The sequence below is a fragment of the Protopterus annectens genome, chromosome 7.part0 (genome assembly GCF_019279795.1).
Source record: "Protopterus annectens isolate FY-2018-M chromosome 7.part0, PAN1.0, whole genome shotgun sequence".
Classification (NCBI taxonomy): domain Eukaryota; kingdom Metazoa; phylum Chordata; order Ceratodontiformes; family Protopteridae; genus Protopterus; species Protopterus annectens.
Window position 1 is genome coordinate 1,094,796,907 of NC_056739.1, and position 72,089 is coordinate 1,094,868,995.

A 72,089-nucleotide genomic window follows, 5' to 3' on the forward strand; every position below is an offset into this window, starting at 1 on the left:
CATACACACAACACAAGCACACCAAACAGACAGCAATCCACACACATACACCTAAACTCTTACACCTAACCCTACACTAAACTATGCATACACCACTAACTATCCACTTACCTTAACTCAAACCCTAACCCTAATGTCCGTCAGTATCGCACAGTCACCTCACCCACACCCTAACCCTAACTCACTTACCCCTCCCTAACCCTCATGTCCACACAATCGCACACTTACCTGACCCGTGCCCTAACCCTAACTCACCTAACCTGCCCTAATCCTCACATCCACACAATCGTACACTTACCTGAACCCGACCCGTAACTTTCCACCACATTGCTGAAAATACCGAAGCAACAGAAATGGACAACCAAATTCTTTCCCTAGGAAAATATTTGGTTTTCTGTTTCTTTGATATTTTCAGCATTCACTGAAAATGGGTCGATATTAGAACACTTGAAATTTTGAATGTTCAGTGTGCTAATATAGACCCTATAAAACAATACACAGAAGCAGTGACATAAGCAGACACAAAAAGTCAAGCACTCTTGCTGAGTTCAATGCATATAATTACAGAAATTCCCTTCCCCCTTAAAAATGTACAGTGGGACTGCATGTTCCACAGCACTTTAGTAAGCAACCAAATTATGGCACATAGGGCATGGCTTGTGTGAAAAATAAGTAAAACAGCTGACTTCATGGGGCCCTAAATGTGGCCCCCAATGATCAGAGTTCATTTGGCATGTCTCCAGCTAGCTGGAAGAGAAAGGAATGAGGAACAAAGGTCAGTTCACCTAGCCAGAGGGGAAAGGAGGCAACCCCATGTGTAAGTGCCACCTCATAGGGCCTAGGAGTAGCAGGAGCATGAAAGGGCTGATAGGCACTTTGGCATGCGAAGCAGATCAGTAGCAATGCAGTTGGGGAGTCAGCATTTTTGTGTGTATATGAACATGTGGGCACACCGCTGGGCATAGCACTGCAGACCCTGTTCTGGCATTGTGCAGTGGGAAGGAGTGCAGGGCTTAAAGTATACCAAGAATGAAACGCTAGTCCATTCGGAAGGGTGATGATCCGCACCTAGAAGCAGAAAAGGATACTAAAATATCTAGACTTCCCCAGAAATACATATTTATAAATGTTCAAATGCGTTACACAACAGTTCTCAATTAATATATCACAGCTCTCAGCATTTAACATTATGTATTGGGCAATTTACCTGTGTAACAGACTTCACATACAGTTGAAAGAGTAAAGAGACATATATAAATGGCAAAAAGACAGTAAGGAGGCATGAACTAGAATGTCATGGTATTTCTACTACCTGACAAAATATGGATAATAAAGTTTCAGAAATGAATAACCACCTCTATAAGCACATATAGTGCATTATATTGGACAACAATGAAATCACACACAGAAGGAACTTGTAATGATCTTTCAAAGCAATGGTAAACAAAGAGGGCACTATTTTGTTTAAGTAGCTCTTGGTAAAATCATTTTTGAGCAGGCTAGCAAAACAATTTGTTTTGATTCTGCTATTGTGTCCTATAATAATGGATCAGTGATACAGGTTGGAATACAGCATTTACACACAGTGTGCCTTCAACATGGGGTATGACACACACCCATGTGCTGGATGCCTTATAAACACTGATACCAAAACTTACTGGGCTGATCCATGCAGAAGTAAGAAAGTATATAGGAAGTGTGAACTTTTCTAGTTAGCTCTTCCTGAAATACAACTATAAAACTGGCATAAAATAATGGAGCTGTCACAATTTTGATCCCTGTTAATGCAGCATGTACTCCAGAGCTGTTGACATATTATTTTTTTTTTACTTTGAAATTCAAGCAGGCAGTTTTTAATAATAGATGAAGGGGATAAGGTGGCAGCTTTAGCTACTGACTCCTCAATCTGCTGTTTAATGATCCATTTACCCTTCAAAATAGAATGAATAACAATGCACTGCTGTGTAGTACAGAGAAAAAGAAGCTGTACACCTGCATTCTTTTTGTCAATATATACACTTACCTAAAACACTAAATGAGTAATGGTTTTCCTTTTTCCATGTAGAGAAGCCATTGCATAATTCTTCTATCATAAATATATTTTTTAAATTTTTGGCTCCTATGCAGTAGACTATCAGATACCATTGGTGCTTCTCCTCGACCATAGACTCCTGGAGTTACTCCTGACCCCTCTCTGACCTTATTCTATACTTTTTCTCATTATTTGAGAGAAGACTGAGGAACCCCAGTGCAGTGTCATACCTGCAACCATAGGCATTTTTTATTTTACGCCCTAACTATTCCCTGTCTCCATACTCAGCAGGCAATGATATAAGCCTTTAGAGCTAACCATGTCTGTCAGTGCATGCCCTGGTACTTGTAAGCTTAAGATGTACCCCCAGTATCACCAGAGAGGCTATAATCTTCTTGCTTAGGATATCCCCCCACCTTGCAAGATAGGCAAGACAGTAAAACTGCAGTATATTTCCTATATCCCAGTTGCCTTTTGAGCTGCTGTGCTTGATAATCAAATCAAGGTCACCTAGGTTGCAGACAGGGCTCCATCCCTCTGTGCCACAGAATTGACAAATAGACAATCATTTGAACTGTGAATGCATGTCAACATTATTGCACACTATCCATTTCTACAAAACAGGCCCTCTCGTGAGCTATTAACTGAAATTTCCCACACGTGGTTATACCATTTGGCATAGAAAATAAGTGAACATTACAAAAAAATTGATCATAATAACCAAAAAAAACCCACTCACACACACACACACACACACACACACACACACACACACACACACACACACACACACACACACACACACACACACACACTCTAGGTAGTATTAGTGTGAACCTACTACTCAGGCTATGCAGTACAAAGGGATGAAGCCCTCCCTAACTGAATTTGTAGTAACTGTAGTTCAACCAATGGGTCTGACAGATTGCGGACGAATCAGCTGGAAAGTTGGGAGGGTGAGCAGCTGTAGCCAAGCATGCAAACCCTGAGGGGAGAGAAGTGGTTCAGTTCTGCTGCTATTGCCACCCACAGGAGACAGGAAGCAATTTAGGGCCAGACACTGGGCTTACCAAGCAGGCTTTGTGTTGTAGTTAGAGACTATTACATGTTTGAGAGCAGACGCTTACCACTGGTCCAGCCAGCATTAGAGACCCAGTGTCGGTGGTGTACCCAGCACCACCAAAGTAAGATGAAATCATTAGTAGAAAACAGTCTACTCCCTGTCTCCTGCTTTTACCTTTCTCTTGTCCCTGCTGATATCAAGCCTTTCCAGAACAGGTCCTGCCATCAAGTAAAAGTTAATAATACCCTTGTCAAGTTTAAGATAACTCTGAAAGAACTCATTTATAAGGAATCCAAATTCTCTTGCTTTAGAGATAAAGGCTAACTAAACTTCCTTGTTAAATGCATTAACTTTTTAACACACGTGATTGCATAGCATTTCATTGACATATAAAGATGGTGCACACACAGAAATGTATATATTGTATATAGTGCATTATATATAGCAGCTTCCTTGTATATAATGTCCATTAATCATAATCTCTCAACCAACTGTACTACTTCTAACATTGCCTGTGTATGCATTTTGACCTCTTTTATATCTCCTTTGAACTCTTGCATCTAACCTGAATACATGAATGGCTTGTTTTGCACATCTGTTTTAATGTTTTATGCCCATGCCTTGAATGAAAAGAGTCAACTGACCAGCTCTCTTACCTAGTAGTCAAATTGTAAAATAAAATAATGGCGGAATGACAAATCCAGAAATCAAAGTAGGTGACATTGTTGCAGGGTGATTGGATAAAAAGTAAAAAAAAAGTCAAGTAAAAATAAATGTCAGGCAATAAACCTGCACCCTACTGGAAAACATGATGGGACCACCAGTGCAACTGTCTAATTTAAAAACAATCCATTCATGTGCATGTCTGGCCAATGGTAGCTGCACATGTGGCAAAAAAGGAATCAAGTAATGAACAAGTTACAAAGAGATGTCACACAATTACACCGAATATTACTGACCCCATCTGAAAAAGCACTGCAGTGTAACTTCTTGAAGGAAAGAGTTATCTCAGAAGAGGATGTTTACACAATCTAATTATAGAGAGCAATGTGCATACCCAGTAATAAAAAAACAAAATCACGAAAAATATATGTAAACTCTCACAAAACAATTTAGACTACTTCAGGCCTCAGTATAACTGCATGATACCAAAGGATTTTTCAGCAAAGGACAATACAATACACACATCCACAAGTTTTGGTCTTTTGTCTATATCATCAATGCACCAACCCATGTTAAGTACACTTCACATGTTCATAAAATACTTAAGAGTTTATGTTTTAACCTTGTTAAAGATGTAATTCAACCACTATAACCTTCTGGTTATAATGTACTGCCCAGTTATGAAAGCAGATAATAGCTTTCATTTGTGTCATGAAGGCAGTTAATAGGTTTTTGCATATACTAACAGAGTCATGCTCTAAACACACTGCCAGGAGTTTTCTCCCTAACTCATTTGATCACATAAGATGGTTCATGTACTATAAGAATAATAAATACGTGCCATGACTTAATCATATAATGTTTCTTTATCATGACTGTTACAAGTTACCTAACAACCTCTCTGAGCCATCGAGCCATGACTGTACAGCTAGTTACCTAGCAACAACTCAGATCTACAACTATACAGTTAAACAGTTATCTAGCAACCATTCAAACCCAAAACTGTACAGCTGCATACACTTGCTTATCTATTTTCTCTTATATCAAACAGGTGGCCATACATTATACTATAGGTTACAAACCATACTAACTTAGATAAAACAGCTTCCAGTTATAAAGGTATATGAAATTCAGTTTTGAAAGTGCAGTTGACATTAACTCCACCCAGTATTACCATTGTAGGAAAATCAAACAGAAGCAGGTATTTATACTGAACCCTTAGCATCCAATCTAATATTCAGACAAACTAAGGCAAGACTAAACAAATCATGAGAACTATAAAAGGTATTACAACTCATATTTAATAGATGTAGTACAATTGTGATGTTCAACATTTAGTTTTCAAAACATGTTATATTAATCCAGTAAAAAGTAGCATCTGTAATGAACATTGATATTTGTGTCTATAGGAGTAATGGTGACCTTAATGTGACTTAAAGTTGCAAACAGGAATGGCTTCCATTGTTTGTGCTTATGCATGTAAGAGCTATTGAGAGCATTTCCTCTTCTCAGAGACAGTGGGTGTGAGGCTTGATAGAGCATCACCTGCCAATTCCATAGTTCTACTGGAATACCTCAGTTTTGGGGAGAAATGCCTTTCCTGTTTTAAAACCAAGTAGTAAATTGACTTTGGAGTGCTGTGGTACCTACGGACTGACCCTGGCAAACACCATTTTTGAACATGAGGATGTTCATAAGTACTTTGTACTGAAGTACCTTGGGCCAAAAGAAAGATGTCCAGTTTTGGAGTCATATCATCAGACCTAAGACATTATGTTCTAAATACTTAGGGCAAATGAGGTTCTGAGCTGTACACTGATAACCACTCTGCTGTGAGCTGGATCAGATGACTGTTGCAGTAGTTTCATGGGCCAAGGAAACACAAATGTGTCATGTGTCCTGGGAATGTCAAGATACTGCTTTTGTGTGGGATGAGCTTAACTTCCAGCTCTAGAAGAGCTTCTCCCATATATCTGGGGAGGATGGTAACATGGAATCTGAATGGACACTGTTCAAGCCCTCAGTAGTTGAGGCTATAACAAGCAGGTATGGATGGTAGGTAGTGAGTGTTTGTCTCTGCAGTAACTATAGGTGTCTAGTGGACACCAATGTTGAGAGAGGCCATCAGGGTAAAGAAAGAGTCCTTTTGTGCAATGCTAACATTGGGGTCCCTAGATCTGACTGATAAGTACTAAGAGACTAGGACACAACCAACCATGACAGTCACTGAAGTGAAGTCCCCAGTGGGGAAATAATTTGTTTAATCCATGGAGAATGACTTTCATATAGTATCAAAGAATTTCTGCAAACCATGGTGGAACACTGCTAAGACTGTTCTCAGCAAAATAGGAGAAATGCTAACCTCATCTGTGGACATTCTTTGGAGATGAGATGAATACTTTGAGAAACTCATTAATCTGGTCTGCTTATCTTCCAGAGAGAGGAGAATGTCAATGCAGCTGGTGAGACTTAGTACATTTCTGTAGAGGAGAAATCTGGAGGAATGAAACATTTCCACTCTGACAAGGCTGCAGGAGTAGGTAAGATACAGGTGGAAGTCTGGAAATGGTGAAGGTGCTGGACATTGTCGGAGTGCTGTGATTAGTACTCGTTTTCAATGTTGAATGCAGGGTAGACAGCACCTCTCGAATGGCAAAGGGAACTAGTGTTTCCTTTTTTAAAAAGGGAGACAAAAGGGTGTGATCAGATTAGGACCATGTTACTCAGGCTCTCTGTGAAAGCACGTACCTTAGTGCTAGAAATGAGTTTTCATCCAGTAGCTGAGCCTCTGATTCAAGAAAAGCACTGTGGACTCCCTTTTGGGAGTAGACTCTCGAATCAATTTAAAATCTTTGCAGAGTGTCAGTACTACCTAAATGTGTTTTATAGACCTAGAGAAGGACTATGACCATGTGTAGTGGAATATGTTGTGGGTATTGCTACAGCAGTATGGGGTCCCAAGATTATTGTTACATGTTATTTATTCTCTGCATTTGAAGAGAGTGACAGCTATATTTTTATTCCCAGCATTGAACTTAAATATGCTCAAAATATGTGTAGGCCTCTGTATGTGCAAAAGAGGCGCAGGACTATTTCATGGGGATGTCTTTACCCCTTCCTGCTCATGGTTTTTTTGAACAGGATCTCAAAGATCAGTCAAAGTCTAGAGGATATCCAGTCTGAGAACACAAACATTTGCTTCTTTGTTGTTTGCAGATGAGTCAACAAAATCTACAGCATGCATTGCCAAACTAGAGGTCATAGTTCCCTCCTTAAAAAAAAATAAGTGATAAGATGAAGCACTCCATTTTAATAGTCAACACAATCCTCTGCTATAGTCATAATCACTAGGTAGTGACTTAACAAAAGTGGTCATGGAAACAAGCAGCTGAAATGACTTTCCTTCAAAACTGTAGCTTGGTTCATTCCTTTTGATAGAGTGAGTAGCTCACAAATCATAAAGGGTGTCAACACAGTCACAACTCCTCTGAGATGAAAGGAATCAGTTTGACACATAGTGAAGATGTCTCCTAGGCACCTTCCATGTGAAATACACCAGACATCAGACCCAGTAAACACTGGAGAGATTAACTCTCTCAGCCTTTCTGAGAATGCTTGATGATCAGACAGAATTAGCTGGAGTGAGATGTTAGGAGATAAGGAAGCATTTCACCTTGTTTACTTTCCCAGCACCATCACCCTCACCACAATAAGCAGTTTAGAAAATCTATAGGTGGATGGCCCTTAACGATAATTTCCTTTTTTTTGTTCAGTATGTTAAATTTAAGACTCTTATTTTTATCTAGAGAAATAATATGGCAACTATCTGCGGTAATAAAAGTACTATGGGGCTTACAGTGTCATATTCTGCTCTATAGGTTAATTTATTCTATTTTAAATAAATATATATAGAGAGACACTAATTACAACTATTTCATACAAAACTGTATGATCCAGTTTAAATTATGCCAGTTCTCCTAGACCCGTTGCGATATTTTTCAGATTTCTGGGTGACAGTCAACCACTTCCTACCCAGTATCTGCAAAATTGCATCTAGCAGATGTCACAATATATCTGTGTATTGATCTGCTGCAGACTCAAGTTGTTTGAAAGAGATTACAGTTGCGTGTTGTGACTCGGCCAGCATATGAAAAGTAAAGGCTTTAGGCAGGATGGCTTGAAGTGTGTGGGTGTTACTTCCCACAATGTCAGCTAACAGCAACTGTAATATTAACAAGGGAATGGGCTATAATATGTGGAACTGCACTGCGGAATGGAGGATTATTAGTTATCCTTAATTGTGCAAGTTTTTAGCATATTTAAATATGGCATGTGACTTCAAATGACAAAATTTAGATGTAAGCCAAATCTGAAATGAGTTTTAATGGACAGTAATAGGATACAAACACTGTAAGAAAACTACATTCAGTATACAGCAGTGTTTTGTAAGAAATCAATGGCAAACGTTTGATTGTAGTATTTTATATATCTTTATTTTTATTTCACCAGTTGTGTAGTTTCTAAACTGCAAGAAACATGCTGCAATGACATTGAGAAATAGAGAAGTATATTTAATAAGAAGAAAGGTATAACATGAAGTAGGCTGTGAAACAGTATACCTAGAAAAGATTGGGGGTTACCATAATGTTTACCTCACAGACACAAGGCACAGGGTTTGATTCTGACTTTTGGTCACTGTCTCATTAGTGGCTAAGTATGTAATAGTCTGTGTGTGTGTGTGTGTGTGTGTGTGTGTGTGTGTGTGTGTGTGTGTGTGTGTGTGTGTGTGTGTGTGTGTGTGCGCGCGTGTGTATGCATGCACACTTATATGTGCATGTTTGTGTGTAGGTAGGTGTATACTTCTACTTCTTTGTAAAGAGTCTTGCATATTCTAGAGCACATGCACTAATGGTAACTGTTTTTACATTGTTTTGCTTCATAAGAAAATAATACCTAGCTAGAGGAAATTAAACTATATTCACATAATTAGTTCCTTGATTTTCCTTAACATCTTCCCCACCCCATTTTCCTGTGAAGTTGTGTTAGGCCTGTGAAAACAAGGGAATCAAAAGTTAGTTATTTTCAAAAAATCAAATACAGTGTTTTGGTACCCAGAAACTTCTTAGCTCATGCCAAAACAATTGAATTCTTATGTGCATTGATGGTAGACCTATTACCTAGGAATCTCATTAGACCCATTATTTATTTGCTACACTTGGGTCCTTCACATCAGAAAAAAATTACATCAATAGTCAACAAATGGTAGAGTCCCAAAGACTTGTTCTTCTCATGAGCGCACTTCTGTACATGTTCCTGTTATGGACCAGTGCAAGGCCTTACAGCATCTCATTTCTGACAGCTATATTTCAGATCTGTTAGAGAATCTGATTTTACCACTCATACACTTAGCATCAACTTTATGCACTTGTGTTAACTTACACAGCTTCCTCTTATTAGGCCCCTCTATCTGGGATTTCTTTCCCTGCACTGTTACCCAGCATCCTACTTGTGTCCTTCACAAATCAGTTTAAAGCACACCTACAGCATCAATGTGAATGCAGAGGCAGTGGATTTGTAGTGCAACTATCAGTTAACCGGGTACTTTTGTTTAACTCCCTTCTGGACAGAATTACACTTGTCATGAAGTACTAATTATTTTACTGTGTGTACACACACGTGTGTATGCATGAGTGTGCATGCAAATTGTAACATCGTTTGTATGAGTAAGGGGAATGCAAATGTAAGTGTGCCTTGTAGTTCAAAATTTCCACAAGTTAGAAAAAAGTCAATGTTGCAGTTAGTAATGACAAGTCAATTACCATTTTAATGTTCATATAAAATAAAAAGAAGTAGCCTGGGAGACAAGAATCAGGAAATTATTTCCTTCGCCAGAGGTTCAGCTTTGGCAGAAGTAGGGGGGGCTTTACCAGAAGATCCAGCACTTGTGGAGTTCATCAGTTTAATCATGCCTTCCTTGAGGTTGGGGCCTGGACTAAAAGAAGGAGAAGATTTCTTATGTTTATCTCTGAAGAGGTGGTGCAGTGGTATCATTGTTGTCTCACAGCAAGAGGTTTTCCCGTTCGATTCTTGGCTTGGGTTGGGAGTGCCTTCTGTGTGGAGTCTGCATGTCCTCCCCGCGGTCAAGTGGGTGTTCAAAAGACATGCGTTGAATGGGTGTACCTTCGTTGAAGGTTGGCGTCGGGCTGGCAACCTGACACCATAAAAAAAACAACTGCCAATCATTAGTGGTCTGGAGTTCCGCTGTGGCGACCCCTAACCGGGAAACAGCCGAAAGACAGACATCTCTGAAGCTTCAGTGGCAGATGCTGTAGCTGGCACTTGTTTGCAAACAGCCTGTTTTATTGCAGTGGAGATGAATGAGACTGAACTTTATGGTGGGGACAACCCTAAGGTACTGTTTCTTCTACTAAGTGAGATGTAATTTATCATTTTTCCTGTAGTTCTCTGCAATAAACCTGTATTTTCTTTTTATACAGTTTGTTTCCAGTGACTTTGCAGACTTACATGGGTGGAGAATGTGTGCAGTTTGGTCAAGAACTGACAAATATACTGTTTCTGGAAATGCTACTGCTGCCAAGTGCATAATCTATTTAAGTTTATACTGCCCTATGGAGTCAATAACATTTCCTTAAGGCATTTCTGCTGCATTTCTAGGTGTGCCTCCTTGTACACACAACTATGGGGAAAAAATTGCTAAAAGTATTTGTAGAATCTAAGGTAAGGACTGAACAGATGCTGGTACAATTAATTAGTGGCATATTGTTTAAAATGGAATTGCCTGCGTTTGACTCTAAAAAGAAAATGTGTCATCAGGTATGAAAGAAAACGTATCCATTAACTGGTTAATGTAAAAGTAGTAGAAATGTGAAAATTGATATGCATGCTACAAATAAAATTTCCCCTATGAAATGTAATAATACTGTAGATAGAATAACTCAGTCAGCATTATGTCATTCTGTTAAAACCAAGCTAGTAAAATATATTCAACCTTTGGAAGCATGAGAGATTTAAGCTATGCCAGACAACAACAGCATGCTTGCCTTTGTCAAAGGTACCTTTGTATGCAACCATAGACTTAGTAACAAAACATGGAGGCAATATGCTGATTTATTCAGAGCTTCCCTGTGCCTGGCTTGGACACCTGTGACTACAAGACTTGGATTGCTTCTAAAATCATCTGGACCTGCAAAGCTGATATGAGTATTATTTTCACTTGCTGTAGCTGTCTCAGTGCAATTTAACAGTTCTGTACTGCATTTATTGATTTGGTTGGATTTATCACTGTTTTCAGACGGCATTTGTTTAATAACCGCCATCTGTTTTTTTACTGTACTGCTGTCAGTTTGTTTTAACAGTATTATAATATTTCCTAACATCCTCTGGTACTGCAAAAGCTTTTCTGAGTTTGCCAAAGTTTTTCTGAGTCTGCCAAAATATTTCTAAGTTTTGCAAAGTTTTTTTGTTGTTGTTCTCTTATGTTGAGCACTTTTTTCTGTATTTTGTTGCACATTGCACAGGGTTGGTTTACTTATTTCCAAGGATTCCTGATAGTGATGTAATTCTGTTGTTGTAAAGCATTTGTTACTGCACTTGAGGTCCAAACCAGTTTGCTTTACATTAAGAGGGTTCTTTTGCACTCTGGTGAGAGCAGAGCTGAATTCAACTCATCCAAGTTGGAAACTGCTGGTGGAAAGTTTAAAGTTTATTGTGTTCATAAAGCTGCTTAATGTTTGGCAACTTTTGCCATAGGTTTGGAGAGATTCTGTTGAAATCCAAAGCATCTATTGCTAAAACAAAAAAAGTACCTCATGAGTTTCCTTTGCACATTGCTGAGTCTATTTTATAATTTTGCTGCCTCATTTTGCTGATTTTAACTGTATTTTATGCACTTTAAAAAACTGTTCTGTTGCTTTAAGTAGCTAGTACATAACATAGACTAGATTCAGATTTACTGAATCTAGACTGCTTGGTTACACTTGAGCAGTGTTTAGGGCCCTGCCTGCACCCTTGTGGCAGAAGTGTGCAGTTTGATCCTCACCTAAGTTGGAGATTACTGGAGGAAAGCTCATTGTGTGGTTTCCCATTGATAGTTTAGATTAAAGTGTTTAATTTTGCCTATATTTAAGCATCACACCATGCAACAGGGTTCAGTGGTACCCTGTATAGATGCAAACACCTTGAAAGACAATTTTCTCCCTGACATCTGTTAGTGAACCCTCCCAGGCTTCCCTTCTGTATTTTTGTAAACTCAATTGTGCAATGAGAAGCGTTGCCATAGTTTTCACCCTGTTCTTCAATAGAATAAAGACCCTTTGTTAATCCTAGAGCAAAATCTGGTCAAACTAGCCCAGTCCCCAATAATAGTTATGTTAGAAACCTGCTATAATAGACTGTCAGTTTCCAGTCATTTCTCTGGCCAGCCTGATTGACATGGGTATTCTGAAGCCATGTATTAATTGCCTCATGTATACTGAGAACCACCTAATCCTAAAACAAACAAATACAATAGGTGAGAGATGTAATTACACTATGAATTTGGAATCAATTATCTCATGTAAGAACAAACTGGACATAAGACAGGTTGTCAGCACACATACATCACCTCTTACACAAAACAAGGTCACAGCACATAAACCAAATACAAGGAGGTACTCAAAGAAGCCTACCAAAAGATCAGGGACCTCCTAAGTGGAAACCACTTGCACACACTGAAAAGCAAATAGAATCCACTACACAACACACACACCAGTGTCTCACCAAATAAACTTGTAAGGCAAAACACCTCAAAACCAAATGTCCTATTCATAGATGACTCCATAGTGAGACACACAGATGTCCCTCTCACCAGACTGGACAAGCAGAAGGTCACGGTCAACTGCCTGTCAGGTGCCAGGCTCCGTCAAATCACGCATGCACTCAAGTCACTCAACAACAGTTACTGTAATGACTCTGTCTAGTACATGTTGGGGTGCATGACTTGAGACGTACCTCTCTGGACTATATGAAGAGAGACATAACTGAACTCTCAGATTATGTGTCCCAGGCAGGTATGTCCCTAGCCCTAAGCAGCATTCTACCTTCACCCAGGATGATGCCACAATATGGACCAAAAAAAAAAGGATTGATTCAACAATTGGCTTAGCTTCTGGTGTCAAGTCCAGAGGGATCCAGTATCTGTCAACCTGGGAAGACATAGTTGACAGACCACACTTTTTTGCCAGAGATGGTCTTCACCTGTCTCCTCTAGGCTTTGAGATACTGGCAAAGGCTCTTGCTTCCCCCATAGTGCCTTTTTTAGGCTATGTCAAAACTATAATATTTCTGATATAAAAAAATCCACTTGAGACAAACTCAAGGTTATGCTCTTTAATGATAGGTGCCTAACCAGAAAACTGCACTCCCTGGAAGCACCTGAAAGATGCTGACATCTGTACAGTCACTGAGACATGGTTCAAGGCTGCAGACAGCACTCCATCTGTGCAAGGCTATAATACCTTCCACAAGTTCAGACACCAAAACAAGTGTGAAAGAACCAAAGGTGGAGCTGTAGCCATCTTCATTAAAGCCAAATACACCTTGAGACTAGTTAAACAGTATGACTCTCTTGAGCTACTCCAGGTCCAGCTAACTAGAGGTAAAACACCCTACCAAATCATCGCTAGCTACAGGTCCCCACCATGAACCAAGAGAAGCACACTGCCTACCTGGACTTACTAGAGTCACTCACTATACAGCCAAACACTTTGGTCATGGGGGATTTCAACTATCCTTCCCCTGACTGGGTGACATACATGAGCACAAACATCTTCACCCCGATGTTCCTGGACTTTTTCAATACAAATGCCCTGGAACAGCTAGTCTGTATCCCCACAAGGGGCTCAAATGTCCTAGACTTAGTACTCACCAACATGGGGGGGTGGGTCAATGCACTACCACCTGTGTGTAGCCTTCCCTGGTAAGGTCAGACCATAAATCTGTCTCGTTCAAAGTAATGATCAGACCTAACACCTCCACAGGAGCAAAAAAACTGAAAAACTACAGCCTACTAGGTGATGGTACAAAACGTTTCAAACTCCCAGGTTACACAGCCAACAAAGAATACACAGATGCCCTGTATAACCACCTAAGCAACTGTAAGACTCATCTGTAGGTCCCAATGAAAAAACAGGCCACCCTGGTGGACCTCAAGTATAAATAGATTATATGACAAAGAAAAAAAATGATGTCTAAGAACAAGAGGGAACTTACTCAGCAGAAGAAGAATAACTTCCACAGCTTATACAATCAAATCAGGTATCTTGTAAAATCCTCTAAAGCTAGTTACAAATCTAAATTTGCATTCCTAGGGAAGGAAAATCATATGGTATTTTTTAGCTATGTCAGAAATCTAAAAGAGAGCGCCCAGCTATGTGCTGAACATGTAGTGGACAGTACCTCTCATACTGAGCCTGAAGTAATTGTCAACCTGCTAGCTAACAGATCTAGTCCAAACTTCACCCCCCCTGTCCCCATCAGCCATACCCCACAGCATATCTGACACCAGTCCTCTATCTAGTATCTCCAAAGAACAGGTCATATCCACACTCTCTAAGGCCAAAAACAAGGCCTCTGTGGGACCAAATAACATCCCAGGCTGATTACTAAACAATGTAAAATAAGACCTAGTGAAACCACTTGGCACTCTCTTTAACATCAACCTGAGCACTGGCTTTTTTCGAGCAGAATGGAGAACAGCAACAGTAATCATCTTGCACGGGGGGGGGGGTTCCATCAACTGACCCTGGGAACTATAGACCCATAAGCCTAGCCAGCTTTATCTGCAAGGCCATGAAAAAAAATCATCATGTACCTTATCAACAAGGACATAGGCGACCTTTATTAAGGGTAGATCATGCTTATTGAACCTGGTGGACTTCTTAGAGAATGTCACCAAAGCCCTGGATGAAGGCCAAAACAATACATACTGCTTATCTTGACTTAGTCAAGGCTTTTTACACAAACCCCCACTCAAGTATAAATGAGAAACTTTTCCATCTGGGGATTAACCCATACATCACTAGATGGGTAGCCAACTGGCTCACAGACAGAATGCATACTGTCAAGGCTGGGGATTTCACCTCTAACAGTAGACCACTCACCAGTGGCATACCGCAAGGATCTGTGCTGGCCCTCTGCTGTTTGGAATCTATTTCCTGGAAGTCCAGATGAAATTAAATGGCCAGTAGCTTACCAGGTTCACTAATGATTGCAAACTGGGCACAATCATTGAGTACGCAAACAATGTTAACATATTACAAAAGGGGCTAACACAAACAAATGACAGGTGCCAAAGCCATGAACTAAAAATAAACAAAACAAAAAAGGCATCCCCTCTGGCAAAGAGGAAGTCCCTGCAAATTACAATATTGACAGCATTCCCATAAAATCAAACCCAGTGGTGCAACTTTTGGGAGCACAGGTTGATAGCAATCTAAACTTTGATCACCATGTGTCTAAAGTGGAAAGAAAAGCCTCCTACATAGTTCATCTCATAAGTAAGGACATCGCATGCAAGTCTAAGGATGTTACAACTCCTCTGTACTCGATCCTCATCAGACCACTAATAGAGTACAATGCTCTCTTTTGCATGTACCTCACTAAACACCTGCATCACCTACAGAGACCACAGAGGGTTCTCACCAAGAAAATTCAGAGCCTCCAAAACATGACCTACATGGAAAGACTGAAAGCCCTGTCACTGTACTCTGTATCCTACAGGCTGCTGAGATGCGACTTGTGTTCCAACCTACAGAGCAGTCTCTGACTCTGCCCTAATGGAAATACTGCACATCCGCAAATCAAATGGGACAAGAGTCACTTGCTGCAGGGATCTCAACCTAGCTTGTGACATTAACAGAACATCGAAAAACTCAGTTGAGAAAACAAACTGAAAATAAGAAAAATGCACTAGTGAGGGAGTACAGCACGTCTCTGTTTTTAATTTTGGATGAGCACTTTTGTTAATGAAGTATTAACTTCTTCAGCTCCCTACTGAAATATCAACACTTGAAATGTCGAATACCGACAAGCTGGAAAAAAAAAAGACCACCAATCAAGGAAAAGAATCTTGAAGATTGGTTTTCTCCTTTATACTTTTTTTTTTTTGCAGGGGGGCAAGTCGCCTGCATCCCCAATGTGGGGGCAAGCCCTCCACCCCCAAACTTATATATAGCAACTCCAAAATTGTCATACCTTGGAGAAACAGGAATATTCTGAGAAGTGGCCATTTCAAACTTAATATATATGTCCATTTTTCAGCTATTTAGACTGTGTTTTGGGACTCACTCTAGCGGGTCCTGTCATTTCAAATGGTCATCAGTATATTAACATATACATTGTGGGATCACAAGAAAATTTAGGAATTAGTATCAGTATGTGCTAGTAATAATGGACTATGCTACAACATCCAGAAACTGTACCATTACTCCAAGCTAAGGTTATTACAGGAAAACTCATACTGTTATTCTTCAGAGTGAATATTCCAACAGAAATACATATTTACTGATAAAAGCACTCCTCTGTGTCAAGGGTATTGGATCACAAACAGCAGAAGGTATCAGCCTACCATCCACATACTTGATGGATTAGTAGAGAGGTTCAGTATACACTTAAATTCAAGCTAAGGAAAGTTACTGATACTAGGACCAGTTGTTACTACTTACTGTTTGCTATCAGACAGGTGCCACAAGCTTCAGCTGGGTTTGCCCCATTTGAACTTTTTATGGCAAACTTCCCCAAGTACTGCTTCACATTGCTGCGGAGATCTGGGAAGAAGAGGAGAAAATGTAACAGTGGAAAAGATCATGACATCAGTATGCAGAATAGGAAAAAACTAAAGTAATAACTGCAATAACTGGGATACATGCAGAAGGCTCAAGAGATGCAGCAATAAGTTTATATTAGAAATGCCCAACTTAGGGAATTTAACCCAACAGATCAGTTATTAGTGTTTCGTCATCCATGGAGAACAAATTTTTGGCTAGCTGGAAAAGGCTCTTTGAGATGATCGGAAGAATAAATGCAGTGAACTACAAAATTAATCAACCAGGAAAAACCAAGACAGCTCTAGTGCATGAATGTGTTGAAGCCATGAGAAGAAGTAAAAAGATCCATGTGAGCTTGTAAGCCGAAGTTCATACGGAGGAAATTAAATAATCACTACATGAAGTTTCATCTAGAGGAATCTTTGTCAAAAGTATAAATGCAAGAAAAATAGGAACATTTTTATTAAGGACAAATGGAGTGTTCTCACAAATGCTTTGCAGAACTAAACTGATGTAAGACCTGGATAAAAGGTTAGGCTGACACTTCAAAGAGTAGCAGAGTCACAGAAACAATTAGTAAGAGAAGTTCAAAAGAGGTTCAAACTAATAGTGATAAAAGATTCACAAAGAGAATGGAGCAGCCCGATAATGCTTTATGGAAGTAACGGATTCAGTAAAGGATTCAAGGACCCGAATAGTATTTAAAGTTTTCTTAGTTAATCCATGCCAAAGATGATGAGCAACTAGAGAAACTTGGAATGGCCATATACTTGACAATACTAGACTTGGGAATTACTGCCTTCCCCCTCTGCTAGAGAGAGAGAGAGAAAAAAATACAGCCTTTGTAGCCTGTGAACATTTATTTCAGCACACAATATTTTTGCCTACAAGGAGCTCCAACTAGCTTTCAGTGACTGACAGATAAAATATTAAAATCCCACTTGAAACATGCTGCATAGCTGGATGACATGGTCATCCATTCAGAGGACAGGGAGTCATACCTACAAAAAGGACAGGTTGTATTAGGTGCTGCTTGGCAGGTAGGCTTGGCTATTCATGCTAAGAGCTGCAAACTAGATATGATGGAAGCTAAATATTAGAGATACCTTATAGAAAGAAAGTACCACAAGTAGAAAAAAATATATATAAAAGGCCTTAAAAATGATCTATGCCCTCCACTAAAAACAAGTGAAAGGCCTTTCTTGGACTAGCTAGATATTACAGAAAATGTGTATTCAGTTTTGTAGCTACTGCCTGTCCTTTGGCAGATCTCACAGAAGGCAAAGATGCTAGAAAAGTGAAATGATCTTATGAGGCAGATAGAGTTTTTAATGAACTATAAATATTGTTATGTTCTGAAGCAGTATTTGTGACTCCTATTTTATTAAGGAACTTAAGCAGACATATCAGAGGTAGGTCTGGGAGCAACACTGTCCCAGGATATTCAAGGTGAAGAGCATAATGTGGGCTTTATTATCAGAAAATGAAGCAATGCTGAAGAAAAGATATTCAGTCACTGATAGAAACTGTTTAACAGTGAAGTGGGCCTTTGATTCCCTAAAACACTATTTATTAGGTAGATGTTTCTGCCTGGTAATTGAGCACGCCCTGTTAGCATGAATGAGTAAACAGACAAAAGGTAATACAAAGTTATGCCAGTGGGCACTTACTCACCAACCCTTCCACAACACAGTGACCCACAAGCCTGAACCATTTAATAGGAATGACACTAGACTGTTGAGGCCTTGCAATCCATAGCTGTGAGTCCAAAACCAATGGATACATGCTAGCGGGGAAATTGTAACATCTATATGACTACGGGGAATGTAGCTTTAAGTTTGACTTGTGTCTGGAAAATTCCTACACTAAGGTAGAAAGGAAATTGAATCAGATATCTAATAATGAGAAGTCAATTACTAATTTAATGTTTATATAAGAGAATTTCATATCAGGAAATGGAGTTCCTCAATCAGATGTTCTGTGTGGGGTAAGGAAGGGGATTTACCTGAAGATGCACAACTTGTGGAGTTCAACAGCACAACTGTGTCTTCTTGTAGATGTGGCCTGTAGATTAAACTTAGGTTAAGATTTCTTTTGTTGCTGCTGAGGCTCAGAATCAGGCCTGGCAAAGCCTGCATCTGGGAGGGGCTGTAAACTTTATGATGGGATAACTCCCAAGGCACTGTTTCTTTTGATTACTGAAAGCCAAACAAGTTAAAATGTTGTAATTTTCTTGTAGATTTATAAAACTAACCTGGGTTTTTATAAAGATACTTTAAGGTATGGACCCTTCTCAGCCTCAATCTAGGCCACAAGGTGGGGAGTAAATGAGATATATATATATATATATATATATATATATATAGATATAGATAGTTTTAGAGGCCCATAAATTTAGCACATTTTGTAAAATGGGAGAACAAGAGTACCTCTATAAAACCTGCACAGTCAGTTACTGGAGGCCAGGATTGAACATCAGCACCACCAGTATGGCAGAGATCTTACCACCGAATGACCAGTTCATTAGCAATGATTACTTTTATTGCTTCCAGCCCATGAAAAAGCCAAATCCGGTACCTCAGTATAGAGCTATAAATAAACAGAACAGCATTTCTTGAGTGTTAAACCGTCTTCAAGGGTAACGTTGACAATACAGTATGTATAAGATAACCTCTGCAATATACAAAACAATATAACTGGCAAGAAAATGAAAAGCAGAAAATGGAATTCAGCTTTTTTTTTTTGAGAGAAATGAATTGCTTAGCTGTGCTACAGGACAAAGTAGCTAACAATTGATATTAATGACTGCAGATGTAAATAAGTGCAGCAAGGTATATTTACAATGACTATGCCTTTACTATGCTGCTTGCAAGGGAAATGTCGTAGTAATGAGAGATGAAGGATTGATGGCCTTGGAAACTGAAACCACATACTTGCAAACCAGGGCTTTGCTAATGAGAGCAATTCATCTTAAAGCCTTTGGGAGGGCCTTCTGTACTTATTTAATTCAAGGTTGCCTCTGTGCAAAAAATGGATCTTGCTTTGCAGTGAACCAAGCTGAACTGAAAGGGCTGTTATTCTGTAATATTACTTATCAAGTTTATTTGACAGGGCTCCTTAACAGTTAACAGCGGGTCTCTTTCACTTCTGCAGCTGGTTTTACTTCTGACTCTCACAGTTCAGAAAGAACAGCCTCTCTTATACACATATTTTCCGCAGCTCTTAAAGTAGTTGGGAGACTGCAAAAATATTTCGCATTTTTGTATTATAAAATGCTTCAACAGTAGATGAGTTCTATTACCATGATCCATTCCTCAGCAAAGAAGTCAAAATATTTACAATATTTTCTAAAAGATATGTTAACAAGGAAAGCAATATTACAATGCATTTTTTAAACAAGAAACATCCTTATTGAATTATCACTTATAACATAGGCAATCATACATTTATATAAATGAGCTCATACCATATTAACATATTTTCTGCTGCAAACATTATAGGTTCATAGGTTCATAGATTAGTACTAAGCTAACTGCCCTTATTGAGCCATATTAAGCCTAGCCAATTATCCCTTGTAAGACTCAAACCCTGCACCTTGTGTTTGTAAGGCAAGCACCTTAACCATTAGGCCACCCTCCCTACATCATGTACAGTCTTCTATACAGTCATGGTCATTTGAACATTAAATAACTTATTCAATTCTTGCCTTCCCTTAAACCATATTCCTCCTCCAAAACAAAAATTTTGCATGTATGGTTCCCACAATTCCCATTTTTTCTAAATAATTTACTCATACCATTTTGTAAAGATCATACTGCCACCTCTTTTTCTCTTTGTTACTATATTCAGTACCTATAGTATGGTTGGTTTAGACTTTAATTTCCTTTTCTAGTAATTGTTTTTTTTTTTTTTTGTAGCCACCAGAATTAAACTCAGCAAAGCCTTTCAATATCTAGGCTATTCCAATTCTGTATCAAAACTCAAAAAAATATTTCCTTAGTTACACCAGTTTGCTCACCCAGTATTTCTGGCAGAGTAGTCTGCAAGGAATTTTTCAAGTTTTCCAACTCATTACGCTCCCAAAAAATATGTTCCCAATTACCTCTTTCCTCCCCATCACACCTCCATCATTTGTTGTCTACCTGAGGAAAAAATTCTTTGGAGTCTGCTTGGGGTATAAAAATACCTATACAATCACTTCCAAGCAAGAATCCTAAATCTTCCATACTTGATATTTGAGAGTCATACCTATATACTTCCATTATTTCTTTGTGAATTACTTAGCAAATTTCTCTTTCCAGTCCATTTCAATTTCTTATGATTGATTCCTATCAGTGGCGGATCCAGGAATTTGCAGGGGGGGGGGGCACAGTCTGGTAGTTGAGTACTGGGGTGGGGGTGGGAAAGTGGGATCATAGGTTCATAGGTTGGTACTAGGCTATCGGCCCTAGAGCCTATACAAGCCTAGCCATAACAATTCCTTGGTTATTTCTTCCCAGAATATTTACTTCCCTGGTCCCCTGTCTAGTAGGGCGACTGACTTGATCCCCAGGGTGAATTTCCTATCTCCCATCCAATCATCAAGGTTCCTTTTGAAGACGGCCAAAGAGATGCTCAGCTTGACATGTATGGGCAATCTGTTTCAGAGTATGGGGAGTCTCTGGGTCAGGAACCTATCTCTCCAGCATGTTTTGTTCATTGTGATGACCAGGTTTAGCTCCCTGGAGCATGTGGCTCTGAGGGATTGGGATTTCTTTAAGTGTAGCATGTCCAACAGCACTGGGTTTGACATGGCCTTGCATGTTAAGCAGAGATCACCTCTGAGTAGGCGATATGTGACAGAGTTTAGCTGGAGTTTTTTTAGACAGTTAGCATAGGGCATCTGCTTTAGGCCTGTGATTCTTTTAATGAGGTATTTCTGTGGCCTTTCCAGTTCTTGCAGATGTTTTGTGAGGCACATACCAAACGGGGTGTTGTACTCTATAATGGGTCTAATGAGGGATGAGTACAGTGGGACAATGACCTCCTTTTTTCTGGATGAAAAGCCCTTAGTGATTAGGTGTGCCACATAGAAGGAATTCCTGACTGCTCTGGCCATGTGGTTATCAAAGGTGAGACCACTGTCCACCTATGTCCCTAAGTGACTTATCACACTTTCAGTGTTTAGTGTTCTGCCACTTATGTGGTAATTCATGGGTACATGGTTTTCCCAAAGGGGATAACTATACATTTCTTGGCATTGAACTTGAGCCCATAGCTCTGGCACCAAGCATCTGTTTCTGTAAGGCCCTTTTGTAGAATCTCCACATTATTTGGGGATTCAATAATGGCTCCCAGTTTGCAGTCATCTGCAAACTTTTTTAGCCTCAGTCCCTTAGTGCTAGCCTGTACTTCAGAGAAGTAGATGCCAAACAAGAGCGGTCCCAGGACTATACCCTGAAGTACTCCGCTTGTCACTTGTCTGGAGCTGGATTTTGAGGTGGCTACTTTTACAGTGTGGGTTCTGTCAGTAAGCCAGTTGGCAACCCATTGAGTGATGTAGGGTTTAATGCCCAGCTTAGTAAGTTTATCTATGATTCCAGAGTGGTGGATGGTATCAAAGGCCTTGGTGAGGTCCAGATAGGCTGTGTGGACTGCCTTACCCTTGTTCACAGCTCTAGAGACTGATTAGAAAAAGTCAATCAGGTTGAGGAGGCAAGATCGGCCCTTTATGAAACCAAACTGGGTGGGGTCCAGTGTTTGAAGGTTGCCAATGCCTTGTTTATAAGTTCCATGATAATGCTTTCCATGGCTTTGCAGATCAGGCTCGTCAGACTGATGGGATGATAGTTCCTGGGATCCAAGGTGGCTCCCCCCTTGTGGAGTGGGATAACTGTAGCTGTGCACCACTCATTGGGTACAAAGCCTGAGGTGAGGCTATGATTAAACATGACACTTAGGTGAGGTGCCAGTTAATTTTTTATAGTTCATGTAGTACACAGCCCGGGATGTCATCTGGTCCCAAGGATGCTGTATTCTTATCTTTGGAGAGTGCATTTTTTACCTGTGTTGCCGTGATTACCAGAATCTGGCAATCTTTTGGTATTGAGATGGGCCCTTTAGGGGGTGAGAGGGGGTGAAGTTGGCACTGAATCGATCTGCCAGGATATTGGCAATATCCTTGGGATCAGTATATTTAATGCCAGCAAAAAAGAAAAAGTAGGCAGTGTCACCAAAGGCAGAGCAGATCAAAGTACAAAATTCAGAGAAAGAACGGTTCTGCTACCAATCCTGCTAAAAATCTGAAACTTGAAAACTTTTAGTAAAATAAAACAATGATAAAATAAAACACACTGGCTCATAAACCGGATAAGCGCTTTCGGTGTAATACTTTTTTCAAATCCTAAATGTTAGCCAGTAAAACTTCCTGTTAAATGCCTTCATTCTCTGGTATTCACTCATTCAAAGATACTTAGTAGCCATAGCAATGTATACACCCTTTCAATTAAGTTATTTAGAGTGCTGAAGAGGTTTTCCTTTTTGTGCAGGTTTTAAAGGAACAAATACATTCAAACCTGCTGGCTGGTCTGAACGTAAGTTCATTATCCACTTCATTTCTTCATTTTCTGTTTGATTTACTAAATCACCATCTCTTAATGTTACATGGAGTCTAGTTAGTGTCATAAACTTAAAAGAATGGCTACCATTTGCACTAATATGCATATAAAGTGCATTACTAGTAACTTTATTTCTTATGTTGGATAAATGTTTTAGAATACGTTCTTTAAACATTTGGTTCATTTTTCCTATGTAGTATGCCTTGCAGTGACTGTAGGTTGCCACATATATGATGTTCTTACTCCGACAATTTGCAAATCCTTCAAATGTATAGTTTTTCTTAGTTAAGGGATGTGTAAAGATATTTGAGTTGTTAATGTAAGAACATGCCTTGCAACTTCCAAATCTGAATGTACCAACTCTCCTACTCATTTGAAAGCTCCTATTTTCGGAGATGGCTTCAGTTTCTGTTTTATAGCATAGCAGTCTTTTTAGATTTTTCCTGTTTTTAAAAGAAAAACTGGGTTGATCTCCAACAATTTCTCTAATTTTATTGTCAGATGTTAACACTGGCCAAAATTTCTCAATGATGTTACAAATAGCAAAATTGTCAGTACTATATGTTAGCTGACATCTCAAGTTAGACTTTAGCTCTTTTTGTTTGGCCTTAATTATTCCTCCTTGGTCCGGAAAATAAGGTTTTGCTATCTGAGATCATCATTCCAAGGTAGTTGCTTCATTACTTTGTATTCCTTTGATTGTATATCCCCTCTTGGTAAAGTCATTATTGAGTTTAGTTTGCTCTTCCATATAGTCTTTATCCCTCGTACAAAGTTTAGATACTCGAGTTAATTGGTTGGTCACTTTATTATCAAGGACATATCTAGGATGCATACTGGTATTGTGTAACAGATGGAAACAGGGTGTATACATTGCTATGGCTACTAAGTATCTATGAATGAGTGAATACTTCAGAATGAAGGTATTTAACAGAAAGTCTTACTGGCTAACATTTAGGATTTGAAAAAGGTATTACACCGAAAGTGCTTATCCGGTTTATGAGCCAGTGTGTTTTATTTTATCATTGTTTTATTTTTATTAAAAGTTTTCAAGTTTCAAGTTTTTAGCAGGATTGGTGGCAGAACCAATCTTTCTCTGAATTTTGTACTTTGATGTGTTCTGCCTTTGGTGACACTACCTACCCTTTCTTTTTTGCTTGCATATTTTTTGGTGGGAGTGTCACACATTCACTGCACTATGGAATCAACATCTTCACAGCAAATAACATTGGAAATGGGAAGTAGAAAGATAATAATTTAATGGGTCTGTCTAACCCACTTCTTGATTTCAATTTTGAAAATGGTACTTTAAAAATACCGATGAACAGGGGAGAAACTTTGCTATTTGAAAGCATTTACAAGGAAGTAGAGAATGCAGCTTTTAAATTAAAGCGTTTACAGTGGCGCCACTTTCATATGGAGGCATGCCTTTATCATCATATAATTCCATGAGGCTTAAGAGTAAGATGTATGCCAACTTATGGCAATATGTATCCTGAACTACTTGCTAAATGGCAAACGATAAATACAGAAACCAGTTTCAGCTATATGAAACTTTTGATAGAATTTTTTAAGCCTCAGGAAGTTGAAGCAGCAACCCTATTAGAAAAAAAAAACAAAATGAACTAGAACAAATGACATTATCTGATAATAATTTGATGAAACTAGGAACGCTGCAAGATAGACTTGATGCTTATGATGCTAAATTAAAAGGAGTGAAAAGTAGCAAACTGACCAAGGATTTTAATGATTTTAAAAAGGGCCATTTGTTTGAATGGCCGAAAGACAAGAAGACAACTATGCAGACCAGAATAAATGTAAATATTGGATTAACAACAAATTATGAGAAGGAAGAGGTTCCTACTAGGAAACCATCGGAAATTGTAGTAGAACCAGAAGTGCATACTAATCCAAGACAGAATAATAGAGGCGTTTTTGAAAACTCATGAAGCTGTGACTCACATTCTGGAGAACAATGTTAGCTCAGTAATTGATACTGAGAGTATTGAAATACTATCAGAGCAAGGTGAAGAAGATATATCTATTCAAAATGACAACAAGAATCTGGATATGCAAAATGCCACTAAACCCAAAGATGGAGTGATACATTTACTACTTTACCAACAGCTTCCTTTTTTGTTGCAGAACAACTCCTCAAGGGAAGCACACCCTCACAGCAGAGAGAGGAAGAAACCAAGGTTTCAAGAATAAATGATTCCCTTGTGTTTAATATATGGAGCACTGAATTAACTAGAGACCAGACTCGGTTATTAGAGAAGGGAATGAGTTTTATACCTTCCTTGCGCTCACCCATGAGTGAATTTACTGTATATTTAAAGTATTTTGGAAGAAATGTGACTTTGAAATATCTTTTTGGGAATACAAATAATGAAGGATCTCAAGCTAGTTATGGATACAGGAAACCAAGTACTTTTTTTCCTGTTTGTCATTCGACTGTAGATGCCTTCGTACGATTATGTGAAAACAAAGTGGCTGAATATAGACAACAGAAGAGAAGTAAACATTTCCATAACCTAACTCTAAATGAGAAGAAAGCATTATTTGAACAACAGAATATGCAGGACATTATGAACAAGCAAGCTGATAAGGGAGGGGTAGTTGTAGTTATGGATATGTCATTCTATGATATCAAAATGAAGGAGATGCTAGCAGATATAGCTACTTACCAGAGAATTGATAAAAGAGAACTGAATAGGATTATACAAAGTGTCCAAGATACTCTTTATCACAAATTGATGAATAGATCTATAAGTAAAGAGATGTCTGATTTTTTTGAAGTGCATCATCCTACTAAACATAATGTCTATGGAATGCCTAAGATACATAAGAATCTACATGACCCTCCTATGCAACCTATTGTTTCAGGAAAAGGATGGACAACTGAACCCCTTTCTATTTTTATAGAAGGGGAGTTAAAGAAATTGCTACCCCATGCATCTGCAGTGATTAAGGACTCGGCTGAATTCTTGAATAGACTCTACAAGAAAATACAACAGATGAACATCTCTAAGGATTTACTATTAGTAACCTTGGATGTGAACAGTTTAGTCACTTCCATACCTAATGAATAGGGAATTGAAGCCATCAGAGACTTTGACGTGAAACACAAAACAACTATTAATATCCACCTAATATGCAGTCTCCTAGAACTGGTTTTATATAATACCGTATTTCTATATGGTAGTGTCTATTATCTGCAGAAATCGGGAGTAGCGATGGGAACCCCATGCGCAAATAGCTATGCTAATTTGGTCCTGGCAAGATGGGAAGAGTTATGGAAAGTGGATGTTAATAACAAATGGAACAATAATATAATTTTCTACAATCGATTTGTGGATGATATTTTTCTTCTATGGGAAGGTGACTTAACTTCTTTGGAGCAATTTGTATGTTTTTTGACCAACACAACTTCATTTTTGAAATTCGAAATGACCTCCTTTAATATGGAGATAAAATTTTTGAATGTTAAGTTGATGTTAGATGATACAGGATGTATCAATACTAGAATGTATTGAAAACCTGTATGGCATAATCATCTGTTACACACCAGTATGCATCCTAGATATGTCCTTGATAATATAGTGACCAACCAATTAATTCGAGTATCTAAACTTTGTACGAGTGTCAAAGACTATATGGAAGAGCAAACTAAACTCATTAATGATTTTATCAAAAGGGGATATGCAATCAAAGAAAAACAAACTAATGAAGCAACTACTTTGAAACGACAATCTCAGATAGTAAGACCTTATTTTTCGGACCAAGGAGGAATAATTAAGGCCAAACAAAAGGAGCCAAAGTCTAACTTCAGATGTCAGCTAACATATAGTACAATTTTGCTATTCGTAACATCATTAAGAACTTTTGGTCAGTGTTAACATCTGACAATAAAAGTACAGAAATTGTTGGAGATTTCTTTTAAAAACAGAAAAAAATCTAAAAAGACTGATATGCTATAAATCAGAAACTGAAGCCATCTCCAAAAATAGGAGCTTTCAAATTAGTAGGAGAGTTGGTATGTTCAGATTTGGAAGTTGCAAGGTGTGTTCTGACATTAACAACTCAAATATCTTTACACATCCCTTAACTAAGAAAAACTGTAAATTTGAAGGATTTGCAAATTGTTGGAGTAAGAACATCATATATGTGGCAACCTGCAGTCACTACAAGGCATACTACATAGGAAAAATGAACCAAATGTTTAAAGAACGTATTCTAAAACATTTATCCGACATAAGAAATAAAGTTACTAGTAATGCACTTTATATGCATATTAGTGCAAATGGTAGCCATTCTTTTAAGTTTATGACACTAACTAGGCTCCATGAAACATTAAGAGGTGGTGATTTAGTAAATCAAACAGAAATTGAAGAAATGAAGTGGATAATGAACTTACGTTCAGACCAGCCAGCAGGTCTGAATGCATTTGTTCCTTTAAAACCTGCACTAAAAGGAAAACCTCTTCAGCACTCTAAATAACTTAATTGAAAGGGTGTATACATTGCTATGGCTACTAAGTATCTTTGAATGAGTGAACACCAGAGAATGAAGGTATTTAACAGGAGGTTTTACTGTCTAACATTTAGGATTTGAAAAAGGTTTTACACCGAAAGCGCTTATCTGGTTTATGAGCCAGTGTGTTTTATTTTATCATTGTTTTATTTTTATTATTTTAGTAAAAGTTTTCAAGCTTCAAGTTTTTTAGCAGGATTGGTGGCAGAACCGTTCTTTCTCTGTATTTAATGCCATTCTGTTGTAACTCAGAGCAGATCTGAGCATTGCCATTTAGATTCTTGACATAACTATAGAATGCCTTGTGGTTGTCCTTGGAATCCTTGGAAATTTTATATTCATTAACAGAGCAGGATCAAGGTCAATTGTGGCCCTAGACAGGGTAATAAATTGGTGGCCCCCACAAAGCAGCCCCACCTGCAGCAACCCCATACACCCCCAGAGCAGCCCCCTTCCCAGCCATTCCAGTGTTCCAGCACTTGGCTATTTCTTTTCAGTTACCATAAACACTGTTCAAACTTGTCAGTGTGCAAACTGCTTTCTTATTTACTTCTACAGTGATTGCAGATATTGAAATAAAATAACACAAACACTAATAGCCATTTGCTAAACAAACAATACAGTTTGACAGTAAAACAGACAGCATGAGTAGTAAACTTCTGTGCCCTTGAAGCTCACATTTATTGAAACAGCATAAAACCCACATTCAAAGAAAATGCATCTGGCCAGTGAAGGATTAAATTTACCTTTGGGCCGTTTTCAAACCATTGGTTCCTTGCACACATTTTTAGGGCAATGCATACATATATGTGTTCTTTGATTCACCTTCCCGATTGTATTAAATTATTTTCTTTGTATAATACAGCACCACTTGTTAGAATGTGTGTTAAATTTGTAGTTTTCAGCATTCTTCAGCAAGCAATGAAAAAAATGTATGAACCAATAATGACAAAAATCACTCATTTCAGAAAAGTTCAACCATAAAAGGCCACTCGGACATCTATCATTACAATCCACCAATATCAGTCAATAAGCACAATCTCTGCAGAAGTAAAAGTCATCTGAATAATTCCACATTAAAGAGATGTAACTTAATGAAGAGGTTGCTACTGGTAAACAACTTTTCAGAATTTCATCTACAAATTCAGAGTCTGCTGCCTGCTGCTCTTGAATTAATTGGCTATGTAACATAAAAAAAGGTATGTTGGTAATATTGCAGTACGGGATGACTGACAAACCAATAACTTCATAGTTACTAGGCATCTCATACAAAGGAGGGCACACTCAGGAGTGCAGAACCCCTATCCCTCCTTAAAATGCACCAAATAATCAGCAATTGAAAGGGCGCTGCAATACCAGCACTCCATCCACATGGTATGGAAGTAGAATCCACAGACTTCTGCACCAAAGGCAATTATGCTACTAACACTGCTTTCAAATTCTACAGCACAAACAGTGACTGCCATTTGCTAAACAAAACAGTTAGATGCACACTGAAAGCAGACTTAGCATGAGCAACAGCAAACTTCTCTTCCCTTGAAACTCACAATTCCTTGAAAATGCACTGAAACTCGTAATCCTTGTAAATGTTCTGAAACTCAGATTCGAAATTCTATCAGCATTTTGGTAGCTGGTGCAGTGGATTCAGGCTCGTGTCTCCATTGAAGCTCACAATTCCTTCTGCAGTCTGGTAGTTGGTGTAGAGAATTCAGACTCTTGTTTCCTGTAACTAAGTTACAGTGTCAAGCCTGATCAAGTTAAATGACTAGCCTGTCTCCCCCCCAACTAGGTCATTACATACCATGCCTCCATACCTCTCAACCTCTTAGTACAAGAAATCTGGGCAAAGCCTAAAATAATGGGGGAGACAAAGGCCCAAAAATAGGGATAGATTTTAATTATTGCTCTTATAAACTTTGAAAGTTGCGAGAATAACAGCATTTGTCTTGGCATGCATTTTCTGAAAGATATGAAATCTGAAACTCGTATGTCATTATTTAGTGACTTCAATCCTCTGTGAATTGCCAGAAAACCACACATTTTATGAGGAAGTGGCCAAAAATAAGAGGCAAACATCTGATCAGTTGAGAGGTATGTTAAAAACTCACACACCAGAGGCAGATCCAGAACAGATACGGATAGGGGAGCTACCAAACATGAATGTCAGCAGACATTTAGTATTAAAAAGTAGCACGTCTGGGTACACTTACTCCTCATTTTCTTTTAATGTTCTGCATTTTTAGAAATGCACGTATAAAGTTGTGAACAGTACGTACAGAAAGCAAGCAAACTTCATTCAGACATTAAAGGCATAAGGGGAGTCTACAAGTTTAGCCCAAGGGGGTGGTTCTTGCTTATCTTGCCTCCCTACACCACGTGGAACTTTTCAACACACTGTCACATTTGAAAGGCTGCACTGAAATAACTGAATTAAGTCATGCTGTTCTAAATACCTGGAGATGCAATTCAGAGTTTTTTTTCCCAATATGTTTATTCAACGATGGTCTGAAAAAATCTCGACTTAGGAAATAAATTCAGTCTTGTGTTGTTTCAAGAAAGAAATAAGTTATATCCAGGGCTTAATCTTTAAAGCTGACAAAAAACAATATTTCCCAGTAAAATAAGGCAAACAATTAAAATGATTTGTAAATCATAGTTGGAAATAGAGCCTTGCTCCCTATCCCCCTTAATATAGTCACTGGTACCCCTCTGGTATTACATTGGGAGGAAAGTGAAAGAATAAATGGCCACAATTATATTTCAAGTTGTTGCTGTCATATTATTAACACAACTTGCCTATTCATCCCTACCCACAAAAGACAGTCATCTTCTTGATAACCCACTGATGTCAGACTGAGATATAGGTAAATAAATAAAATGCCAAAATAATATATTTCAGTTTGATATATATATATATATATATATATATATATATATATATATATATATATATATATATATATATATATATATATGTGTGTGTGTGTGTGTGTGTGTGTGTGTGTGTGTGTGTGTGTGTGTATAAAACACGCACATATCATGCCACCTTATCCCTTTCCCCAAAACATAGCCACTTTTAGACATATGTTTTCATCATACTTGTAGACATGCCTGATATCAGACTGTGAGGAAAGTGAGAAAATAACAATCACAATAATGTATTCCAGTATGTCTTCCTAAAGAGCATATGGACTCCAGGCAAGTTACTGTAACCATCTCTGAAAGCCTCTGAGGTCTGATTTTGGGGAAGTTAAAGAAATATGACCACAAGGTCTCCAGCCGCCACATAATCTATGGCAAACTTCTGTGCATATCTCGGAGCAAGACTGGCTACAGACTAGATCAGGCATAGGCCAGAGGAGTGAAGATTTGACCTCCCTATTAAGCCTATGTCAAAATCCCATTCAACAGCCAAGAATGTTAGGGTACCAAGCCCCAGATGATCTAAGGGTCTAGATGCTCTCTGATGCATTTTCCTTCTTATTTTTGAAAAATAATTACGTTTTGCTATCTAATATTGTGTGTATCCACTGATAAAATTGAAGGTATTTTTTCATTCACATAAATACACACACACACACACACACACACACACACACACACACACACACACACACACACACACACACACACACATCAGTTTAATGTTAGTTCATTTAAATAAATGCAATTATTTGGAGATCCTGGTTATAGACATATTACATCAGGAGGTAAGAACTACTGCAGTACTTTATTCGACATCTTAATTAAGAAAATGGTACTTGAAGTTGGAAATAAATAGCAGTTCCAGAGGTCTAACAGGAAAGTAAGAACAATTTGACAAAAAACAGAGGAAAACAGCAAGGAGAAGCTGGGTATCCTAGAACAACCAGCACAATAAGCATTTGGCTGCATTATGATGGTCCTCAAAGTGTTCACTCCTCTTCCTGGTCACAGGACTTAATATCCCACTTAGCTAAATGACTGACTATCTGAAATGATGCAGCCCATCCATTAAGGACATGTTTAGGGTGCATTCCATGATGTGATGGCCCCAGAGAGAATGTACTAATGGGATGTGTGGGGGATCTAGGTTCATTGGTAGCTGACACCAATGGATAAGGATAGTTGATGAACCCATTTTCTATATTAAAAAGTTAATAGTTACAAATTATGGAAACAATAATATTTGCAAGGAATAATGTAATTTTATCCTTACAGTTGCTGTAAGAGATACGTAACATATCAAACAGCTAAATATGCAGAGAAAATCCAGCTAGTAGCATTAAGTAAAGAGGGGAAAGAGAGTTAGCACTCTTTAAGTATAGTTAGGCAAATATTAGAAATGCTAGATAACAATATATAAAAAAATGATCAACAGAATAACAAACTAGTCTCTCTAAATCAGAATCACTGGCTCCTTGGTTGAAAATAACTCAGCTTTAGCCAGATGTCATGCTTGTGCAACAAGGTATAAATTTCATGCTGAGGTAACAAGATGTCCGTGGTCACCTTGGCTTTGAAAAATACTAGTCAGCAGCAAGACAAAGATGCTAGCAGTGAATATCAACTTGCCTATTTAGCCATTGTTGAAATACTCCTTTTATTTAGCCATTGTTGAAATACTCCTTTTATTTAACCTTTGTTGAAACACTCCTTTTATTTAGCCGTTGTAGAAATACTCCTTTTATTTAGCCGTTGTTGAAATACTCCTTTTATTTAACCATTGTTGAAATACTCCTTTTATTTAGTCATTGTAGACATGCTCCTTTTATTTAGCCATTGTTGAAATACTCCTTTTATTTAGCCATTGTAGAAATACTCCTTTTATTTAGCCGTTGTTGAAATACTCCTTTTATTTAGCCATTGTTGAAATACTCCTTTTATTTAGCCGTTGTTGAAATACTCCTTTTATTTAGCCATTGTTGAAATACTCCTTTTATTTAGCCATTGTTGAAATACTCCTTTACCTGCTTGCTAGATGTTAATGTGCTTCACTAGTAAATTTCCAGCACAAAAATATATCTTAGTTTGAGGTACTCTGGAGCAATATCAGAATCATGGAAGTAACATAATTAGTTTATAATTTGTCACCATTTAAGCCAGTACATGTGCTGGCAAAAATTGCAGAACCATCAGAACGTTTTCTACTCACTAAAACTGCAAGTGAAGAGTCCATGAAAAAAGCCTATATAATAAGCTGTAAGGTAATACTAACACATTTAGGATAAAGGTGTAGTAATTCCAGTACTCCTGCAGAATTGCACTTAAAGGCACACCTTAACTTAATTCCATAAAAGTTAATTATCGATATGATAGTGCAGAAAAGTTTCAAAAACAAATAACCAAAACACTCACTGTAGTAGCCTACGGTAGCTTGAAGCAAGCAGCATGGACAGAAACACCAGCAGCCTAAGAGTCAGTCAGTCTCAGTAGCAACTAACTCCTAACTAAATAGAAATTAAGGCTAGATATCGAGATGCATGCTACCTTGCACCCTTACAGCAACCAAATGCATTACATGAAAACTAAGACTTGTAGCTACATTTCAGCTGCAGAGCAGCAAACTTGACGGGACAACAAACGGGCTTGCTGGACGAATGATCATTATCATCATCACAACTGGTAAGGCACAGCAATCCTCACTTCCTCATGTACAACACAGTGCAAAGCCAATAGCATTTTTAGAAACAGTTCCTGCAACTGTATAAAATAACACTTAAATCGGAAGTGTAATGACAGGCAAACACTACCATCATTTGCTACTGTGAAGATAAAATCCCTACACCATTGAGTACAACCCAGTAATAGTACATTAAAATAAAGATTTATACTCCTTAATGTGCTCTTTGTATTGTCCTGTCCTTTCCAAAGGTACCTAATTTGAGGACACTTGCAAATATTTATTAAATTAAAACAAGTAATATGACTGTAGCAAATAAAACACAAGAATACTCATGTTAATGCTTGATGCTAACGTTAGGGCAGTAAATATCAAATTGTCATAGTTTTACATCCTCACCCCTCACACAAACATAGTCATTTTGTGCTGTAATTACACAGAATGCTAATGTCTCATTTATACTTCTTTTATTTCACTTAGAGTTTTGATAGTGGGATTAACAAAGCTGAGTTAAATTTTAAATGGAAAATAAGGAATCCAGTCATACCTCTCAATCTCTTAGTTTAAGAAATTTGGAAAAAGCCTAAAATAATGTGTGAACAAAGGCCAAAAATAAGGATATATTTTAAATATTGCTCTTACAAAGTTAGAAAGTTGCCAGAATAACAGGACTTTTGTTAGCATGCATTTTCTGAAGGATATAGTGTCCGAAATTCACTGTCACTATTTAATGACTTCAATCTATTGTAATTTAATAGAAAACCACATTTTTTATGAGGAACATAAAATCTAGACAGTTGAGAGGTATGAACACAGTATGTCAGTGAAAGCATCTAATTCCTCCTGTTTTTTTTTTTTTTGCAAGCATATGCTCTAAAGGTTGCGGTCTTGTCTGTCTGATTCACAAACATCATAAATTGCAAGTAATTCTATACCTATCTCAGCTTTTGGATACTCAGCTCGGAAGCAGTCACTGTCACAGCTCTAGTGACTTCATTTCCAGATTCTGGGATGTGGCATATATGGATGACATACAGTTGTCAATAAGAAAGGGAAAAAAAAGAAAGATAAATTGTAATTTAGAAAGAGACGTTTGTAACTTCATCATCTTTAGGCTTTTCCCGGTTAGGGTTCACCACAGCGGATCATCTGTCCGCTCATGACTGGCAGTGGAGTTTTACAGTGCCGAGTTGCCAGCCTGGTGTCCAACCTTCCATGGAAGGCACACATGCATGCACTCATGTTTAGGGCCAATTTAGACTATCCAATCCACCTACATCATGTCTTTGAGATGTGGGAGGAAACCAGAGAACCCGGAGGAAACCCACACAACCATAAGGAGGACATGCAGACTCTGCACAGAAGGCACCCCAGTCAGGGATCGAACCGGAGAACCTCTTGCTGTGAGGCAGCAATGCTAACTGCTGCACCACCATGGCCACCCCCATTCATAACTTCATGAACCCCTGTTACTTAAAGAAAAAAGTCCCTTTTTCTCGGAACACTGTATAGTTGAGAGGCATGCATAGTTGAGCCATGCAGAACATGACAATAAGATACTTCAACAATGGTTTCTGCCTTAACATGTATTCTTCTGGATGATTATGAAATGTGAACCTATTATAGTGACTGCATTCTTACTACATTACCAGAAAACTGCAAATTTTATGAGGGGCAGAAAAAAATGTAAGGCAAAATTACATGGATGGTCTGTGAAATAACGGGCAGCTAATATATATCTTGCACTAACCTGGTTTCTTTTTTCTATGAAAAAAAAGTTGCATTGAGCACATTCCAGCTCAGAAAACCTGCAATCTTGGCAAAAGTTGAAAGTTGCAAAAGCAAATCCTTTTTGTATTATTGCTCATCTTGTGACTCCTGAAAGTGATTGGATTGTGATGTTCAGCTGACAGGAAACTTATCCTCACAATCCAGTTGAATTTCAGGAGATGCTCTGCATAGCTTTAAAAAAAAAAGTAATCGTTTGGCACAAGGGAAGTTTAAAGCTAAAATATAATGCCAAAAGCTGTACCTCTGAAGAGGGGAAAATCTGCTACTGTTTCAGACCCCTGTGACTGTAAGTGAAAGATAATTACTAACAGCACTATGTATATCCAGCACTTCCTCATCTTTCTTAGCTGCAGTTCTCATATCTATACAGAAAGTAATTCATAAGAAATCAGTCCAGCACAGAACTTGTCATGCAGGAGGGCACACAAGCTCTATCTCAAAAGATCCAAAAATATAAATCCTAAATAAGAACCACACTGTTGTTTGAGTCTATATTATAAGACTGACAGTTGAAAACATTGAACACCATATGGTCGATGTCTTCAAACATCAAACTTATAAAAACAACAAAAAAAAAAAAAAAAGTACCCTAACGGGTTTAAGCAGGGGGGCAAGCCCACACCCCCCGCTACTTAAATATACCAACTCTGAGACCACACTATATTGCAGTAAATGGAAATCTCCCCTTACGGAGATTTCCGTTTACACATTCGATGTGCGCTTTCGCTATTCTCGTATCAACAATATCAGCGTCGGTATTGTCGGCTTTCGAGAATATACTATAGACCCAAGGGCACCTGCAGGCAGGTGCAAGGGGGTGCACTTGCACCCCCCTGGAATCGGCTGACTAGATAATTTCAAAAAAAGTTTTTTTTTTTTTTTTACGTGCGTTCTTCTTTAAGAAGAAAGTAGTCCATGCTAACAGTCCAGTCACAGGCGTGCTGACATCATCACTCTCACTCATATTTAGAAGTTTGTGAGCGGGAACTCACACGGACGGGTTTGCAAGCAGGATCTGAAACGAACAGAAGATGGGACACTTTCAGATGTGTGTGTGTGTGTGTGAAATGCCCCAGGTGTACATGGTGGTGGGTAGAGAATAAGGCTTGAACCCTGTACCTTGGGCCCAAGTGGCAAGAGCCTAAATTCCCTACCCACCACCATTTGTAAAAATGTTGCAGGATTTTCCCCTCATACTTTTTCTGTTCCTCATAAAATCTGTGGTTTCTGCATTTGTGTCCTTGTTGCCTGACAGCTACATGTTCTCTGGTTTTATTCTTAGCTGTCTGGAGTGTTTCTCCCTGGGCCTCTGCTAAAAATTAGCTTTTTTTTTTTTCAAAGTCAGACTTTCCTGGTTAACAAATGTTAAAAAAAAATGGACACACTTCAATATCAGACTTCATATTCTTCAGAAAGTGCATGGTAACAAAAGCTTTTATTCTAGCAATTTTCTAAGTGTACAAGATGGATATTTGAAATGTATCCCTGTGTTTGGGACTGTATTCCCCCCATTATTGGCTTTGTTCAGGTTTTGTGCTAGGGTTGAGAGTTATGGTAAGAACTGAATTCACTGAATATGTTTGGGGGCTGTTTTCACCCAGTATTGGCTTTGTTTAGGTAGTGTTTGGGACTGTATTCCCCCCATTATTGGCTTCATCCAGGTTTTGTGCTAGGGTTGAGAGTTATGGTAAGAACTGAATTCACTGAATATGTTTGGGGGCTGTATTCACCCAGTATTGACTTTGTTCAGGTATTTATTGGCTTCATCCAGGTTTTTTGCTAATGTTGAGAGCTATGGTAAGAACTGATTTCACTGAATATGTTTGAGGGCTATATTCTCCCATTACTGGCTTTGTCCGGGTGTTATTTGCTAAGAGGTTGAGAGCTATGGTGAGAACTGAATTCACTGAATGTTTGGTAGTTGTAGTCACCCATTATTGGCTTTGTTCAGGTATTTTGTGCTAAGAGGTTGCCAGCTGTGCTATGGTGAGAACTGAATTCACTAAATGGTAGCTATTTAAGTTTCAGTCTTCCTCTTTCACAAAACAGTTGATTTGGCATAGTGGTATGTTGCTCTGACTGTTTTGCACGGGGTCTCCTGGGTTCAAGACGTGGCAGTGAAATGTATGGTGGTAACGCAGCATTTTATTCTAGCAACTTTCAAACATTATACAAGCAATTGATAAAAACAGAGCCAAAAGAACAATTGTTATAAAAGCATAAGCAAACAGCCCCCTGAGATCAAGAGGCAATAAATCCAGGCTGAGAATATATCCAAAGATATGAATAAAGTCCACGGAAGGTAAATCAGGTACCAGTTTGGTACCTGATTTACCTTCCGTGGACTTTATTCATATCTTTTGATATATTCTCAGCCTGGATTTATTGCCTCTTGATCTCAGGGGGCTGTTTGATTATACAAGCAATGTTTAAAATGTGTCCCTGGTTTTTGGCCTTTTGTCCCCCCCCCCAATAAATTTTGGCTTTTTCCAGATTTCTTGTGCTGAAAAGTTCAGAGATACAGCTGAGTGTCGAGTAGATTTTATAAGGAGCTGAGAGCTGCAGGGGAGCAAAAGTTTAGTGCTGCTTATGTTTAGTCTGCTTGCATTGTTAATAGCACAACAGATAGTGTACTTGCTTTAGATGCTGAAGGCTGTGGGTTCTACTCCCACAGTAGGTAAATGCATTGCTGATGCTGTATTGTGTTGTAAAAGGGGTGGATGCTGCAGTCTTTTTGGCAAAGATACCTAGTAACTATGAACCTGTTAACAGTTTGCTATCCATTCCCTATTGCGGTATTACTAGCTTTTAATTTTTTTATTGCATGCAACAAAAGCAATTTATTCTTCAAGGGTAACAGGCAGTTTATTTGTAGATTAAACAATGACATATAAAGTGTTTGCTAGCAGCAACCTCTTTATTAGTTACAAATTTTTTCAATGTGGAGTTTACTACTTCAGAGATTGTGTATATTTTTTACTGATACTGGTGGACTTGAGTAGACTTTTTATGATGGAAATGTTCTGAATTGGGCAGTTTTGTCATTGGTGGATGCTTTTTGTTTCATTGTTTACTGGAAAAATGTTCAAAACAATAAATTTAAAATGCCCTCTAACAACTCTACTGTATTGTACAAGGAATATAATGTAATACAGTCAGGAAGGTGTATCAAAGAGCATGTGTATGTTATGTTCGAGGGGCCTATGATTTTGAAGACAGCCCAGAGTTAATGTTTGCCATTGGCAAAATGTATTTTCTCTGAAAGTGGGTTTCAGTGCTGTTTCAATGCACGTGAGTTTCAAGGGCAGAGAAGTTTTAATGTTAGTCTATTTTCATTGTGAGACTGCATTGCTTTAACAGATATGTATTAGGGTTTGTGCTGTAAAATGCAAAATAAAACTTTCAAATGAAATCCTAAATCATCGCAGAAGTAAAGCAGTATGCACATTAGTGTTTATGATAAATGGGGCAAAATAACCAAGGAATGGGACATTGGAATGGCTGCAGGGGGGAGGATCCATTTGACCATGATTTTGTGAGGGGGGTAGCAAACTCAGACAGCCCCGGTTGAACTATACCTCTCAGTTGTCCATATCTTTGCAGAATGACTAGATATTTGCTGCTTATTTTTGGTTTGTTCCTCAAATTTGTGGTTTTATAGCAAATCACTTGGGAATGAAGCCATTAAATGACAGACATTGAGTTTCAGATGTCATAACCTTCAGAAAAATGCATGCTAATGCAAGACTGTCTTTAAGTTTATACAAGAGCAATTTTTAGTAGTGTTTGTATGTTCCCCAATATATTTGGCCTTGTTCAGATTTCCTGCATTAAGAGGTTGAGAGGTACGTGCAAATCACTTTGTAGATTAGGAATATCCAAACATCTCAATTGTCCCCAATTCTGGCTCAAAATGTTGCTCTCCCCTAATAATCCCTCCTCCAAAATGGCAATTTTGGAAGAAAATGTGGAGGGTTTACAATTATATATAACTGTAATGATCAGTTATAGATTACCTTTATTTCAGAAATGCATGTGGATGCTCTTATTTTGTTAGCTGCTTCAAGTTAACTGTTAATATTAAAAAGGTGTCCCTTTTTTGACAGGTATTTTTGCATCACATTTTGGTCCGTTTTCATAAAATTGTGGTTTTCTGGCAAATTAGTGGCAAGTCATTAAAGATTGAAGTTAGAAAATAATGGCAGATATTAGAGTTTCAGATTTTATACCCTTCAGAAAATTTGTACTAATGCAAGATCTGCCTGTTCTATTTAAGTTAATAAGAGCAATATTTAAAAATTGGCCTTATTTTTGGGCCTGTGTCCCACTTCTAGTTCTATGTATGGCTTTGTCCAGATTTCTTGCTCTGAAGTTGAGAGGTATGAGTATCAGATCCATCACTGTCAGCCAGAGACATTTCAAATTGTGACATACTTATTGCACCCCACTCCCCATTGTAGTGGCTCTGGATGTGTCCATGGAAGGCAAGGAGCAGTTATACAGTGTAAGTGTGCAGAGTATTCCCCCATCCAAAGTAGATCACAAATACGACCGTGACTTTTCATCTGTCTTTGATTTTGCAAAATGTTCTGGTTTTCTATCAGATTTTTGTACTGTTGATTTATGCTTCTTATTCAGGAACTGTATGCTGTCACAGTGCCCTGTTGCTCTGTTTAAGTAGCCATGGTTTAATGAACATCAGGTAAGCTTGTCGGAGATTGTAAGATGCAAGTAAGCTTTAGTAAGCTTGTCGGACATTGTAAGATGCAAGCAAGCTTTAGTAAGCATATTGTTAAAGAATTACCAGCATTGAAAGCCTTTTCGTTGTTGCCATGCAGAGAATATTTACATGACTAGATAATGTATAAGCCTTGAGTATTGAAATGCATATGACAGTATTTTATTTATTTATTTTATTTGCAGTTGGTTTAACAGGATAGTCCATTGGGCCAAATTAACCCGTTTTCAATGGAGTCCTGGGGAGAAAAGCTCCAAAACTAAGTAGGTTATTAATAGATATACAAATTATACAATTACACAGAAGTTAATCATACAAGAAACAACAATTTGCAAATAATACAACAAAAACTAGAGTGAGTACAATCTAGTGATGAAATTAATAGGTAATACAGACTAAAGGGAAATTTAGCACAAAAGCACTGAGAAATAACAACATATTTGGAAGCATTTCATGACAATACTGAGGAATAATAACATATTAGGAAGCAATGCACAAAAGTACTGAGAAGTAATAATGGATTAGGGAAGCAATACTTAGGAAGTGTGGCCTAGTATATTCTTTCCGATTATTGTAGGAATAATAATATGTATGAGTTAGGGTGGGTAATTAGGAAAGTTGCAGGAGGAAACAGAGGAAGAAGGAAGATGGAGTTTGCAAGTGTTAGTTATGTGGGGTGGGAGCAAGAGCATTCCCACTGGGATACTAGATGTGAGTGAAGAGATCTTTTAAATATAAAATGGTTGGGGGTGACGCGAATGGAAGGTGGTAGGGAGTTCCAAAGGCGTGCAAGGCCATAAGACAGAAGATTTTTGCCTGGGGGACGAGTTGGTTTATATACTTCTAATAGATTTTGATTGTTGGACCTTAATAGTCTAGCAGAAAGGTGCATTTTAAAGGCTGATGAAAGGGAGGGGCAAAGGGAGGGGTTGAAAATGAGCTTATGTGCAAGATTTAGTTGAGTATATGTGAAATAACTGGGTAGCTCTAGCCATTTTAGTTTTTGGAGCGAGGAACAGTGGTGGGTGGAGGACTTGTGGTTGGTAGCGAACTTGGCAATTTTGTTGTAGCAAGAGGAAAGTTGTGTTTTTAGAGAGGTCTGTAGATTAGTTAGGAGTGGAGCTCCATAGAGAAGGGAGGGGATAAGAAATGAGGTAGAGAGGGTGATTTTGGTAGCAGGTGTAAGGTAATGATTTTGTCGGTAAAGCATACCTAGTTTTTGATGGGTTTTCTTGATATTTAACTGTAGGTGGGAGTTGAATTTGAGCTGGTTATCAATTTGGACCCCAAGTAACTTGGTCTCAGACACCAGTTCCAGGGGTAGATTATTTTGACTAGAGATGTGGAATGTGTTTATATTGAAAGAAGTTGCCTTAGAGGGGTGAATAACATTAATTTGGTTTTAGAGGCATTGAGTGCTAGGTGATTCCTTTTCATCCATTGCTCAGTTGTTGTAAAAGCATCTTGAGTCAGTTTTAGGAGTGAGGGGATAGAGGTGGCAGTCTAGATAATAGCAGAATCATCGGCATATTGGATGATGTCTGAGAATGGGATAGAGTTGCGGAAATCATTTATAAATATATTGAAGAGAAGGGGACCCAGTATAGAGCCCTGGGGTACCCCAGTAGGAGTATTTAGAAATGAGGAGGTGGCCTTTTTCCATTTGACTGCATGAGATCTGTTAGATAAGTAGCTGGAGAACCAGTTCAAGGAGGAGGGAGATAGGTTAAGTTTAGAAAGTTTAGTTAGTAGCAGGCTGTGAGAGAGTGTCAAAGGCCTTAGAGAGGTCGAGTAGTAGGGTCGAAACAATTTGGCCATAGTCGCGGGCTTTATTTACAGTTTCAAGGAAGGAGAGGAGGGTGGTCATATGCTATGATGTGGTCTGAATCCAAGTGTGGGAGTTAGTAGGTGATTATCTAAGAGATGTGGAAGGAGTTGTAGTTGGATACACTTTTCTAGGAGTTTAGAGATGGGGGACAGAATAGCGATGGGGCGGAAATTAGTAACATTGTTGTTGCCACCTTTTATGTAGAGGTATGATAAAGGCCCTTTTCCAGACTTGGGGTACTATACATTCTTGGATAGAGCGGTTGATTAAAATGCTAATAGGGTAAGCGATTGCTTCAGCAGCTTTGCTAAGAAAGTAAGAACGTATGTTATCAGGAGCATTGGTGCATGGCTTCAGTTTCATAAGGAGTTTCTTTATAGTAGAAGTGGGTATAGGTTTAAATGAGAAAAAAGGAGAGTGTGAAGAGGGAGAATTAGGGGCAGATGAAGCTGATGAAGTAGTAGGAGTAGGAGAAGTGGAGGGATGGGAGTTAGTAGATGGGAATGAGGAAGTAGTAGCAGAGTAGGGTAGAGATATGGTTGGGGATGGTAAGGGAGTTTTGGAGAATGTAGTGGTGTTAGAGAAAGATGACGTTAATTTGGAAATGGATTCAATGAAAAGAGTTAAATTGGGTAGCCAAGTCTTGGTCAGGAGCGTTTGGGTCTGGGGTAGGGGTATCTGGTTTGCTGGGGTTAAGTAGAGTAGAGATACCTTTCCAAAATTTCTGAGGGTTTGATTTTATTATTGTTTTGAAGTGTGGAAAAGTAGTTTTGTCGGTCGAAGATTATGAGCTTTTTTACCTTATTTCGAAGTATTTTATATTCATTGTAATAAAAGGACAGGATTACAGTATTTTCAGAAGCTCATTACATTTTATTGGAGACCAGTATCTTATAGCAGTGTCTGTGTGTTAGTACACTTGTAGTTGGGTGGCTTTAATGGTATATGGTAAATAAGCATTGCTACCTTACTTAAAAGCCAAGCCCTGCAACAACTAGCTCCACACTGAAGTCAAAACACAATAGCTCTGGTGGGTAAATGTACTCTGTAGTAATCAAAAAAGGCAAATGTTTAAAATAACTACAGCTTATGTGCAAACACAATAGGTAGTGATGAAGCAATGCTCTGCTAAAAATGCTTTAATGCTCCACATTGCTGAGCTGCAGATCAGTTATCACTGGCTACCAGGATTTCACCCACTTCAGCTCAAGCACGCAGCCGTTCAGTGCAATCTTCCCGGAACTAATTCAAGTCTGACCAGAATTATTTGGTGTGTGTATAAGAGGGAGGTAGCATACCCCTCAGCTGTCCAGATTTTTGCCCCATATTCCTCCTAAAAAGGATTGAAGTTGCTAAATGAGACATTTCAGTTTTAGATGTCATGTCATTTAGAAAAATGCATACTAACACAAATCCTGTTACTCTTGCAATTTTCTAAGTTTCTGAGAGCCATATTTATAATCTGTCCCTATTTATTTTAGGCTTTGTCCAGATTTCTTGCACTAAGGTTGAGGCCTTGAGGGGTGTGGTATGTTTGTGAGAGAGAAAGTGAAATGCCCAAGTTAGAGTTAACAGGTGGAATTTTCAAGTGAATTTTCAAGGAACTGTGAGTTTTAAGGGAAGCTAAGTTCACTGCTGCTCATGCCAAGTCTATTTACAATGTGCAACTGTTTTGTTTAGCAAATGGTATCTCTATTGTGGTATAAAGTTTTAAAGCTATGTTAGTAGCACCACAAGTAGAATACTTGCATCTTAATGTAAAAGCTTGAGGTTTTATTCCTACAGCATATACATTTGTATGCTGCAGTCCTCAGGATGTCCTCCTTTGGATGAGATGCCTAATAACTATGAACCTGTTTTTCAGCTTGTCATCCATTTTCTATTGCAATATACCAGCTTACCATTTTTTTAATTTAACATAGGCAATTTATTCTTTGACGGCAGCAGGCACTGAATTTGTAGATGAAACACTGAAATATACAGTTGTTTTCTAGCAACAACATCTTCATTAGTTTCAGATATCTTTAATGTGGAATTATTCAGATTACTTTTACTTCAGTAGAGACACTCAAACAAGTGTTGCTGTATAATACAAGGGATATAATTCAATTATATATTATAATTAATACAATCAGGTAAATCAAATAACTTTTGCATGGTCGGTGTGCAAGGAGCCTATTGCTTGAAAACAGTTCAAAGGTAAATAACCTGCCACTGGCCAGATGCATTTTCTTTGAATGTGGGTTTCAATGCTGTTTCATTGAATGTGAGTTTCAAAAGTAGAGAAGCTTTAATGCCAAGTCTGTTTTCATTGTACGACTATTGCTTTGTTTAGGTTTAGTAAATGTCTCAGTGTTTGGGCTATAATGTTTGAAATAAAAGTTGTAAATTAAATCCAACTGCCTGTAATCATTGTAGAACTAAAGCATAAAACAGTATGCACACAGATTTGAACAGTGTCTACAGTAAATGGGGAGAAATAGCCAAGTAATGGGACACAGGAATGGCTGTGTGGGCGGGGCTTGGGGTGGGTGGACTTGGGCGGGGCTGTGTTGGCAGGGGGCTGGGTGAGCTATGTGGGTGGGGCTCTGGGTTTGCACCCCCCCCTGCAAAAAATCCTGTGGGCTCCCTTGTAATAGACCCCTGTTGTGTAGATGTGACGCAGCAAATCTCTTTACCTTGTCTGTAGAAGTACTGTTCTTTTAACTGAATCCACCAAATGTTTCTCAGGAAATCTCTAGCAAATGTGCGGAAACTGAAGCCAAAGTCCTGACACACCTCACCGTGTTTCACTCCACCTCTTACTTGCACTTTGTGCTTTTTGCGTTTTATAGATGAGAACACAAATGCAAATTGAACACTGTCAAAGATCCCTTGCTTTGTTACAAAACATATATTTTGCATAGAACAGAATGGCTAGTTCAGATCACATACACATACACACGTACATGTTCACTTTCTCTCTAAAGTACTTACACATGCACACACCCTAACCTTTTCTCTTACGGGACTTAGTTTAAATTCCGTGTGCAACTGTTGAATGTGTTTACTTCTACAGTGGCGTGCATATGTTGTGCACACATGTTTTTTAAAGGAAAAGACACCGACACCACGGTGTTAAGAAGTTTTTTTTAAATATATTATTAATAGTGCAGTGCATATTTTTAACAGGTTTAAGGGGGGGGGTGCGTGCCCCTGCACCAGTGCCTAAATCCACCACTGCCTAGAGTTATCATGCAATATTTTATATGCACTACTAATAATATTTTTTTAACAGCAGCTCCTGTTCTAGGTTCTACTAAAAGCTCGTTCAGTGCTGCTCTTTCACTAAGGATCCCACTATTCCTTTCTCTTTGCCTATACTCTGGTATCAATCCTTGATAGGGAAGGCAAACTTTAGCCTGCAGTCCAAATGTTTTCTTGTCCTCTTCCCATTCTATTACCTTTCCCATGTTACAGTGCATTTTACCTGATGTGCATAAGCTGTGGAGGGAAAACATTGCACTGTTCACTAAGGTACACATGGCAGTACAAGCTCCTGAATATGAAATTTTCAATGGCTTCTATATAGCTGAAAACTCTGGCCATTGTAGAATTTGTTATATACGAATACTAGGACTTCGAGATTCATGAACAGTTTTTATCCAACTGCAATAAGAATCATTAATGCAGACGCAAATCTTAATCTGGATGTCTCAAAACTATAATAGATTGTTACGTTCTCATTAATTTCCTTTTTTTCATACAGTAATTCTATTTATTCCATACTAAAATTAACATATTCTCATTTAAGTGCAATTTCAGTCACTTCCGTATGTGCAATATCACCCAATCTCACCTCTGTGTATATTGTACTTTTCTTTTCATGTGTTAATCATTTAGTAGTCAGTGTTGTCCAGTGTATATAAATAGCGTACAAGCCTGTGCATCAGTTACCTAGACATTTACTTTCGTAGTATAGTTATTGTTTATTTCTATCATGTTTGCCTTTTTGTGTTTGTTTTCTCCTGTAAAACAGCTGATACTCGAAATTTCGTTTAGGTAGCACTTGTTTTTCTTAAATGACAATAAAGTGTCTTTGAATTCTTACTAATAAAAACAGCAAAAACCACAGTGTATGTAAAAAAGTGCAGACCAAGACAGCCATTTTCAACTGAGAAAACATTCAAATGTGATTCGGGTGGCCTGGCTTTTAATTGTGATTCAGGTGGCCTGGCTTTTATGACAATCCTGGGAAGCAAAGTGACTGGCCTGACAGTGAACAAAAAGTACCTAAGATGAAACTCTTCCTCATTGTGGGGGGGGGGTGGAGGAGAATGTATAAGAGGAATAACGATGGCACTAGTAGCATCTGATGATACCAGAATAGCACTACAAAAATGTGCATCCTATGGAGCTAAGGTATCCAAATAGCACTGCAAAAACATGCCATGGAGCTAAGTTATCTGAATAGCACTGAAAATTATGCATTCTATGGAGCTAAGGTATCCATATAGCACTGCAAAAACATGCCATGGAGCTAAGTTATCTGAATAGCACTGAAAATCATGCATCCTATGGAGCTAAGGTATCCAAATAGCACTGCAAAAACATGCATCCTATGGAGCTAATGTATCCATATAGCACTGCAAAAACATGCCATGGAGCTAAGTTATCTGAATAGCACTGAAAATCATGCATCCTATGCAGCTAAAGTATCCAATTAGCACTGCAAAAACATGCATCCTATGGAGCTAATGTATCCAAACAGCACTGCAAAAACATGCCATGGAGCTAAGTTATCTGAATAACACTGAAAATCATGCATCCTATCGAGCTAAGGTATCCAAATAGCACTGCAAAAACATGCCATGGAGCTAAGTTATCTGAATAGCACTGAAAATCATGCATCCTATGGAGCTAATGTATCCATATAGCACTGCAAAAACATGCCATGGAGCTAAGTTATCTGAATATCACTGAAAATCATGCATCCTATGGAGCTAAGGTATCCAAATAGCACTGCAAAAACATGCCATGGAGCTAAGTTATCTGAATAGCACTGAAAATCATGCATCCTATGGAGCTAAGGTATCCAATTAGCACTGCAAAAATATGCATCCTATGGAGCTAATGTACCCATATAGCACTGCAAAAACATGCCATGGAGCTAAGTTATCTGAATAACACTGAAAATCATGCATCCTATGGAGCTAAGGTATCCAAATAGCACTGCAAAAACATGCATCCTATGGAGCTAATGTATCCATATAGCACTGCAAAAACATGCCATGGAGCTAAGTTATCTGAATAGCACTGAAAATCATGCATCCTATGGAGCTAAGGTATCCAAATAGCACTGCAAAAACATGCATCCTATGGAGCTAAGGTATCCAAATAGCACTGCAAAAACATGCCATGGAGCTAAGTTATCTGAATAGCACTGAAAAGCATGCATTCTATGGAGCTAAGGTATCCAGATAGCACTGCAAAAACATGCCATGGAGCTAAGTTATCTGAATAGCACTGAAAATCATGCATCCTATGGAGCTAAGGTATCCAATTAGCACTGCAAAAACATGCATCCTATGGAGCTAATGTATCCATATAGCACTGCAAAAACATGCCATGGAGCTAAGTTATCTGAATAGCACTGAAAATCATGCATCCTATGGAGCTAAGGTATCCAAATAGCACTGCAAAAACATGCATTCTATGGAGCTAATGTATCCATATAGCACTGCAAAAACATGCCATGGAGCTAAGTTATCTGAATAGCACTGAAAATCATGCATCCTATGGAGCTAAGGTATCCAAATAGCAGTGCAAAAACATGCATCCTATGGAGCTAAGGTATCCAAATAGCACTGCAAAAACATGCCATGGAGCTAAGTTATCTGAATAGCACTGAAAATCATGCATCCTATGGAGCTAAGGTATCCAAATAGCACTGCAAAAACATGCATCCTATGGAGCTAATGTATCCATATAGCACTGCAAAAACATGCCATGGAGCTAAGTTATCTGAATAGCACTGAAAATCATGCATCATATGGAGCTAAGGTATCCGAATAGTACTGCAAAAACATGCATCCTATGGAGCTAAGGTATTCATATAGCACTGCAAAAACATGTATCCTATAGAGCTAAGGTATATAAACAGGTCTATAAAAACATGCATCATGTGGTGCTTAGGTATTTGAATAGCACTGCAAAAACTTGCATACTATGGAGCTACGTTATCCAAACAGCACTGCAAAAACATGCATCCTATGGAGCTAAGCACTGCAAAAACCTGCATCCTATGGAGCTAAGGTATCTGAACAGCACTGCAAAAATCTGCATCCTGTGGACCTAAGGTATCCGCAGAGCACTGCAAAAACATGCATCCTAGGGAGCTAAGGTACCCAAATAGGTCTGCAAAAAACTGCATTCTGTGGGGCTAAGTTATCTTAATAGCACTGCAAAAACATGCATCCTATGGAGCTAAGGTATCCAAATAGCACTGCAAAAACATGCATCCTATGGAGCTAAGGTATCTGAACAGCACTGCAAAAACATGCATCCTATGGAGCTAAGGTATCTGAACAGATCTGCAAAAACATGCATCCTGTGGAGCTAAGATATCCGAATAGGTCTACAAAAACATGCATCCTGTGGAGCTAAGGTATCTGAACAGCACTGCAAAAACCTGCATCCTATGGAGCTGTTATCCATAGAGCACTGCAAAAACATGCATCTTATGGAGCTAAGTTATCCGAATAGCACTGAAAAACATGCATCTTATGGAGCTAAGGTATCTGAATAGCACTGCAAAAGCATGCATCCTATGGAGCTAAGGTATTTGTATAGCACTGCAAAAACATGCATCCTATGGAGCTAAGGTATCTGAACAGCAATGCAAAAACATGCATCCTATGGAGCTAAGGTATCTGAATAGGTCTGCAAAAACATGCATCCTGTGGAGCTAAGGTATCTGAATAGGTCTACAAAAACATGCATTCTGTGGAGCTAAGGTATCTGAATAGCACTGCAAAAACATGCATCCTATGGAGCTAAGTTATCCAAACAGCACTGCAAAAACATGCATCCTATGAAGCTAAGGTATTTGAGCAGCACTGCAAAAACCTGCAGGCTGTGGAGACCTGACAGCAACCTAGACAACTCAATTTCCATTAGAAAACCTGATCCCTTAGAAGCTGGATGGGGAGAAATGGAGCTAACTGGCATTTTTCATCTGGTCACCAATCCTGGGAAGATGCATGGTTTACAGCCAAGATCTAGCAATAATTAATGGAGACCAGTAACACTAGTCCTGAAATGTGCTTATGTAGTGTACTTTGGGAATTAGGGTAAGAACTGAGATGTCCTAATCTCTCTCGGCTTACACTAAAACTTCCCAATTTCAGACCCCATTTTTAAGGGGTTAGTAAGGCAAGAACCAGAGAAGGTGAACAAAGATGTGGCAGAGCCACCAACCAAAATAAATAAATGAATCAACGAGCAAATGGATAGCACAAATGCTCTCATATAGTATGACAGTACTGTGTACCATCCATCCATGTTTTTGTCACTTAAGGTGAAAGAATGGTTGATAATGGTAAGTAATGAGTTGTATGTCAAAGCTTGAAGTCACCAAGTATTAATGCAACACATCAAATTATTAGTCTCCAGTCTGAGATAGTGCCTGTCTCCTACTGCCACAGTGAGCACTGCTTAATTATTAGTCTCTAGTCTGAGATAGTGCCTGTCTCCTACTGCTATAGTGAACGCTGGTTAATTATTAGTCTCTAGTCTGAGATAGTGCCTGTTTGCTACTACCATAGTGAACGCTGCTTAATTATTAGTCTCTAGTCTGAGATAGTGCCTGTCTCCTACTGCTATAGTGAACATTGGTTAATTATTAGTCTCCAGTTTGAGATAGTGCCTGTCTCCTACTACCATAGTGAATGCTGCTTAATTATTAGTCTCTAGTCTGAGATAGTGCCTGTCTCCTACTGCTATAGTGAATGCTGGTTAATTATTAGTCTCTAGTCTGAGATAGTGCCTGTCTCCTACTACCATAGTGAACGCTGCTTAATTATTAGTCTCTAGTCTGATAGTACCTGTTTCCTACTGCCATAGTGAATGCTGCTTAATTATTAGTCTGTAGTCTGATAGTACCTGTCTCCTACTGCTATAGTGAACGCTGGTTAATTATTAGTCCCTAGTCTGAGATAGCAGCTGTCTCCTACTGCCATAGTAAATACTGCTTAATTATTAGTCTCTAGTCTGAGATAGTGCCTGTCTTCTACTGCCATAGTGAATGTTGCTTAATTATAAGTCTCTAGTCTGAGATAGTGCCTGTCTCCTACTGCCATAGTGAACGCTGCTTAATCATTAGTCTCTAGTCTGAGATAGTGCCTGTCTCCTACTGCTATAGTGAACGCTGGTTAATTATTAGTCTCTAGTCTGAGATAGTGCCCGTCTCCTACTGCCATAGTGAACGCTGCTTAATTATTAGTCTCTAGTCTGAGATAGTGCCTGTCTTCTACTGCCATAGTGAATGTTGCTTAATTATAAGTCTCTAGTCTGAGATAGTGCCTGTCTCCTACTGCCATAGTGAACGCTGCTTAATCATTAGTCTCTAGTCTGAGATAGTGCCTGTCTCCTACTGCTATAGTGAACGCTGCTTAATTATTAGTCTCTAGTCTGAGATAGTGCCTGTCTTCTACTGCCATAGTGAATGTTGCTTAATTATAAGTCTCTAGTCTGAGATAGTGCCTGTCTCCTACTGCCATAGTGAACGCTGCTTAATCATTAGTCTCTAGTCTGAGATAGTGCCTGTCTCCTACTGCTATAGTGAACGCTGGTTAATTATTAGTCTCTAGTCTGAGATAGTGCCTGTCTCCTACTGCCATAGTGAACGCTGCTTAATTATTAGTCTCCAGTCTGAGATAGCAACTGTCTCCTACTGCCATAGTGAATGCTGCTTAATTATTAGTCTCTAGTCTGAGATAGTGCCTGTCTCTTACTGCCATAGTGAACGCTGCTTAATTATTAATCTCTAGTCTGAGATAGTGGCTGTCTCCTACTGCCATAGTGAATGCTGCTTAATTATTAGTCTTTATTCTGAGATAGTGACTGTCTCCTACTGCCATAGTGAATGCTGCTTAATTATTAGTCTCTAGTCTGAGATAGTGCCTGTCTCCCTCTGCCATAGTGAACGTTGCTTAATTATTAGTCTCTAGTGTGAGATGGTGCCTGTCTCCTACTGCCATAGTGAGCGCTGTTTTGTATAAAGACAATCGTGCTTCTAAAGGTGGGTAAATGCCTGCATCTAAGCAGGAGTAGCAGCAGTGTGTAATGAAGCATAATAGCTTACACAATATACCTGCCCTTTGTCCTTTTCTATGGTTCAGTTTATTTCATGAAAGTGTATTGTTGCCTGATGTTAAAAAAAACCCTGACAAGAAAGCATCAAAGAACAGTACGTGGTGTTTCAACTAAGAAACTGATAATTGCTTTAATTTTAGTCAGCTATGATTGTCTTTCAAGTTTCAGTTTTGATGATAATGACTTAATACCCGATTTACAAACTCTGCACAAACGCAATTTGTTGGCTTGAAGCCAGCACTACAGACAATGCTCATGTGGCATATCAGCTTCCACTTCTCATGCTGTCATGCATTGCATGTGTCTTGGGCCCTACCAGGGCATATTAAGGAAAAGTGCAAAATTCCACACAACCATGATTATACAATACAGCAATCATGTTACTGTGGCACAATAAAGTGCTCTAAGTAGACCAAAGAAGGAAATGATTTAGGAAAACCCATTCAATACTAGAAGAGCTAATGCTAAAATTTTGCATGTCACAGTGTAATACCTTCCAGTAACTTACATGTTTCATCTCACTTGATACAATATGTGTATCCATAGATGAACTGATAATAATTTACTCGGCCATCTCTCTGGCCTTTATGGTAACAATGGTATTTCTGACCTACGGGTAAGTCCTGTGCAAGCTGGAGCTCAGAGATTTGTTTTCCTAGCTACTTTCTGCCTTCAAATCTGCCAACCATCAAGGATCTACATACTGAATTAGAGTGTATTCATTGCCCTACACTGGGTTTCCTATAAGTGTACTGGAGAGAATGAGAGAGATCCAGAAGAGCTGTCATCCAAGATGGTTCCTTGTGCCATCAGAGGCATCCCTGCTATGGAGACAGTCATGATGGCCCAATTCACACCCCTGGACAAAGGAACAAGTGATCTGTGGCACTACATAGGTTCATAACACCTTCCATGCACTTGGAATGTAGGCTGCCATGAAGTAGTAGCTTGGTGAGCCACATGCCTTCTCCCAGGCCACATATTTCCATCACTGCTCCACTACTGGGGTAACATAGCAGTATGCGGCCAGTTCTGCTCTACCCTCCCTCTAGAATTTGTACATCTGCCCCTGCAAGCTCCATTAATTGCCCAAGCTACTAATCAAACTCAGGTTACTGGGGTTATAGTCAGGCTTTTATCCCTATATACCATTGGAGTTTTCCTAGGGCTTGGAGATTTAAACTGGCTGTGCTCTCTTCAACAACCATCACTGTAACATAAATTGTTATACATGTAACCAGCAGTCTGTCTGGCTGGCTTTGCTTTTTTCAAATATACATTCTTTATTCAGGGAAAAAGATGCAAAGAAGTTGTTTCCTATTCGCTTTTGATGGAGGACTTGCAGGGAACATAAAAAAGAATAAAATGTAGTATGCTACAGGCTAAGCAAAGGATACACAGATATTACATAGAGTAACTTGTAAGTATATAGTCTGCATAGTTTGACTTTTAAGGGCATAGTCTATAAACAAGTATTACAATACACAGATGATGTAAGGAGCTGTGAAAAGATGACTACTCAAATTGCCTGATGGACATGGAAGATGTTTTTTTAGACCAAAACTGAATGGGAAAGGTTTACTCATTCTGAATGCTCCAGGTGAATGATATACAGGTAAATATGTGAGTGGGGCTCCAAGGAGCAATTTGTAGATCAAGCCTTACTAGCATTCCATCCCTATTCAGAAGGGTGCTATGGACTATGGTAATAATGTATGTACCAACAGTGAAAGACACTGGTTTGCACAATACTCATTTACAACTATTTCTTGTAGCTTTATCGAAGTAAAAATAGAATCTTAGTATACATAGACAAGACAGAAACACCCCAGAAAACTACCAGATCTTTCTTCACTAAATCTTGCTATGCTGTACTTAAGGTTTCATTTGTATGCATGTATTTTCTTTGTTTATACTGAACTTGCAGATCAGGTTTTTGGAAAGGCAGCGATATTATCTATAGTCTTTCTGAAGCTTTTTGAAGAGATATCTTGAAAATACGTTGAAGTGGCTAGTAATTTAATCCTGTGGTAACTCTTACCATGGATATAGTATTAGTAATTCTGACATCCAGAAACTTTGGTCAGTGTTTGTTTCAAATCTGACCATAGCATGTCTGACCATCAGAGTTCTTGCCTCATATGATATTGATCTGCCTTCTTACAGTATAACTGCACCTTGCCTTTGCTGACTACCACGTACTTACAGAATAATACACTGTGTCATATCACATACTTTTAGTATAAGAGTTTCAGTAATTATCTTTTTAAGCATGTCAAAACTTCTCTCTTGTTCTTCTGACCAGAACTAAGCAACATCATATTCACTTAGCCTCCTGATTCTCTATCTCCTGTTTCATTGACCAAAACCAATGTCCTGCTCTTCCTTAGTAGACTTCTAGGCTAGAAAATCATAAGTTATGTTGATAGTACCTTCATGATCCTCAATCTTTTGTGCTAATTCTTTTTGAAATATTTTAGCAGCAGGTAAGATCCCTAAAGTCACTCTAGAAACCTGAAACTTTGAAGTACTTTCTTCGAACCCAATCTGCCAGATCTCTTGTTTGTCATCAAGCACAAAGAAAAGGAATCTACATGTGTTCTATTTGACTTACTTTATGTTCTGCTTTGACTGTTACCATGATAATTATCTATTTAGCCAGTTCTGCTTGCTTAAACATGATCTCCACCGATTCCATGCACCTCAATTCCTGTTCATGCTATTGCATGTAACAGGAGCTTGTCTTGAAGCAGGCACAACTGGTATAGCCTCTCAAGGGAAATTATATTTTCCTCACAGATAAGACAAACAATAAACAAGTTAGAGTCTCTCTCTCTCTCTCTTTCTCTCCCTAAAATGTCATTAGAAAATGTTTTGAACACAACCAGCTGTTAAACAATTTTAATTTCTTAACTTGCACTTGTATTTTTATGAGTGCATTTGGTGGTTTAAAGTACCCTTAACTGCACATAGCTTCACAAATAGGTATACTATAACAACGCACATCACAAATGCACAAGCTATTCTTGTTTCAGCAGTTACATACCTTACAACCCAACGCATATACAATATTATCATATTTACTGATATGCTCATTAACTCTGCTTCTGGTGCTAACTATATCAGTCAGTAAAGCCCTCCGTAACTGCATATATAACACATTTCTCATAAGCATTATTGCCCAGTATGTTTGGTTACTTTGAATATTATTTCAAGTCACGTTATTAGAGAAATAATCGGGTCTATATTAGTTTGCCGAAATGCGATTTCAGTGAACACCTAAACATCGACTACACTTCAGCGAAAATCATTTCAGTGATTTGCTGAATTTATCAGGGGCAAAGAAGTAGTTGGCCATCTACTCAACTTTGCCCTTTTCTCCACTGTAGTGCAGAGTTAGTATATATAGTTGGGGGACACAGCCCCCCACTTGGGTGGGTTCGATTTACTTACAGGTCGGTCCATTGTACTGTAGGGCAAGTATTTACTTGCCCTTGGTAAATTCAGTGAATTGCTGAAACGATTTTCGCTGAAGTGCGGTCGATGTTTAGGTGTTCACTTGCATTTCAGCGAACTAATATAGACCCAAATAATCTGTATTTATTTTAATTTATCAATGTATTAACAAGGTAAACCCAATGAACAAAGTGTCACTTTTCAGGGATGACCTGAGAGCATTGTCTGGCTAAGTGACTTGCTCAGATTTATACAGTACGCAAAAAGAGGTGGAAAGAAATCAAATCTTCTACCTTTTTGATTATAGAAAGCAACTCATTCATAACTCAGAGCCTTAATCCTCTGTGCTATCTGCTAGATAGTTTGTGTTGTGAATATGTCAGAAAAGTTAATGGAGATTTGAACTCAATATTAGACATATTCAATACTTTAAAAATAGACTCAGACAATATATTCACTCTGCATCAGTATGAAACTTAAAAGCAGCACTAATGTCATCGATCTTCATTACATTTTTCTGAACAGCTGCCATCTTTGCTACCACCTCCTGTTTGTACTGAGTTTACTCTATACATATAAACAGTAGTCACAAACATATCTGCTTTGTTCTTCTGTTTCTTTTAATACATGCAAGCCATGCTGTAACATTATTTTATTTATTTAATTTTATTTAATTTATTTTATTTGCATTTGTTGACCTTGATTGTCCGACTGAGTTGAAGAGCCCTTTTTCAGCGGAGGCCTGGGGAGAAAAGCTCCAACATATTATACAATTTTCATTATAAATTAGCATTAAACAGCAATGTTACAGGATTATTACAAGGCATTAAGTAGCAATACAATGTTATAAAGTGTCAATACTCAGAAATATAGCATAACTATTTCAAGATGTATAAAAATAAATATGTCATTAAGATGAGTATAGTTTTTGGGGTAAGTGATTACAAAAACCCAGTTTTATCATGATGTAGTTGCATGAAGGCAAGATAATTACAATAGAATGTTTTTCTGAGGCAATTCGCTTAATAGTTTTTAGAAGAAAGTAGAAAGAGTTAAAAGAGTATATGGACTTTTAAGCATCTTTGTAAATGATTACAACCCCACCCAAAACTGATTCCCTTTACAATATCTTTCCCCATGCTTGTAGCCAAAACACATACATAAGGTTTGTTTCCTTACACCATCTAGGACTCCATGCAATTGCAAAAATTCTAACTTTTAATTTGATTTTCAGTATTTAAGGAATTCACTCTGCCCTCATTTTCTTCCAGATCAAGGATGGATCTTAAATGTTTTAGTACAGGAGATAGCTTATAGTTTCTGAGTGACCGGTGATATAGAGTTGGAGAGCAATTATTTAGACATTTTGGTAGGACTGTTACCTGTCTACATTTCAGATGGATGTTTGTCATGATTAAGGCAAGAAGAGGTGCGGACTTAGACTGCAAACACATTTGAGTATGCTGGTGTAACTAACAGTGTTAGGATTACTTTGAGAGGATGTTTTGGAGGCACTTCCTGTATAAACCAAACTAGTTAAGGTTTTGGTCTTCAAGGATAATAAAAAGTTTGCCTGTAGCTGATTCATGGAACACACAAATAGGGTAGTCAAAGTGTTGTAAAGTGGTAGCCACCAGTATATATATTAAAGCAAAGTAAAGCTTTTTTAGGGCTCCACCTCTTGTGAGTCAGACCAATAAAACATTTAGGGTTAATGTTTATACTAGTGCAGCTGCGTTTAAGAGTTGCCTTACACCGGATGCAGGAAAACGTTTTATTTCAGCAATACGTGAAAGCTTGTAAGCGCTTTAGTCCCCAATTACACCCGATACAGGAACTTCATCAGACAAGCTTAAATCAACTATTAATGTGTTTAAATAATACAGTAGTCATTACATAATTTCCTCTAAACCAATTTAAAGGGTAATGATGCTAAAAACAAAAGCTTATGGTTTAAAGTAAATTGTTTGTACATACTGCATAGTCAGTTGTTAAAAAAATTCAACAATAAACACCCTTGTTTCTCCAATAAGTGCATAAAAAAGACATCAAGGAATAACATCATATTAAAAATGTCCAATAGTGTGTTCTATAATACAGGTGCCTCTTTAAAAAGAAGAAGTTTTGGGTCACTATCATATAAAACAATGTGTAACATCCTGTACATCATAAAATCAAGATTTTTAACAGGTAAAAGGCAGTTTGTTGCATGCACAATGAATTCAAAGTAATCTAGTATGTCATTAAAAAACATACATACTAAACACAGGACAGTGGGTCAAGTCAAAATTTTCTAAAATAGTAGTCTATAGTGTTGTAATGTAACAGTGGGAATCAAAATAAAAAATGTAAAATAAATTATCTGTTCAAGGCTTTTAATTTCAAAAGGCTAGTAATAGATAAACACTCATTTAAGCCTGCCCAAAGAGTGGAATCGAGCCGAATCTGCCAAAATAGTTCGGCTTTTTCTAGAAGATAAGGCCAGTCCCCTCCTCTTATTGAGGAAGATATAGTGTCCAATACTATAAACTTGAATTTATGGTCAGTGTGTTGGTTGATGTGCTTAGCCAGAGCGTTAACCACGCAATGGTCTCTAATATTTCGAAGATGTTCTCCTATTTTGCTTTTGAGTTTCCGCTCAGTTTTGCCTATGTAGAAACATGGGCAAAACTCGCAGAGGGCACAGTACACTACTTTATCAGAATTGCAATTAGATTTATCCTTGATCTTTAATTTCATGCCATTTATAGTTGTTTCATTTACCTCTAATATGTAGGAACAAAACTTACATGACCCACATTTATACATGTAACCTGACTTTTGTGCTTTATCTTGATGTTCTAAAAGGGACTTGATGTTCTGCCCTTTTCGAAAAACACAGGTAGGTTTGTTTCCTAAAATCATTCTCAAGTCTGTTTCACTTGTTAACAATTTCCAATTCTTTTCTAAAATGTTCTTGATATTATAGGCATCAACTGAAAAAGTAGTGAGGAAACAAGATATGAAGAGGTTGTTATCCTCTTTCTCTATAACTGAGTCCGATTGATGTAAAATGGGTTCAGGCAAAACACTAGTAGTGATATAAAGGACTGGGGAGTCACTACAAGGAACTTCTGTGTTTAAGAGGAGGGTGAAATGGCCACTCTCCCATTTAGCAATGACTTCATTTTTAATATTGTCAACCAGGTGTTGTGGGTAACCTCTTTTAAGAAACATGTTACTCAAATTGTCACATTCATTCAAAAAACTCCCTTTCAGTGGAGTCATTCTGGCAGCTGTAACAAATTGACCTTTCAGAACGCCTCTTTTTTGTGTGAAGGGGTGACAGCTTGAGAAGTGTAAAAAGTTGTTGGAATATGTAGTCCTATGATAAATTTCTGATGCAAACCTTTTGTTTAATGTGTCTTTTTTAAGTAATATGTTCAAATAAGTAATTTGTGTATCACTAATAGAGTGAGTAAATCTTAAAAAAAGAGGTAGAACTTTTGATATATTCAAGGAAAGGGTCAATCTGCTGTTTTAGGCCATCCCAAAGAATAAAAATGTTGTCTAAAAAATGGGTATACATGTGACAAAAAGGAAAGAATGGGAAGTTGGTAAGATATTTTTTCCCATTGTAACATAACGATTTATTTTATTTTACATTTGTTGACCAGGCTAGTCTAACTGGATATATGTCCATTTTCAGTAGAGGCCTAGGGAGATAAGCTCCAAGACATAAACAAGCACATACAACTACAATAACAATAACAAATAGGAAAAAAAAACATGCAAACATGCCCCCACATGCTGAACCCATTGCCACACCCTCATTTTAGACACAGTAGTCCTTGTCGAATAGGATGAAGTTATTTTTTTAGGACCATGTCAAGTAACTGTTCAAACATGTTGGTTTTGTCCTGTCGTGTCCCTTTGTCTGCCAAGTATTCACAAAACCATTGTGTCCCTACATCATGTGGGATAACAGTATAGAGATTCCTTACATCCACTGTGATAAATGTATAATGTTCATTGAACTTTACTGAATTGATTTTCTTCAAAAAGTCCCAAGAGTTTATACAAAATAGGGGTTCAGATTTTAACAAACCCTTAATTTCCAAATCTAGAAATATTGCCAGTGGATGGGTAATAGAGCCTCTGGCATCTACAATGGGACATAAAGGAGGCTGGTGTATGTCCTAGTGGATCTTTGAAATACCAAATATAGTGGGGGTAATCGGATAATTAGCGGATAAAAACTGGTGATCTTCCATACTAATCAGACCATCTATACATAGGTCCTGTAAGTAACCCCTAATCTTACAGTATGCTCCATTCAACTCATTAAGTGAACAGTGAGTATATGTAGGTGTATCCAAAATGTCTTTCATTTTCCTGACATACTCCTGCTTCCACATAAGGACAACACTGCCCACTTTGTCTGGTTTCATTACTCTAAGGTTGGTGTTAGAAGAAAGATAGTCTAATTCCATGACCTCTTCAGTACTTAGATTGTTTTTAACATTGTTCTTATTAGCAATTTCACAGTGGGTTCTAATATCCAACTCACACACACATTCAGAAGTGTCAAGAATGGGTACAATTGGGGAATTGTAAGTACTGGACACTTTCAACGGGTGTATGATTTTGTCAACACCTTGGAATAGCAAGTTTAAATTTAATTTTCTTACATACTGTTTTAAATCTAAAATGGTGTGTACCACATTGGCCGACCTGTTAGGTGTGTAGGTAAAACCCTTAGACAGTAAATTACATAAATGCACATTAATATCAACATTTGTGTAATTGTACACTTTAAAATCCCCTTCTGTGTTGAAATGTACAGATAAAGGGGGAGCATAAATTCACATGTTTCCATTTCTATACAAGAAAGACTCTCAGACATTAATTCCTCCCACGTTTCCCCCTCCATGCACCCCTATAATGTTCCTTGTTCCATCCATTGTTCCCTTACTCGTGATTGTCCATCTGTTGTCTCCTCTGGTGTGAGCCTCTCTGCACCTGTTGATTCCTTATTCGTTCCGATCTCCTCATAGTAGATTGGTCTTGTTCTAAAAAAGCTCAACACCATTACTGTCATGATAGTCCTGGCCACCAAAATTGCCATCTAAGTCATGTCTGTTAGTGGCCCAATTTTTAGAAGTCCATTCCTGAGAGGGAGGGTGTTGGGGGTATGCACAGTTGGAATTGTAGTCTTTCTCATCCCTTACAATCTTTTTCATTTTCCTATTTTTAATTGTGTTCGTTTGCTCTTCAATAGAGTGGAAAATGCGGGTGAATTCAAACCTGTTAGCAGAAAACAGAGGGTCCTGCGTGATTCTGTTGTCAAGATTCACGTATTGTTGAAATAAAACATTTTCCTGCATCTGGTGTGAGCTGTCTTTGTTTTTTTATGGTGTTTGGACTTTCTGAGTCTTTGGAGTACGTTTAAGAGTTGTTTGGATGGTGGTTTTATGCTTCATTAGGAGCAAACCACTAGCTGTAGTACTTCTGAACTTATTCAGAGTGAGAATGCCCATCTTTCACGAAGTATCCAGCAATGACTAAAATTACACTGTAGGATATATGCCTCCACTATTTAGGCATACAGTGGCTATTCCCTTACAATCAGGTTTATGTGGAGGAAACTTATTATTGCTGAACAAACACAAATACCAACCCTTTCTGGTAAAGGAGTCCTAGAAAGAAAACCAAAAAATTAATCCAGCAAGACAGAGGGACACTAAAATGGCCAGTTTCAATAAAAAAACTTTTATTTTCGACATCACAAGTGCTTTCACAGACTAAGCTGGTTCTTCAGGTAATGTCTATCAAACTGAAAAACTCAGTTTAAATACTATATACTACCTCCCTTGATTAATCATGTGACATCAATGTACTCAAATTATTTAAACAGTCTCATAAAAGTGTGCATAACACCTAAGTACAGAAATCATTATACACAAACCTCAGACTTCACTGAAGTTATATTTGATGTTAAACTGTTTATAAGGAATCTAATGTTAAAGCTTATGTATAAGGATGAAAATGTAATGTCTGAGAACCAAGTTTATAATAATGCTGATTTTTTAAAAAAAAAAACAAGTATTTTGTACCTGTGTTAAATCTTTTGGTCAGTGCATTTGAGAAACTATGTGTTGATGAAATATATAGTACTTACAATCAGCGCAAGTGATGTAAAATGCATTACAATTTAAGTAAGGATGAGTACAGTGCTTTGAAAAAGTTAGAAGAAAATGATAAGATTGTAATTAAACTTGCAGACAAGGGGGGACCAATTGTTATAATGGACACCATTTGGTATAATGAAGCTATGAATAATGGGTCTATATTACGTTATTGAATACTCATGTATTCGAAAATGTAATAGTCGACCCCTAATTGTCGAAAACGTCAAACGTCGAACTTTTCAATGGAGATCTCTGTACAGTGTGGAAATGGAAGTTTTCCATTGTCTGCACTGTATGGCAATCTCAGAGTTGGTATATTTAAGTAGTGGGGGTGTGGAGGGCACAACCCCCCCCCCATGAGGGGGGTGCAGGGGGTCTTCCCCCCTGCTTACAGCATTTAAATAGTTTGTTTGGGTGTGTTTTTGTACTTTTTTTGTTGTTCGACGTTTGACGGTTTCGACAATTAGGGGCGACTATTACGTTTTCGAATACAAGAGTATTCGATAACGTAATATAGACCCATGAATAATATGCTAGCAGATAGGAAGTTTTATTTAACCATTAATCAAAAAAGAGTCGAGTCCATGAAGTTAGTTACCACACATTCATTGAAAAAGTTATATCTAGAAAAATGATAGATAAGAACTTGTTAGATTATTTTATGGTTATAGACCCACTACTGCCTATAATACAAGGTCTTCTGAAAGTTCATAAAAATGCACAAAATCCCCTGATGCGCCCTATTGTAGCAGGATGCAATTGGCTGACAGAGTCCCTTTCTATTTATTTGGAAAAAACTTTGAGACCATTGTTAAATAAAAATATGGTTATTTAGAGGGACACTGAGCATTTTCTGAATAATTTATTTGCTTTTTTAGATGTTAACTCTGGTAACATTTTTATGCATGAACTTATTTTTGTTACTATGGATATCACCTCCTTATTCACTGTTATACCTAATGATGAAGGTGTCTTGAAGGTTGAACAGTTTTTGCACACTTTCTCTAACTTGGAAGAGATGGAAATTTTTGTTGTCTGTACTATATTGAGAATAATGTTGGAAAATAATGTTTTTGTATTTAATAATTCCATCTATTGGCAGCGTCATGGCGTAGCTATGGGCACTTTGTGTGCCAATAGCTACACCAACACTGTGATGGCTATGTGGGAAATGGAGCATATACTTGAGGGACCCTACTCCAGATTTATACCTTTTTACAGAAGGTTTGTTGATGATTTGTTTTTTTTTCTATGGGTAGGTACTAAACAGCAGTTAAGAGAGATTGAGGTGTATGTAAATAATACAACTAATTATTTACACTTTTCTATGAATGAATCTGCGCACAGTATGAACTTTCTTGATGTTACTGTAGAAGTCGATCTGAATGGCTCCATTTTTACTAAATTGTATAAGAAACCATGCCATGTCAACCATCATTTGTATGGGCATAGTATGCAGTGGCAGCTGGTGACTTCAAATCAAAGGGGGGCTGCAGGAGACAGCTGAATGGGTGGGGTCAATGGGAAGGGGTGTGGCCAACCAGAAAGGGGAGGAGCTATGCTCAAAACCACAAAAACTGTAACTTTAATTAAATACACTGCCCTGGGTGCCAAACTGTCATTATGAGAGTCCAATCAAGACAAAATGAAGTGTAGAAGAAAAAAATATTTCAATGCATTGGCTGCATGGCAGCTTACTTAATAACTAGATGGAAGCAAAAAGGTTGTGAGGCATGAAAAAATAAATTACTTTTTAAATACATTACTGGAATGCCAGTCAAAATCAAGTATAAGAAAAACAAGCAGCACTCAACTCAAACCACTTCTCCTTGCACTGCAGTTCTAATTATAATTTATATTCAGCTTTAATAAAGTACCAAGTAACATGCTGAAAGTAGCAATTTCTGTGATACCCCACTTGTAAAAATGTTTCTTATCTAAAAAAGACCTGCTGCCTGACAACAACTATCTACTTGTTTCATGGGGAAAACATGATCAAAGTAAAAAATGAAATGCAAACAAGAAACAAGCTCAAGATACATTGCTTAAAGGATTACTGCACAGGTTATGGACCACACATGATAGATTGGCATTCTGTTTAGTTTACAGGTAAAGCCTGCAAAGATGCCTGCAAGTCTCCAACAAATGTAATGAGCTTCTTAAAATAATGTAATCCTGTCCTTTATTACAAATACTGTCACAATTTGAAATGACTCTGGCTGACTGTGATGGCCCTGACACATTTGTCATACCTCTCAACTTCAGAGCAAGAAATCTAGACAAAGCCATATATAGAAGTGGGACAAAGGCCCAAAAATAAGGACAATTTTTAAATATTGCTCTTATAAACTTAGAAAGATAATAGAATACTATGTATTGCATTAGTATGAATTTTCTGAAGGGTATGAAATCTGAAACTTAAATGTCTGTCATTATTTTCGAACTTCAGTCTTTAATGATTGGCTACTAATTTGCCAAAAAACACATTTTCTGAAAAACGAACCAAAAATGTGATGCAAAAATATAAAACCTGTCAAACAAGTGACACTTTTTTAATATTAGTACTGCTAACTTGAACAGCTGACAAAATAAAAGAATCTACATGCATTTCTGAAATAAAAGTAATCTATAACTCTGATTATTACAGTTATTTATTAATTGTAAATTCTCCACGTTTTCTTCCAAAACTGCCATTTTGTGGCGGTATTATTAGGGGAAGAGCAACATTTTAAGCCAAAATCGGGGCAGTTGAGAGGTTTGGATATGCCTAATTCTATAAAGCAATTTACTTGCACGTGCCTCTCAACCTGCTGAAATGTAGACCCACATCTGCCACCAGACCTCAAGGTGGTTTTTATTTCTATGAAAGAAAGGAAAACATCTATAATACACATTTATACTAACAAAAATGAACAAAAAATGGTATTTACATAAAAAGTGCTGAAATACAAACGCATCTTAACACCTATATGATAGCCTTAATACATTGTTAGAGTGGCAGTCATTCTGTGTTATACTTACACTATGTTTGGTCATTCAAGCTTCATACGCATAACAAAGTATAACATACATCTTAACTATACATTCATGTTACAGTGCATATAACCTGAAAGTGCTAATATGTTAGTAATATACCCTATAAGAATCAGCTGAATACAAATTATACACAGTGTAAATATTCACTCTGGTTACCTGCTTATACCCTACCATGCATTTTTGACACATCTTAAAAAGTATGATAAAACTGGCAACCAAGTATAAATATAACAGGCTGAAAAAGCTTGAAATCCTAGACAATGAAGACTCCTGTGTATGATACACTCTATTTTATTGCAACAACAACCAAAAGGAATAAGCACTTTCAGCCAGCTTAACTGGCCTTCATCAGATTCATCTGAAATAACTGTCAGTTATACATATATATATATATATATATATATATATATATATATATATATATATATATATGTATATGATAGAGCCACAGGAAATAAGCTTAATTAATCAATTAAATTATTATTAAATCAATAATACTCAGTTGGATGAAATAAATAAGTAAAATATACATAAAATACACCACAACCCATAAGATAATTCATATTCGTGCTTTTAAAATAGGTTTCAATGATATATAATCATTTATTCCAGGGGGATTGGATGCATTTAATTTAATTTGCCATATAACTTCCTTTTCTTCCAATATAAGTTTTTCATCACCACCCCTAGGATTAAAGTGTATTTTTTCAAGTATGGCAAAACGAAAAGTGTGGTTGGAATTATTAGATTGTATGTGTCTAAACAAGGCATTCTTAGTATTTTCTTTTCTAATATTGTATATATGTTCATAAATTCTGTTTTTTAAATGCCTATGCATCTTCCCAACATAATATGCTGAGAAGGCCATACACTTGGCCAAATAAACCATACTTTTAGTATTACAATTCCCTATCTGGAAATCAATTTTATTTTTACATAAATTATTCAAGGTAATACTGTTACCCTCATATATGTAAATACATTGGTTACAAGCACCACATTTTGTTGTTCCTTTGAGTACTTTCTTAGTCCTATCACTTTTATAATTTTCCAATTGGAATTTTATGTTCCTACCAGTCTTGTAAACAAACTTAGGCTGATAACCTAAACGATTATATACTTCAGTATTACCTCTAAGAACATTCCAATTTCTTTCTATAATGTTTTTTACAATAGGTGCTTGTGTATTATACTTTAAAATCATAGCTCGTGAGAATTCAGTGTTGTTCTCATTATTTCTTTTATCCATTTGTTTACAAACTACTCCTAACAAAGGTTTGTATAATGTTCCTCAGTGCAATAAGGCATATTCAATAGTGTCTTCTACTAGTTTAACAGGGTATCCTCTTTCTAAAAACATTCTATCAATAACATTTATTTTTATTTATTTATTTTATTTTACATTTGTTGACCGGGCTAGTTTAACTGGATACATATCCTTTTTCAGTAGAGGCCCGGGGAGATAAGCTCCAAGACAGATAAATAATAAAAAAAAAAACTTAGTAATCAATATACAAGAATAAGACTAAATAAAAGTATTTATAGTAAACAATGCAAGTTTCAGATACAATAAGAGAGAGGGGGAAAAAAAGAAAATGACTAAAAAGCAGCAATAAAACTGAGTTCTTGTACAACATCTTGTTGATTAGATGTCATCCTAGCTGCCCTAATACATTGCCCTTTTAAAATACTTTTTTTCTGTAAAAAAGGGTGGCAGCTTTGATACTCTAAGTAGGAATTACTAAAAGTGGGCTTACGATATATGTTTGATTTGAATCCTGATGGTGTATGAGAAATGTAAGTGTCCAAATATGGCAACCCAGCTTCACTGAATGAATGTGTAAATTTAAAATAAGAACATATAGTATTTAAATATCCAACAAAATTATGAATAACTTCCTTTTCCCCATTCCATAAAATAAATACGTTATCCAAAAAACGTACATAGAGTGAAATATTGTCTGAATTCACTGTTGAAAACATATCTGTTCTCCCATTCTCCCATTCTGTGAGCACAAGGTTGTCAAATATGGGGACACATGACACCCCCATAGCTACTCTCTTTAACTGCCTGTAATATTCACCTGTGAAATATATAAGGTTATTTTCCAAAACAATACTCATCAATTCCAATAATGTGAGAATTTTATCATTATTTAAATTCGAATATCGGGTCATAGAAGTATGAAAAAATTCTAAATCTTCATCCTTAGGTATGGAATTGAATAAATCCACGACATCTATGCTCACAAAAATCAAGTTCTTCTCCCAAAGTTCTTGTTTCAACCGACTCAGGAAGTCCCACGAGTCAACAAATAAATGTGAGATGTTGTCGTAAACAGATTTTAACCAGCTATCAATTAAAACTCCAATCTGGTATGTTTTAGACTTACTTCCTGAGACTATAGGTCGTAAAGGGGGATTAATATAATATTCATGTACTTTGGGTACTCCAAACATAGTTGCTAAAAAAGGAGAATGAACTTTGATAAATTCATAAATCTCTCTAGTAATTCTTCCTTCCAATAAAAACTCTTCTAACCAAGAATCTATTCGTCTGTGAGCTATATTAATTTCATTAATACTAATAGTCTCATAGACATCAAGGTTGTTCAAAATGTCATACATCTTTTCAATGTACCTACATTGGTCAAAAAGCACAATACCCTCTCCCTTGTCTGGTTTCATAAGTTGAATAGTATTGTCTTGACAAAGTTCTTGAAACAATTCCCATTCTGCTTTGCTAAGGTTATGTTCCATCACTTTCATAATGGACGTGTGTACATACGTCCTATAAATGTCTTCAATAGTTACCCTTTCAAAATTTGCAAGAATGGGTAATAAAGGGGGGGGGGTTAAAAGTGCTCTTTCTTTTTAATTTATTATACTCATATTCTTGGATCTTATCCTTAAAAACATGCCTAAATTGAGCTTCCTAATGAACAATTTAAGTTATATTATAGCGTCAATAAGGTCCACTTTGAAGGTAGGCACAAATTTCATTCCTTTTAAAAACAAGGAAAAATACTCAGGGGTCATTAGTCTGTCAGTATAATAAAAAAAATTAAAATTGTTGTATTCAAAAGTATAGTCATTTATCTTTGCTATCTTTTCTGATAGTTGGTTTGAAATGGTTTGCAACTGTTCGGTCTGTCCCAACCCTTCAACTCTCTCTGCGCTGAGTCCCATTTTTCTCCTTTGTTTTTCTAATTGTTCTTTTTTGGCCCTTCCAAAAAAAAATTATTTCCACTATATTTATTTTGTTCATTTTTCTGGGTGCCCCTCCCATTATTGTTTTTTTTTCATAAAATTCATTAGTGCTAGACCTTTGATGGTACTAGAATTCTCCATTGATTTAGGTGTATTCCATATATAAACATTGTCGTCATTATATTGTTTTATATCTCTCTGTATCTTCCTTTTCTTTCTCTTAAAAATGACTGTCGCATTTTTCTTAACAATAGCAAATTGTTTATCATAAAAACTTTTCCATTTATCGAAAACCAAGTCTTCGGTAATCTTGAGATTTAATTTCTCGACGTCAACCATGAATCTACCAATTTTAACATCATTATGCTTTATCAGCATGTGCATAAAGTTAAAACCAAAGTCATCAAACAAAAGATTAAAATCATTCATCACTTCATTACAGATTTCAATCCCCATTGGCTCCTTGAAAATTCTGAGCCCCTGAGGTACTATTTTTAAATTAATACATTTTTCAAAATATGCATTATCAACTTGTAAACATTTTATGATATTCATTTTCCTTTCCATAAACAAGATTTTGTCTTTAACAGACCCATACATGTCTCCACAATTATCGTTAGTATTAGGATTGTCATTATACAGCTTCGTATTGTCCCCAAAAACATATCCTGACTTCAAAAAGTCATCTAGTCATGTACCCGCGTCAGCAGTGGGAAATTCAAAAGTACTTTTGTTTGTATTGTCAAAAACAGTTGTATTCATACCTGATGCTGCCTGAACATTAGCAGAATTGTTGACTACTGAAGTGTAGGTGCATTGGGGATACAAGCGTTTAGGTTTAGCTCCACACTGTACATAATTTTCACACAACTGTAAGCTTTCTGGTGAACCAGAACTGTTACTGACACCTAAAGTACCTCCGTTAGCATTTTGCATGCTAAGATGTTTAATGGTGGCTTCACGCGTTGGTGCTTCACTCTCTCCCTTTGCTGGTGATGTCATCTCCAAGGAGGTTGAACTAGATGTGTCCCGTGGCTGGCTCATCAAATCAATTAATCTAGTCAGTTTGCCTTTCACAATCTGCAATTTGGAATGCAGACTGTTCAATTCATTCCTCTGTACTGGCGAAACAAATGCTGAGATCTCGTCTAGGGAATCCATGCTTCAAAAGCCCGATAAAAAGTCAACAAGTAAAAAGTACAATAAAATTGGCAACCAAGTATGGCTCGAAATCCTAGACAATGAAGACTCCCGTGTATGATACACTCTATTTTATTGCAACAACAACCAAAAGGAATAAGCGCTTTCAGCCAGCTTAACTGGCCTTCATCAGATTCATCTGAGATAACTGTCAGTTATACATATATATATATATATATATATATATATATATATATATATATATATATATATATGATACAGCCACAGGAAATAAGCTTAATTAATCAATTAAAGCAACTGAGTACAATAAAAACAAAAACTGTTAAAAACTGTTTTGAATGTATTTAAATGTTAAAATACATAAAAAAAATAATATTTATAACCCTTGTGCATTAAACGTATATGTATATACGTTCATAAATATAATCAATGCTAAAATTTCAAATACAACATACAATCAATTCACTTTCAATATAAATCAATAATACTCAGTTGGATGAAATAAATAAGTAAAATATACATAAAATACACTACAACCCATAAAATAATTCATATTCTTGCTTTTAAAATAGGTTTCAATGATATATAATCATTTATTCCAGGGGGATTGGATGCATTTAATTTAAGACAAATAGATTCTTGGTTAGAAGAGTTTTTATTGGAAGCAAGAATTACTAGAGAGATTTATAAATTTATTAAAGTTGATTCTCCTTTTTTAGCAACTATGTTCGGAGTACCCAAAGTACATAAAGATTATATTAATCCCCCTTTTCGACCTATAGTCTATGGAAGTAAGTCTAAAACATACCAGATTGGAGTTTTAATTGATAGCTGGTTAAAATCTGTTTACGACAACATCCCACATTTATTTGTTGACTCGTGGGACTTCCTGAGTCGGTTGAAACAAGAACTTTGGGAGAAGAACTTGATTTTTGTGAGCATAGATGTCATGGATTTATTCAATTCCATACCTAAAGATGAAGGTTTAGAATTTTTTCATACTTCTATGACCCGATATTCAAATTTAAATAATGATAAAATTCTTACATTATTGGAATTGATGAGTATTGTTTTGGAAAATAACCTTATATATTTCAAAGGTGAATATTACAGGCAGTTAAAGAGAGTAGCTATGGGGGTCGTCATGTGCCCCCATATTTGCCAACCTTGTGCTCACAGAATGGGAGAACAGATATGTTTTCAACAGTGAATTCAGACAATATTTCACTCTCTATGCACGTTTTTTGATGACGTATTTATTTTATGGATTGGGGAAAATTAAGTTATTTATAATTTTGTTGGATATTTAAATAGTATATGTTCTTATTTTAAATTTACACATTAATTCAGTGAAACTGGGTTGCCATATTTGGACACTTACATTTCTCATACATCATCAGGATTCAAATCAAACATATACCGTAAGCCCACTTTTAGCAATTCCTACTTAGAGTATCAAAGCTGCCACCCTTTTTTACAGAAAAAAAGTATTTTAAAAGGGCAATATATTAGGGCAGCTAGGATGACACCTAATCAACAAGATGTTGTACAAGAACTCAGTTTTATTTGTAGAATGTTTTTAGAAAGAGGATACCCTGTTAAACTAGTAGATGACACTATTGAATATGCCTTATTGCACTGGGGAACATTATACAAACCTTTGTAAGGAGTAGTTTCTAAACAAATGGATAAAAAATAATGAGAACAACACTGAATTCTCACGAGCTATGATTTTAAAGTATAATACACAAGCACGTATTGTAAAAAACATTATAGAAAGAAATTGGAATGTTCTTAGAGGTAATACTGAAGTATATAATAGTTTAGGTTATCAGCCTAAGTTTGTTTACAAGACTGATAGGAACATAAAATTCCAATTGGAAAATTATAAAAGTGATAGGACTAAGAAAGTACTCAAAGGAACAACAAAATGTGGTGCTTGTAACCAGTGTATTTACCTATATGAGGGTAACAGTATTACCTTGAATAATTTATGTAAAAATAAAATTGATTTCCAGATAAGGAATTGTAATAATAAAAGTGTGGTTTATTTGGCCAAGTGTATGTCCTGCCCAGCATATTATGTTGGGAAGATGGATAGGCATTTAAAAAACAGAATTTATGAACATATATACAATATTAAAAAAGAAAATACTAAAAATGCCTTGTTTAGACACATACAATCTAATAATTCCAACCACAATTTTTGTTTTGCCATACTTGAAAAAATACACTTTAATCCTAGGGGTAATGATGAAAAACTTATATTGGAAGAAAAGGAAGTTATATGGCAAATTAAATTAAATGCATCTAATCCCCCTGGAATAAATGATTATATATCATTGAAACCTATTTTAAAAGCAAGAATATGAATTATTTTATGGGTTGTGGGGTATTTTATGTATATTTTACTTATTTATTATATCCAACTGAGTATTATTGATTTGTATTGAAAGTGAATTGATTGTATGTTGTATTTGAAATTTTACCATTGATTATATTTATGGACGTATATACATATACGTTTAATACACAAGGGTTATAAATATTATTATTTTATGTATTTTAACATTTAAATACATTCAAACAGTTTTTAACAGTTTTTAATTGTTTTCATAGTACTCAATTACTTTAATTGATTAATTAAGCTTATTTCCTGTGACTGTATCATATATATATATATATATATATATATATATATATATATATATATACGTATAACTGACAGTTATCTCAGATGAATCTGTTGGAGGCCAGTTAAGCTGGCTGAAAGCGCTTATTCATTTTGGTTGTTGTTGCAATAAAATAGAATGTATCATACACGGGAGTCTTCATTGTCTAGGATTTTGAGATTTTCCAACCTGTTATATTTATTTTTGACACACTGTTTAAATGTAAACTCAATCAAATCAAAGTTTTTAGACTACATACTCACTGTAGCAACTAAATATTTTTATAAATTTGCTAAGTAGTAAAAATCAAACATTTTGAAATGAAGGCTCACTGTAACATTTAAACATCTCTATACATTTTGCTATGTAACAAATTATAACTGTTACTAACATTCCAGTAAGAAAACATTTACGTTCAGAGAATTTACCTCACAAAAGCAGTTTGCATTATTATTAAAACATAAAAACTATAGTGTGGCATACCTAGATGATAAAAAAATCTGACAGCTGAATCTTTGACAAAATTTAAACTGACATTACTAAAGCTGTTTAACCTGCTGTTATAACATTTGCTAAAAATACATTTATCAAGAAGAAAGTCAAATTAATGGTAACAGACTTCTGTACTGTACTGTATTGTCTGTTACATACTACATTGTTTTAACATATATAGACAGATGGAATAATTGAGAGCAATCACAATAATTTCTTATAGCAGTATTTCTAACAACAGAGTGCTATGTTAAGAGAAGTATCATCCTTCTAATTAATATATATCCCAAAATACAATGGAAAATATAACTGGATTATCTGACATAATGATATTCACATTATATAGCACAATGAGCTGTAGGCCTTACTCTGACTGTTGATGCTTCAAGTCTTTGTTATCATCTGTTCTACATACCCCAATTTAATAGCTACTACTGTTTGATACAACAGTGGACACATTATCAATGGCTGCACCAGTTATACCCATCTCTCGCACACATACAAACACATGCCCACACATGCACACGCTCTGTGGGTTCTACCTGCCTTTGGTAAATGAGTGAAACCCCTGACGCATAGTTTCGGGGTTAAGAGATGAACTAAAACAGGTATATATTATTCAGCCAAAATGCAACAACTTTTTTCAAGGTGAGCAAACAAAGCAGTACCGCCTTATTTTTTTCAAATACAAATTGTGAGAGACTAGTGAGTCAACACTGTGTGACACAGTTATAAATTCTATTAGGGCATGATTTATTTCATTCCTATAAATGATAGTGCCATATAGTACAAAAAAGCTATATAAAGGTATTAAGACAGAGGCTTAGAACAGATGAACAACAAGAATAAGACAGTATAAGCAGCTAAC